At 39.8% G+C, this 71,837-nt stretch overlaps 7 protein-coding genes and 1 long non-coding RNA gene across 9 annotated transcripts; 7 read left to right on the top strand and 1 right to left on the bottom strand.

The window, feature by feature from the left end:
- The first annotated feature begins 2,975 nt into the window (after positions 1-2,975).
- On the top strand, positions 2,976-6,030 carry LOC122987077 (chemokine-like receptor 1). The gene is made up of 2 exons (XM_044358723.1): positions 2,976-3,011; positions 4,797-6,030. The coding sequence occupies exon 2, from the start codon at positions 4,811-4,813 to the stop codon at positions 5,927-5,929; it is 1,119 nt and encodes a 372-aa protein (XP_044214658.1). The 5' UTR covers positions 2,976-3,011; positions 4,797-4,810; the 3' UTR covers positions 5,930-6,030.
- Positions 6,031-6,942: 912 nt separating this feature from the next.
- On the bottom strand, positions 6,943-14,936 carry LOC122987101. The gene is made up of 4 exons (XR_006404444.1): positions 14,427-14,936; positions 13,766-13,923; positions 13,292-13,337; positions 6,943-7,482 (listed from the first exon to the last, which is right to left on the bottom strand). It is a non-coding gene; the product is annotated as an uncharacterized LOC122987101 (long non-coding RNA).
- Positions 14,937-20,450: 5,514 nt separating this feature from the next.
- On the top strand, positions 20,451-24,187 carry LOC122987073 (chemokine-like receptor 1). The gene is made up of 2 exons (XM_044358720.1): positions 20,451-20,594; positions 23,006-24,187. Exon 2 carries the CDS (start codon positions 23,017-23,019, stop codon positions 24,103-24,105), a length of 1,089 nt encoding a protein of 362 aa, XP_044214655.1. The 5' UTR covers positions 20,451-20,594; positions 23,006-23,016; the 3' UTR covers positions 24,106-24,187.
- An 8,034-nt stretch (positions 24,188-32,221) lies between these two features.
- On the top strand, positions 32,222-37,145 carry LOC122987080 (chemokine-like receptor 1). Its single transcript, XM_044358729.1, has 2 exons — positions 32,222-32,572; positions 36,006-37,145. Exon 2 carries the CDS (start codon positions 36,026-36,028, stop codon positions 37,118-37,120), a length of 1,095 nt encoding a protein of 364 aa, XP_044214664.1. The 5' UTR covers positions 32,222-32,572; positions 36,006-36,025; the 3' UTR covers positions 37,121-37,145.
- A 2,174-nt stretch (positions 37,146-39,319) lies between these two features.
- Positions 39,320-43,453, top strand: LOC122987081 (chemokine-like receptor 1). Its single transcript, XM_044358730.1, has 2 exons — positions 39,320-39,381; positions 42,314-43,453. Exon 2 carries the CDS (start codon positions 42,334-42,336, stop codon positions 43,426-43,428), a length of 1,095 nt encoding a protein of 364 aa, XP_044214665.1. The 5' UTR covers positions 39,320-39,381; positions 42,314-42,333; the 3' UTR covers positions 43,429-43,453.
- Positions 43,454-46,264: 2,811 nt separating this feature from the next.
- On the top strand, positions 46,265-57,148 carry LOC122987079 (chemokine-like receptor 1). 2 transcript variants are annotated; one of them, XM_044358727.1, is made up of 2 exons: positions 46,265-46,330; positions 55,982-57,148. In XM_044358727.1, the coding sequence occupies exon 2, from the start codon at positions 56,002-56,004 to the stop codon at positions 57,097-57,099; it is 1,098 nt and encodes a 365-aa protein (XP_044214662.1). In that variant the 5' UTR covers positions 46,265-46,330; positions 55,982-56,001; the 3' UTR covers positions 57,100-57,148. The 2 variants fall into 2 exon arrangements, with proteins under 2 accessions (XP_044214662.1, XP_044214663.1); XM_044358728.1 differs by lacking the exon at positions 46,265-46,330 and adding an exon at positions 53,900-53,935.
- A 4,652-nt stretch (positions 57,149-61,800) lies between these two features.
- Positions 61,801-62,994, top strand: LOC122987082 (chemokine-like receptor 1). Its single transcript, XM_044358731.1, has one exon. The coding sequence runs from the start codon at positions 61,817-61,819 to the stop codon at positions 62,909-62,911; it is 1,095 nt and encodes a 364-aa protein (XP_044214666.1). The 5' UTR covers positions 61,801-61,816; the 3' UTR covers positions 62,912-62,994.
- A 7,075-nt stretch (positions 62,995-70,069) lies between these two features.
- Positions 70,070-71,199, top strand: LOC122987253 (chemokine-like receptor 1; the record flags this gene model as incomplete). The annotated part of the gene is made up of 1 exon (XM_044359043.1): positions 70,070-71,199. A coding segment is annotated over one exon (1,047 nt), but the record flags the coding sequence as incomplete, so codon positions are not given.
- Positions 71,200-71,837: the final 638 nt, after the last annotated feature.

Raw genomic sequence — 71,837 nt, 5'->3', positions numbered from 1 at the left:
ACCATAGAATTTTCCTTCCCAAAAACCAAGGTAACGTCTTCAAATTGCTTGTTTTGACAAACCAACAGTCAAAAGCCAAAGATATTCTGTTTACTGTCATAGAAGATAAAGAAAGCCACCAAATGTTCACATTTTTGAGGCTGGAATCTTTTTTTTTTTTTTGCTTTCAAAAATTACCTAAACAATCAGTAATAGATCAATTCTTATAAATAAACTATTACTATTATTACTATTTGTTTATTTTATTGACTGTAACTTCCATTATAGTTATAACATAAGTTACACTTATTCAGTGTTCTGTATGACTTTGGTATATGTGCTGTATTGTGACATAACATGAACCTGTAAAGCTTTGTTCTAATGTACACAATGTAAATGATAATTCAATTTTATTTTTATTTTAATCTTTTTAGTCCTAGTGACCAACTCTACTATTCCTATTGTTATCATTATTTCCATTATTAAAATATAATTTGGATTATTATTTGACTATTACTGGACCATTTTTCCACTAATAGTGCACATTTCATATTCACCACATAATGTCACAAAACACTGTGCCTGGAATCTCTCTCTCTAAATATACTCATATATACATATATACTGGATGGATGGATGGATGGATGGATGGATAGATAGATAGATAGATAGATAGATAGATAGATAGATAGATAGATAGATAGATAGATAGATAGATAGATCAAGGACAGCAAACTTCAGACTTCTGAAGTGTATTCCAGTCATCATCAGTCATTTGTGATTATATATAAATATGTAGAGTAGCTCTTTTGTCTCAAAGTCAGTTATTATCAGTAGCTTTTATATCATGTGCTATTACTCTGATAAGCTCAGTTGGATAACATTCACAATGAATTTGTTCATTTTATTTGTGAAATAGTTAAGACATCAAAGTAAATGTATGACAACATTTTAAAATGAATTTCAATTTTTTTATACTCTCCTCATGGAGAAAAAAACAAGATCCTTTAACAATATAATTTTAATGGTTTATGTAAAGTACATTTGTAACCCTCTGTCACTGCATATCAGCTTTATGTAGTGTTTGAATTAAAAAGAGAAGTCAACTAGAACTGTGAGTGGATTGTGGAAACATGTTTGCCTAGGCCAAACTGCATAAGTGGATTCAGTCAAGCAAGTTATTCACTCCAATAATAAAGAATAAACTCACCTTTTAAGGTAGCTTTGTAATTAAATAATTATGTGGTTCATTGGATAGTTAAAATCTGATGCATGCTTGTCTTCCATGGGGTCATGTCACAAAACAAGTTAAACATTAGGCATATGGGGACATTTTATTGTATGTGTATGTTTTACTGAATGTACGTTGTGGATTCATTAGACGTATTTGACTGATAATAAAGTGCTGCCATTTTGTGCATGTTCAAAACTTCCACTGTCACCATAGGTGTTTTGAAATTTTTGAAACAATCTGATTGAAAGAGCAACAGGAATATTTGCCAATCTTGACCTATGCAATACCTTCAATGCTATATATATCTTTGCTTCAGATCAGTTTTGCTTGCAGGGATACAGACACGCCACAGTTTGTGTCCAGCTTCAAGTGGACAGTGGCAAGAATGGAGTTGTCTTCTATTTTATAAAACTCTGGCAAGATGTAACTTACATCCAGATGTTGATTTAGTCAACACCAGAGCACCACTGAAAACATGAGAGGTGCTGCAAAGGGTGTAATGTAATAAAAGGTATAAAGGGTACAATAAGAGTATAATGTAGTACTCCAGTGTATGTACGTAGCTCATCTATCAGTGAAGGCACTGTATGGTTGAAAAAAGTGTGAAAATTTTATTTAATCACAATGCATGAACAGCCAAAGTCTGATGACTACAAAACACTGTCTGTGAATCGGTTTTGACTACTTTATTCTAATGTATTTGATTTTATTTTAATTTTAATAATAAATTAATTGATTATGATGATGATTGTTATTGCAGTACTTGTTATCAGTACCAGTTTTCCTCACTGAAGTATGAAATTTTTGCTTGGTCTTGTATTGTAGTTTGACTTTATTGGTCTGTACAGTAATTTTCACAAAGTCAATCACCCTGAAATTTCTGTTTCTTGTGTTGCACTGATAACCTTCTGTATATACCACTGATGTACATTGCCACCTGCCATGTATCTACTTTTAAGGACAATAAAATGTATGTAAAACCTGAGGCGGCAGATATAAAATGCAAAGACCTCAAAAGGAAATGAAAAACAAACAGGCAAAGAGAAAAGAGGGTGGGGACGAGGCCTACAGGTGTTTTGAAATTTCTGAGGAAATCTGATTGAAAGAGCAATCAGTACATTTGCCAACAGGGGCCTGTGCAATATCTTCAATACTAAAATTAAATCTAAACAGGTTAGAAAAAACATATCCCTGCTTCAGATCTGTTTTTGTTTGCAGGGACAGATTTAAAGAGGCACCACAGTTTGTGTCCAGCTTCAAGTGGATAGCAGAAGAAAGGGAGTTGCCTTCCATTTTATAAAACTCTTTGGCAACCCTAAATTATTGTCAGATGCTGCTTGGACTTTTTTGTGACATAGTGTTATATGTAACTTACATCCAGATGTTGATTAAAATGATAAATGATAAAACACAAGAGCACCAACACTGGAAAAGTGTGAGGTGCTACAGAGGGTTTAATGTAATATAAATAGTATAAAGGGGTATAGTAAGGTTATGATGTAGTACTATACTGTATCTGCAGTACATATACATTATGTAGCTCATCTATGAATGAAGACAATGTATGATTTTAGAAAATGTGGCTTTTTTAATCACAATGCATGAACAGCCAAAGTTTATAGAAAAGTGTTAATGGGCTTCAAAAGAGAGAAGTTCATGCTGCTTGTGTCTCCGCCTCAATGAGTGCGTTTACATAACACATATGTCCACACATTAGGATATATTAACTGGTCAGGGTTTGATCGGTGTTACTTCTGCTGCAGATACATCCTCAACTGACTGGAGAGCTTTGAGAAAGGTACTGTACCTTTGTTATTCTGAGAGTTTCATATTTGTTGCGTGATATGAATCCACATGGAAGAAATAAGACAATAAAAGCATCAGATTTGGATAGAAAAAGGATAAGAATGGTAATGTTATTATTTATTTAACCTTTTTTGTTAAATTATTTTGAGAGAATAATAGAGGTATAATAACATATCATCAAGTCAGATGCCAAGTTATTTGTATTCTGTGATATTCTCCATATTAAATCCCGAGTGGAGTATGTACTGTATATTATGGTAATTACTTTATGTCTTTGGATCTGGAGAAAATCATTAATTTTGTTTTTGCCAGAAGTGTTTGTAAGAATGTTACATGCTACATGCTTAAATTCGTTTTGTACCTGATGAGTAATGTGCCAGGAGGTGTTTCATAATTTCTGAGGAAATCTAATAGATACTGAAAAACAGGATACTGACAAAAGGAACATTTGCCAACATAGACCTGTGAAATATTGGACTGTTCCTTATTTATGAGAGAGAGGGGGATGGCTGATGGTTGTGACTTCATTATTTCATTATTCATTCATTATCTTGACCCTCCCCGGTGCTACAAAAATTTCTCCTTGATTGGGGGGAAATGCATGACCCTCCCTCCACCATAGATAATCATATTTTTTCATATTCATAAGAAAGGAAGGTAGTATTGGAGAAAATAAAAAGCAAAGGCCGACCAACCATGACTCTTAAACCTTGGCAAACTACCAGTCCAACTTAAACTCAGCTGCAGGGAGGGTCAAGTTAAAAAGAAATAATGAAGTCACACCCTAGCCACCCCTTCCCTCTGATAAATACGAACAGTCCCTTATCAATCTCCCTTGACTTGTTTGTGTTTTTATGGGCCATGCATTTGTGGTGACGTAAATGCCCCTCTCGCCACTTAAATTTGGCAGCGGATCTGCCGGCTACAATAACTGTCAAATGGTGTGCAGACTCTGCCTACTCGGTGCACCACACGTATACCAGCGTAGTAATGGTGCAGACCCATTCACAGTGCACAGCGAGCTGAACTTCTCAATACATAGCAACAACAGAGCCCACCCATTTAGAGGGAAGATATGATTATGACTGGTCAATTTTACTGTCATTTGAAATTACTCAGCCCTCTGTAAAATTATAGCTGGAGACCAATCACAAAATTCTTATGGGCTGACAAAAATGGCTTTTTTCGTTTTTTAAAGTCAGTTTTTAATCAGGTCTGGTTTGGGGCTCATGGAGCATCAGACAATCACTGGAGCTGATTAAGTATGGTCCAGAGCACCACAAATGGCAGGAATGAGAAAATGGCACTTTACCAACAAGGGCAATCTAATTTACATAAAGAGTGAGCAGAACAGGCCCCAAAAGTGATGCCTATGGTACACCCTTGGTAACAGGCACTAATGGAGATTTGGGCGTGCCTGCCTTAATAAAAATACCAATGCAATAAAATAAAAAAGTGGTATGCTGTTTGTATGTGGATGTTCTTTGCAGATTGATGATTATGTTGAACAAAGTTGAGAGAAAGTTAGGAAATGAATTCCTCAGTTTTTCTTTGGACACTTTGCTGGTTAACATGAAAATAATTAAATAATAACAATAATAAAAATAATGAAGTAACCATTTGGACTGTCAACAGAGGAACTTAATACAACTTTGCATAGTTGAAGTCAAATCTTTGTGAACACCATCTTCATAGGCTATTTTTAATTATTTTCAAGTGTAGATAGATAGATAGATAGATAGATAGATTACATTTATTCTTCCTTTTACTATTGCAGGTCTCAAGACAACAATGGAGATGACTGCTACACCTTCCTATCACACCAATACAACAGGTGTATCTGGAAGAAATGACTCTTCCTATTATGACAAGTATGATTATCTGAGAAGGTCTCTCAACATCATGTCTGTCGTTATCTACTCCCTGGCTTTCATTCTGGGTGTGCTCGGAAATGGAGTGGTTATCTGGGTGACTGGGTTCAAGATGAAGAAAACAGTGAACACAGTTTGGATCCTCAACCTTGCTGTGGCTGACTTCCTCTTCACAGCTTTCCTTCCTTTTAGTGTGACGTACACAGCTCTGGATTTCCACTGGCCTTTTGGCAATTTCATGTGTAAACTTAACAACACAGTAAGATTTCTGAACATGTTTGCCAGTGTCTACATTCTGGTGGTGATCAGTGTGGACAGATATGTGTCTGTGGTGTGGCCAGTCTGGGCCCAGAATCACCGAAATGTACGCAAGGCGTCCTGTGTGAGTCTGGGTGTTTGGGTACTGGGTCTGATACTCAGCCTTCCATACTTTATCTTCAGGGATACTGGGCCATCATATGACGATGAAAAAATCATCAACTGCTACAACAACTTTGCCTTTTCTGATGACTACGATACACCATCTGTGAATCAGTTACGACTGCTTCGTTTTAAGGCCATGACCATCACTCGCTTCCTCCTGGGTTTTGTTGTCCCCTTCACTGTCATTGTCTCCTGTTATGCTGTGATAATCCATCGTCTCAGGAGGAACCGCACCCTGGCCAGCCACTCAAGTCGCCCCTTTAAGATCATCGCTGCCATTATCACTGCTTTTTTCCTGTGCTGGGCTCCTTTTTACATCATGGATCTAATTGAGTTATGGTTTTACATCGATGATCTGTCAAGTGAAGTATTAGAACTTGTGATCACTATTGGGGTCCCTTTAGCCACCAGCCTGGCCTATCTTAACAGTTGCCTGAATCCACTGCTATATGTCTTCATGGGCCAAGATTTCAAGGATAAAGTTCGCAAATCCATCCTGAATGTATTTGAGACTGCTTTCCAGGAGGAGGTTTCCCACTCGCACACTGACACAAAGTCAGTGGACACCAGTCAGAGCCTTGACAAGTCTGTTAATACTCTTAATACTCAAGTATAAGGTTGTGAATAAACAAATACTGAAACTTCACATTAGAAAATAATTTTGACACAAATGTAAATGTATATACAGTACCAGTCAAAAGTTTGGACACACTTTCAGGTGTGTCCATACTAGGGGTGTGCCCAAATACAAATACATTATTCGGCAAAGCACACATAGTGGGGGTTTTATTTGTTTCATATAAATATTTTAAAAATTATTTTTATTTTTGGGAAGAAAAAAAAACATGTCAAATACTAGCGTGCAGGTCGGTTACATCGCTATCTCAGTCTCTGTCCTCTGCTCCACTGTTACGTCTATCAGCAGGTCTCAACAAGGGGAGTCACATCCACCTGCTCCATGACACACATTTCCTTATTTGGACATCACTCCCAGAGTTGGGGGTGTTCCCCAGAGATAAAGCTACTGGCATACGCAAAGTGCTCTCAAAGGACTCTCCATATCCTGTTGTTCCCCTTCTCCTTTCCACAAAGTTAGGTTGTAAAAAATAGTCAATGAATGAAAAGTGCAAAGCAGTAATCGCCTTTGAAGTTCTTCCCTACACATTACACGGTGTGCTGTCTCTGTGTTATGGGTGTATAAATAGGTGGAATTCTGTCTTCAGTGAGGCGATAAGTAAAGTTTCAGCTCAATAGTCAGCACAGTAGTCCATGATCTGGGAGACTCCGAGAGACAGTTTAAGACCCAGTGTGGGGAACTCTTTCATAAGGTAGTTTATTCATGAACACTTATTGTGACACTTTAATTTTCTAAAATTAAAAGCGTAATAAAAACAAAATCAGGATTTTTAAGCTTCTTTCCACTTTTATTAGAATACAAATACTTTTTCTGCCTCAACAAATACAAATATTGGGCCCTCTGCACATCCTTAGTCCATACTTTTGACTGGTGCTGTATCAAATTAATTTTGTTTTCTTTTGTTGTCATTATAGAAGGACTTAGATTCCCAAATTGAAATATTTGAACCTGTTGAAGTTTGATTAATGTGAGTTTTATGATTAGCTAATTCATTAGGTTAAGCAAAGAGTACTGGATTGTAACTGTAACTGTACACTTACAGTATTAATTTGATTGAAGGGACTGATGGTAATATTGTACAATAAGGTAGCAGCTGCATAGTTTACTTGGGTTATGTATCCATTATTCCTTGATCCCCAGACAATATAAAACCACAAAAAAATGAAATGAATGACAGCCCATTTATTTTATGCATTACTGTGGATATGAATATTGTGACATTGCTACGGGCTAGTACAGAGAACCCCAGGGTGCAAAATACAGAGACCGAGGTGAGGAATAGGAATCAGATTATTGGTTTTATTACGACCTGATGTTGAGGTAAAAAGGAGCATCAGAATCTTAGTGGCAAGGTGGAGGCAGAGGCTGGCAGCCGAATCTGAGGCTGGGGCAGGTGCAGGGAGCTGAGCAAGGCAGAGCAGAGCAGGGGAATGGGCAGAATGACGCAGGGCAGGAAGAGTCCGCAGGGCTTGGGGGATTCAGGTTCCGGGTAGATCAGGAGAGAGTCAGAGGCAGGAGTCAGGCCAGGAATGCTGCAGGCAGATAGAAACAAGAGTTAACAGAAAGCTTCAACAGGTAAAGATATTTAAGGAGCTGGAACATGACTGACAAAGTAACTGAGTCTACAATCTGGCAGAGTGTGGAAGTTGGGACCAGGTATTTGAAGCAGAGCAGGATGATGATAATGGCTGGCACCTGTTGACCTGACTCCACACAATCAAACACATAGAGAGAGAGAGGGAAATGGTGGGGGTGAGAGGCTGCCAGCTAAGCAGAGGTAGAGGGCCTGACAGACATGTAACATGCACCGTGAATGATTGTTATTGCAATACTTGCTCATCATTATTTTCATTATCAAAATATTAGTTTTGACTTGACTTACGCCAATGGAATCTCTTTCTCTAGTATTGTACACTGATATCTGTGGTGGATACAGATATTATAGCCCACGCCACTCATTTGATGCAACACCTCATGACTTTAAAAAACATGTGTTTGTGTTAGTGACAGGGCCAAGATTAAAGAGGAAATCATGGTTGTGGTTTATCTTTCACCTTTACATCTGGGGCACTGTGCTCAAGCTTTCTTCTCTTTTTAACCTCATGATAATTTACCATAACTACCAAGCTGTCGATCATAAGATATACTTTTTGTTGTTGATTGTTCTTTTTCATTTTATGTTAGACTTTCTTCATAATATTAATTGACCAGCAGAGGGAACTGTTTTACATTTCAGATGCTTCTTAGATCAAGGACATAGATCTAGATAAAGGACAGCAAACTTCTGAAGTGTATTCCAGTCATCCTCAGTCATTTGTGATTATATATAAATATGTTGAGTAGCTCTTTTGTCTCAAAGTCAGTTATTATCAGTAGCTTTTATATCATGTGCTATTACTCTGATAAGCTCAGTTGGATAACATTCACGATGAATTTGTTCATTTTATTTGTAAAATACTTTAGACATCAAAGTAAATGTATGATAACTTATTTTAAAATGAATTTCAATTTTTTTTTACACTCTTCTCATGGAGAAAAAACAAGATCCTTTGACAATATAATTTTAATGGTTTACGCAAAGTATATTTGTGATCCTCTGTCACTGCATATCTGCTTTATGTTGTGTTTGAATTAAAAAGAGAAGTCAACTAGAACTGAGTGGATTGTGGAAACATTTTTGCCTAGGCCAAACTGTAGAAGTGGATTCAGTTAAGCAGTTATTCATTTCAATAATAAAGAATACACCCATCTTTTACGGTAGCTTTGTAATTAAATAATTATGTAGTTCTTTGGTTAGTTAAAATCTGATGCATGCTTGTCTTCCATGGGGTCATGTAACAAAACAAAAAGTTAAACATTAGGGACATTTCACTGTATAGTGTATGTTTTACTGACACAGAGAAGCATAATAACAATAATAATAACAATAACTACAATAATAATAGAGATATGACTAGTAATAATAATAACAATTAAAGCTGCAAGCAGTGTTGGGCCACGGCGCAGCCGAAGGGCTTCTGTCACAGGTATGTAGATGTCTTCAGACCCGAGCTGTTTTCAGACAGTGCAAGAAGGAGATAAACATCACCTCCTTTGTCCACTATCTTGCCTGCTGCTGGGGCTGCTTTGCTGCAATTTCGTAGGGGGTGCTATTCAGCCACTTTGATTGCACTTCTATGTGGCGTATGTTTAAATGTACATTGTTATGAGTACTTGCTGGACAAAGACGTGTAACTTCAGTTTTTCACTGTTATCTAACATTGCATGAAGGAGTTAAACATCATTTCCTGAGTCCATTATATGGTGCTAGACAACACCCATTAAGTGAACATCATGTCGCTGTATATCAACTGTAGAGCACACCTTGAAAATTTCATGTGAATCAGATGATGTTTGTCATATAAGGCTGAGTTGCTCATCAAAATTGTGCAAGATTTGAGCCTGGTCACTTGAATTTCAATCAGTAAATTGAAAAGTCTTGATGAGTTTGTATGTAAAACAAATTAATTTCCTATATTTCATCGTCTATTTTCAGAAAAGTAAACACAAGTAAGTTTGATTGAAATGTGTACTGTCACTGGGCTCTAGGTCCAGCTATCATCAGATAATTCGTAATTCATTTGTAATTCAAAAACCAAAAGACGGTAAAAATGCACAATCTAAAGTCCAGTTTGATGAAAATAACGAAAGTGAAAGTGTAGGGCTTAAATGAGGGATGTGAAATGTAAAGTTCAGTTTTATAGCCCCGTCTTCATCCCGTTTACATACCCGCACGGCTGTCGCTGGCGTCTTTAAGAGAACTAAGAATTATCCGATGATACCTGGACCGCTCTACAGAGTGAGTATTTCACTCGCATTTGCCCCTAAAAATAGATGTGTGAAGTGGAGAAATAATTTACTCACACACTGTGTGACTACAAATTACAACCATAACACTATATGAAACGCTAGAGGGATTTAAGGTTGAAACAACAGATACAGAAAGTGGTGACGCTCCTAAGGCTAGCGGAGCATAAGCTGCAGCATGACCGGAAAGAAGCACAACCAGTTAGCCTCCGCTAGCCTCTCAGCTAGCCCCGGCTCTCTGTTTGGATCCAACCAGACCACCGAGCCCCGGTGTGTTATTCAGGTTAAAGTAGGAAGAACCAGCGGGTCTGTCGGCCAGCTGAGTGAAGTGAAACCTGCAGAAGAAACACCAGGACCATCATGGAGAAACAGTCCGTAGAGGAGCTGCTGTGTTCAGCTGCACAGATAGGAAATCCCTCGGCTGACAGGATGTACCACTCTGTTTGGAAAAATATTTTACTCTGCTCTTTTTGGTTTATAACAGCGGTTGGCAACCAGCATATTAGGTGCATTACTGCCACACTCCGCTTTGGACTATGAATCAATGATTAAATCCTACACATGGAGATGGACACCTCTCCCCTTTATAGATTGGCCTCCCTCTTGATTGGGCCAGGGGAACCAAAGGAACAGCCGCAATCACCCAAGCTGGGAGAATATCTATCCTGCTACAGTCTAACCCCCCTTCTTGCATCGTCGCCCCGACGATGGAACAATTCCGGCTGGGCTAATTCCATGGCCGAAAGAGAGCTAAGACTGCGTTAGACACAGGAGGGTGGAAGTGGCATGAGGAGCCTTGTGTCTCACAAACCATCACACAAGAGCTTGTCCTCTGACTGTGGCTGGCCCGGAGATGGTAAGGGGGCAGCAAAAGCGCCCTCTGGAGAGCCGGCTCCAACCACTGCCTTTAGCTGCATGCTATGGACCTGCTTGTGTTTTGGTGTGGTCATCAGTATACACAGACCCTCCCTCTCTCGGTGCTTTCAAGACTTTATACACAGCTGAACCCCACAGATCCTGGATCTTATGGCGGCCTTTTGCACTTAAGTCTCGCAACCTCACCAACTGGCCCTCCTGCAGTGGGGCATCTCGGACATGCTGATCATAGTTCCTCTTTCTGCGCTCTGCTGCAATCCTCAGCTTCTCTCAGGCACCCTCAAAGGCTAACTGCAAACGGCTCTGGTGCTCCTGAATCCATTCGTGGACTTTGCCACCAACAGGTTCCTGAACTCGACCCAACAGGAAGTCAACTGGGAGTCTAGCCTCCTGCCCAAACATAAGAAAGAAGGGGGACTCACCAGTTGCCTGATGGGGAGTGGTATTGTAAGAATACAACACCTGTGGCAGGCAGGAGCTCCAGTCCCACTTGCGAGACACAGGCAGAGTGCGCAGCAGGTTATGAAGGGTACGGTTAAATCTCTTGCACTGGCCATTACCAGCTGGGTGGTATGGGGTAGTGCGAGACTTTTCAACACCATACAAGGTACAGAGCCGCTGAACCAGAGAGCTCTCAAAGTTACGACCCTGATCTGAGTGGATACGAGCCGGGACACCAAACTTTGAGAACCACTCCGTCACCAACACTTGAGCCACAGTGGAGGGTCGTTGGTCACAGGTGGGAACAGCCAGAGTGTACTTTCTGAAGACATCCATCATAACATGGACATTCTCCACCCCATTATGGGTGGGCTCCAAGACTGTATAGTCCATAGCCAAAATCTTGTTGGGCCGAGAAGCTAGCAAATGGCCAAGATAGCTACAGGCGGTGGGTTGGTTATCCTTGGCCGCTTGGCACCTCTCACAGGCCTGACACCACTGTGCTACCTCAGACGACATATTTGGCCAGTAACAATGCTGCCGTAGTAGCTCCATGGTTCTTTCAACCCCTTAATGGCCATGATCCTGGTGAACTTCAGACTGCACCTCTTCCTTCAAGACGTCAGGCAGGAGCAACTGGAAAGCTGGCTCGGCACCATCAGGGCGGATGATCTTACGGTGCAGAACACCACCCCTCTCAACCAACCTGTCCCACTGCCGGAGGAGCGCCAAAGCCAGCTGAGATAGCCACTTCCGCTCTTCCTGATTGGGACGTTGCTTCCGTCTCCAGAAAACCAAGGCCTCCTGGATAATAGGGTCTGCATGCTGGAGAGCACCGATATCGGCAGGAGCATGGTGGGGCTACCACTGCCGCTTGGGCTGCCTCTGTGCGGTGGGGCTGCAAGGCTTGCTGTAATGGCCTGGGGAGCAATTTCCCAGGGACCATGACTTCCAAGTCCTGCACTCCAGGAGAGTGGCTAAGCGGGTTATTGTCAGTATAGATAATGCACTTGTGACCCAACAAGTACTCCCTGAACTTTTCTGTCATGGCCCACTTGAGTGCCAAGAACTCCAATTTCATGGAGCTATAGTTCACCATGTTGCGCTCAGTGGGCCTCAGACCTCTGCTGGCATAAGCTATGGGCCTCACCTTATCACCCTGCTGTTGTGAAAGCACAGCCCCCAAGCCGCCATGGCTTGCATCCACTTCAAGGATGAAAGGGCCCTCCCTTTCAGAAGTCCACATAGGCAAGGACCAGTGCCATGATGAGCTTAGTTTTCAGAGCCTCAAAGCTCTGACTACACTCCCCAGTCCAGCTCTCAGCGACTGTAACCTCTGACTTCTTTGACCGCTTGCTCCCCAAGGTAGCCACCAGCTTGTGTAGAGGGGCAGCCAACCTGGCAAAACCCTCTACAAAACGGCGGTAGTAGGTGGCAAAACCAAGAAACGACCACAGCTCTGGCAAGCTGACCACTCGAACCTCATCCAAAGTACCTACGATGGTGCGGGGGTAAAGCAGCACGTCTGTGGTACCTACATTGACGACAGGAATGTAAGCCGTGCCCCCCACCACCCGAACCAAAGCAGGAGAAGCGAGAAGTCCAGCAGGAAGGCCGGAGTCTTGCAAGGTCTCCCCCTCCTCCCTCCGCAGGAGAAAAAGGCCTCCTGCAGGGCCACATAGGAGTCAGAACAACCATAGAGCTCTTACAAAGCAGCAAGGATTTTAACTGGGTCCCCCCGCTCTGCACTAGAACGGTATTTGATCTCATCCCATGCTTCCCCTTCCAGATGATCAAACAAGAAGAAGGCCCAATCAAGTGTCGACAAGTTATGTGCTTTCATGCATGCCTCTGCCTCCTCAATCCATTCACTCAAGCCTATACCTGACCTTCCCCTAAACATAGGACACTTCCTCTCATGAGGTACAAATACTAGCCTCTCAACTGAAGGGGCACTAGCAATGGAAGAAGCTGTCAAAGGGACAGCAGAAGCTGGAGGCGCAGTACTAGGGCCACGTACGGCAGCATCCTGTTCCTGTTGCAGCCTCTCATTATCTGTTCGTAGCTGAGCTACCAAATCCCTCAACTCCTGCAACTCTCCCTCCATAGCTACACCCTGACCTATTAACAACCCTATGGAAAAAGCTGGGGAGAGAAAGGGGGGACACAGCTCCTTACCAGGACTCCTAACAAATCCCACCAACAGGACCTGCGTCTGCTCTGCCTGGAAAATATATCAAAAATAGGAAAAATGGTTAGGTGTAAGATACAATTAGCTCTAGGCCCCAATTAACAAAAAAAACAAAATGAAAGGAAACGGAAAAAAAACAAACAAACAAAAAAAACAAGAATAATATTAAAAGGAACACACATCTGTCCTCAAAAGCAAATCCTGCCAATTACGCTAGATTGTGGCAATATAATGAGGGGGAGGACTAGCGAGCGAAGAGTAATTAGAACACTTTACAACTACGCCACCTAGGGAATTTCACCCTAGGAATAATCAAGGTGGTGAAACAACCCACAAAGCACGGAGGTTCATTTGCTGAATAGACAGACAGGACGTGGTTCCAGTTAAAATATATTTTTTATTTATTATAACAATTAAAAACTATACAAAAAAGGGGGAACCTGATCGGTGCTGAGGCTTACCAGTCGGGGGTCGGGAGTGAGAGGAATCCAGGGAAAACAAAATTACCCCGATCATATGTGAAAAACTAAAAAAACAAAAAAGGGGTGCACAGCACACACACTCAAAAGGGGAAACCATCACCAGGACACCAGGGACCACCACCGGCAGCTCTCAGCAACTGAAAAGGGAGACAACAAATTAGTGGGGTTAACAACACAAAAGAAACCCAAACCCAAATAAACAAAAATAAACAAAAAAATACTGCTGGCAGCCAAGTAAATGTACACAACAAAACCCTGAGCTGCCAAAACATTAAACTAAGGAAAAAGAAAAAGTTCATTCTAATCTAACCAAAGTAAAATGAAACCAAAAATAAGCTAACAAAGAACAGCATTATACAATTAAACAAGGTAATTCCAAAAAACACATGAAATAAAATACAAAAAATAAAAAAAATAAATAAACATAACCAAATTCCGCTTAACAAACTAAACAATGGATGTATACAAATTATCAGAATCACAATTATATAAAACAACTAATGCAAAATAAACTACAAACCATACCAAACTAAATAGGAAATCAAAAGAAAAGATAACTCAACCCAAAGTTGATCAAATTAAATTAAATTAACCCCACAATTGGGACCCAGATTCTGACTGCCAGCAGGCCGACACACACCCGCTCCCGAGCGCAGATCGATGAGCTGTTGCGGCCACGGAACACGGAAAGGAACAGCAGGCCACACAGACCCAGGACAGCCGCACCGTACAACACCACACCAGACCAGGCAGAGCAGATGGAGCCTGAGGCTATGGTTAGCCGTGATGGCTGACCGTACCGTCCAAAAAGCGATTTGTTAAGAAGCGTTAATGATGCATCAAACACCAGGTTCTGGCAGACCAGGGGGAATCAGCAAAAAGTCTGCAATGATGAAAATCATGACGCGCCAACCAAACAGTCTGCACCAGCACAAACAGTGCAGCCAACACACATTAACCTGCAACCAGTGAGCCACAATCAGACGGAAGGGCGGCAGCCGGAAGTGGGCGTGCCCTCCAAAGCCAAAGAGTGAGAGGCAGAGAGATGGACACTTCTCCCCTTTATAGATTAGCCTCCCTCTTGATTGGGCAAGGGGAACCAATGGAACGGCCGCAATCACCCACGCTGGGAAAATATCTATCCTGCTACATTTATAAAACACATTGTAAAACAACAACAGTTGACCAGAGTGCTGTACAATCAAAATAGCAAAAGCCATAAGCCAGAGCAGCTATTTTGGTGACAGGGTTCAAGATGAAGAAAACAATGAACACAGTTTGGTTCCTCATCCTTGCTCTGGCTGACTTCCTCTTCACACCATTTCTTCCTTTTAGTGTGACATACATAGCTCTGGATTTCCACTGGCCTTTTGGCAATTTCTTGTGCAAACCGAACACAGTGAGGTTTCTGGACATGTTTCCCTGTGTCTACATTCTGGTAATGATCAGCTTGGACAGATATGTGTCTGTGGTGTGGTCTGTCTGGGCCCAGAACCACTGAACTGTATGTAAGGTGTCCTGTGTGACTCTGGGTGTTTGGGTACTGGCTCTGATTCTTATCCTCCCATACTTCATCACATAATGAAACACAGACAAAACACCATCTGTGAATTGGTTACAACTGCTTTATTCTAATGTATTTGATTTGATTTTTATTTGAATAATAAATTAATTGATTATGATGATATTGTTATTGCAGTACTTTCTCATTATTATTTTCAATTATCAGTACTAGTTTGCCTCACTGAAGCATGAAATTTTTGCTTGATCTTGTATTGTAATTTCACCTTATTGGTCTGTATAGTAATTTTGACAAAGTAAATCACCTAGAAATTTTATTTTCTGTGGTGCACTGAGAACCTACAGTATATGCCAATGATGTACATTGCTACACGTGCCATGTTGCAACACCATAGACACTGATTAATCAGAATTTTGAGCACATTTTAATTGACATAGCAGGTATTTTACAACTTATAGTTTATTTTATTTTTACCTCAGTATTCCATACAGCTTTGATGCAATTTCACTTTTCATCATCTTTTTCCATTATCAGTACCAGTTTGCCTCCCTAAAGCAAGAATTTTTTTCTCGGTCTTGTATTGTAATTTGACTTTATTGGTCTCTATAGTAATTTTCACAAAGTCAATCGCCCTGAAATTTCTGTTCTATCTTACACAGGTTCTGCCCTCTACTGGACTCTATGGGTGTTGTGGATATTTTGAGTGATGGTCAGCACCTCAGTGGAGAAAAGCAGACACGAGCCTTTGATGTCTTAAAGCTGAAAATGTTTATTGAAGCACTTGGCCAAGTGGAGAACTGAAAGATTGAACATCAAAGTCATCTGCAACTTGAATGCTATCTCTTTCCGTTCTGCCCCCTGAAAGTCTGACCCTTAGTCTTTAGCCTAAGCAGATCAGCCTACGATATGAAAAATGAGTCTAATTGGTTCACTAGTTTCTAAAAAAGGAACTGCATTTTACCTGTGTCAGTTCCAGTCACGTTGCATTGAACATCAGGTCACTGTCAGCACATTCTGGTTTGAATGTCTGATTGTGTCAATAGAATCTACGCATTCACCTTTCTGTGTTGTCTAGGAAGGCCCTCTACGACCTTGGTAACCATGGCAATGCTGATTTACCCTTTATCAGAGAGGTTTCTGCTTTCTGCAAAACGTCACAGACAGCTAGAGTCTCAAGGAGAGGAGAGAATGTCTCTTTCCTGCATAAGATTTACAGTGTGACCTCAAGGCCCAGGCTTGACTCAATGTAATCCAATTTGTAACCCCTAAATATGGACAATTCCCTAACAATGGGTAATACTCCTCTCCAATCACATGCATGTGATTGCTCACTGAAATTTGTATGTACGTAGCTGGCCAATTTGTATGTACGTAGCCGGCCAATCAGGACACACCTATAATAAGCAGCGTCTCGCTGCTGCTTCACTATCCTCTTTTCTTCAGCGACAGCGAATTAGCTCACTGATCTCTCTTCTCCAGGGATGGAGTTGCCAGTACCTGCTTGTTCCTAGCTGTCATGACCCAGTCTCATTGCTGCTGCCAATGGACAGGACCACACAGAGAGCGGCATGATGCAGCCACCGCCCTGCATATTCCACTTCCCTCAGATCTATGCCAGAAGCAGTGGGTACATTTCTGACGATGTGACATCTCACTCCGCTGCAATGAGAGTGAGCCGGAGCTCGAGGTAGGTCTCCACAGCGAAGATGAAATCACTGCTCCATCTGGCCTTCTCATCTCGGCCCTCTGCCGGATGAGTGGGTGCTGCACCCCGAGGTGGTGAAGCAGATTTGGAACCGGTTCCGGAGAGTAGAGGTGGACCTGTTCACCAGTTGAAACAACACCCACTGTCCGCTCTGGTTCTCCCTGACACCGCACAATGATCCACCCTTGGGGGTGGATGCATTTGCACATGCGCCATTGCCAAGAAGGTAGCTTTACGCCTTTCCTCCTCTTTGTCTCATTCCCCCACTGCTGGAGAGAGTGAGACAAGAGTGGTTGTCAGTCATCCTCCTAGCCCCAGACTGCCGTTCGGTGCTGTGGTATGCAGAGATGACTCAGATGTTGGCGGCCCAGCCCTGGTCCATTCCCCAGGTGTGGGGGACTTTGTCCCAGGAGGTGGGCTTGATAGACACGCTGCCTAGGTTAGGCCAACCAACCTCTCCAGGGTTGGACCCCCTACTGCTCTTCTAGGCGGCTGGGATCATAAAGTAGTAGGCGGGCCGCAGCGACTAACCTGTGGCTGGCTGGAATCAGCAAGACTGTCTGATGATATGGTGCTGCAGGGTGTACATTCATCAGGCTCCGCCTACTGTACCCATAGAGTCCAGTAGAGGGCTCTGCCTGTGCGAGATAGAATGAAGGTTACAATATTGTAACTCTAGTTCTATAAGCACAGACACAACTGATGGACCCTGCCGCTCCCACACTGTCCACTGAGGTGGTTTTGGATGGTGAAGTGGCAGCAAGACGCTGCTTATATAGGGTGCAGGATGCGCATAATTTGCTTCCAGAGATGGATTTACAGAGTCACCACAGTTTGTGTCCAACTTCAAGTGAATAGCTGAAGGAAGGGAGTTGCCTTCCATTTTATGAAACTCTTTGGCAACCCTAAATTATTGTCATGTGCTGCTTGGACTTTCTTGCAACATAAAGTAATATGTAACATATATCAAGATGTTGATTAAAACAGTCAACACCAGAGCACTAACACTGCAAGTGTGAAGTGCTACAAAGGGTGATATAAATAGTATAAAAGGGTATAATAAGGTTATATTGTAGTACTATACTGTATCTACAGTACATATGCATTATGTAGCTCATCTATCATTGAAGACAATGTATGGTTTTACAAAATCTTGCAACATTTTTTTACTCACAATGCATGAACAGCCAAACTTTATGCAAAAGGGTTTATGGGCTTTAAAAGGGAGAAATGCATGCTGCTTATGTCCCCGCCTCGATGAGTGTGTTTACATAACACATCTGTCCACATATTAGGCTATCTTAATCTGTCAGGGTTTGATCAGGGTTACTTCTGCTGCACACGCATCCTCTCCTGACTGGAGAGCTTTGAGAATGGTACTGTACCTTTGTTATTCTCAGAGTTTCATTTTTGTAGCGTGATATGAATCCATAAGGAAGAAATAAGATGATAAAAGCATCAGATTTTGGATAGTCAAAGTATAAGGTAATGGTAATGTTATTATTTATTTAACCAGTTTTGTTAAGTAAGGATGACTGATGCTCTTTTGCAGTAACACACTGTTACTGTACCTTTGTTATTCTCAGAGCTTCATAATTGTAGCGTGATATGAATCCACAAGGCTGATACTGTTTGGCAGTAATACACTGTTAAGAGTTTGGTGGAATAATAGAGGTATAATAACAAGGACAGACTGAGTCAATAAATGGACGGAAAACTGACAAGGTTCAGATTCAGTGGAAACAATCACGGGCAGGCAGAGAACCGTTGATAAGAATGGTCTTAAAGTCAAATATTTTGATTTCTAGATGGCATTGCACATTTTTCCATGAGATTACTGCACTAACAGCAAAGGCAGTCTTTTTTCTAAATTAGGTCTGGTTTGGTGCTCATGGAGCATCAAACAATCACAGGAGCTGATTAAGTATGGTCCACAGCGCCACAACAGCAGAAATAAGATATAAAATGGAGCTTTACCAACAAGGTCTTTGTAGAAATAAGTACTAGTGGTTATTATGTCTCTATGACAGGGAAGCCCAACCAACTTTATTATGTAGTATGCAGTGATGAGTGTTGTAATACAACACACATACAACACCACTGCAAACATAAAGGACATAAGTGCAAAAGAAGAAACATACAGTAGCCTACACAGCTCCACATACCATACAATACAATTAGACCAACTTTTGTGTATTCATCAACTGTACGGCTTTGAGGAAGAAGCTCCGATTAAGGCGTTCTGTCCTGTCTCCTTGTGATCTGTACCTTCTGCCAGAAGGGAGATACTGAAACAGATGGTGAGCTGGGTGGAGAGGGTAATCCGTGATCTTGATAGCTCGTGAGATGGTATGCTGTGCGTATATGGAGTGCAGTGTGCAGAGTTACAACCTATCACTTATCTTTGATGCTCTGGTGATAATTCTATCCATTTTCTTTATGTGCTTAGATGTGTTTCCGTACTAGACAGTAATCGATAGTGACAGGATGCTCTGGATTATGGCTGTGTAAAAATTGGACCAGTAGACCTTTCCTGACCATACTGATTAATCAGGATTTTGACTGTATTGTAATTGACATAGCAGTTGTTTTACAACTCATAGTTGTTGGGTTTTTTTTTTTTTTTTTCATTTTTACCTCAGTATTCCATGCGTATAGTACAACTTTGATGCAATTTCACTTTTCATCAACTTCTTTACAAAGTTTTCAGCTGCCTTGACATCTACCTAGTTTTAAGTACAATAAAATGTATGTAAAACCTGAGGCGGCAGATATAAAATGCAAATACCTCAAAAGGAAATGAAAAACAAACAGGCAAGACAAAAGAGGGTGGGGGGGTGGCCCCATGTGTTTTGAAATTTCTGAGGAAATCTGATTGAAAGAGCAATCGGTACATTTGCCAAACGATGCCTGTGCAATACTTTCAGTACTAATATTAAATCTAAAAACATGTTAGAAAAAATGTAATCCTGCTTCAGATCTGTTTTTGTTTACAGGGACAGATTTACAGAGGCACACAGTTTTTGTCCAGCTTCAAGTGGATAGCGGAAAGAGGGGAGTTGCCTTCCATTTTATAAAACTCTTTGGCAAACCTAAATTATTGTCAGATGCTGCTCGGACTTTCTTGCGCCATAATGTAATATGTAACCTACATCCAGATGTTGATTAAAATTGTAAATGATAAAACACAAGAGCACCAACACAGTAAAAGTATGAGGTGCTAAAAAGGGTTTAATGTAATATAAATAGTATAAAAGGGTATAGTAAGGTTATAATGTAGTACTATACTGTATCTACAGCACATATACATTATGTAGCTCATCTATGAATGAAGACAATGTATGGTTTTAGAACATGTGACAAAAATTATTTTAATCACAATGCATGAACAGCAAAAGTTTAGGCAAAAGGGTTTATGGGCTTCTAAAGAGAGAAGTGCATGCTGCTTGTGTCCCCGCCTTGATGAGTGCGATGACATAACACATTTGTCCACACATTAGGTTATATTAACCTGTCAAGGTTTGATCCAGGTTATTTCTGCTGCAGACACATCCTCACCTAACTGGAGAGCTTTGAGAGAGGTACTGTACCTTTGTTATTCTCAGAATTTCATATTTGTAGCGTGATATGAATCCACATGGTAGAAATAAGACGGTAAAAACATCAGATTTTGGATGGACAAGGTATAAGAATGGTTATGTTATTATTTATTTCACGTGTTTTGTTCAACAAGGTTGGCTGATGCTCTTTTGCAGTAATGCACTGTTAAGAGTTTGGTAGAATAATAGAGTTATAATAACAAGGACAGACTGAGTCAATAAATGGACAGAAAACTGACAAGGTTCAGATTTAGTGGAAACACTCACAGGCAGGCAGAGAACCGTTAATAAGAATGGTCTTAAAGTTACAGAGAGGTAAAATGTTTTTAGATGGCATTGCACATTTTTCCACAAGATCGTTGCACTAACAGCAAAGGCAGTTTTCACCAGATCAGGTCTGGTTCGGGGCTCATGGAGCATCAAACAGTCACTGAAGCTGGTTAAGTATGGTCCACAGCACCACAACAGCAGAAATGAGATATAAAATGGAGTTTTGCCTACGAGGACTGAGTAGAAATAAGTACTAGTGGTTATTATGTCTCTATGATAGGGAAGCCCAACCAACTTTATCATGTAGTATGCAGTGATGAGTGTTGCAATTATCACTAGAGATGAACCTGTGGTCCCCAGAGGCAGCGGCATGTGGATATATGACATCCCCAAAATCCATAAATGAGAAAAAAAACCAGTCCTCCTTTACTACCCAAAGGGAAGCTGTTGTCTCTGTACAAGTCAAGCTTCAGTCACAGTTTATCAACAAGGTACATGATATTGAATTGAAAATATATCATCAAGTCAGATGCCAAGATATTTGTATTCTGTGACACTCTCCATATTAAACTCAGTGTGGAGTATGTATTGTATATTATGGTAATTGCTGTATGTCTTATTTTGTTTTTGCCAGTAGTGTTTGTGGGAGTGTTTTCTACATGATTAAATTTGTTTCATAACTCATGACTAACATGCCAAAATATGTTTCGTAATTTCAGAAGAAATCTGATAAAGAGTAAAAAACAGGAAGATGACAAAAGGAACATTTCCCAACATAGTGAAATACTAGTAGTACTATACTGCAGATACAAATGCACTGAAAGATCTTTTGCAGCAACACCTTGTTAAGAGTTTAGTAGAAGAATAAAACAAGGACGGACAGAGTCAATAAAGTGGACAGGAAATAGAAAAGGTTCAGGTTCAGTGGAAGCAATCACCAGCAGACAGAGAACCTTTCATAAGAATGGTGTTAAAGTTACACAGAGTGTTTTGGCTTTTAGTTGACATTGCAGATTATTACATGAGACCAATGCACTAACAGCAAAGGCAGTTTTTTTATCAGGTCTGGTTTGGGGCTCATGGAGCATCAGACAATCACTGGAGCTTATTAGCACTACAGAGCACTACAAATGGCAGGAATGAGAAAATGGCACTTTACCAACAAGGGCAATCTAATTTACATAAATAGTGAGCAGGACAGGCCCCAAAAGAGATGCCTGCGGCACACCCTTGGAAGCAGGCAGGAATAGAGGTTTGGTCGTTCCTGCCTTAATGAAAATACTAACAAAATAAAATAAAAACTGGTATGCTGTTTGTATGTATGTTTGTATTCAGTAAGTTCTATTAGATCCTCCAGAATATCCTCTATACATGATTGTACTATACCATTTTGTTGCACTGCATTTGGACAGTCAGCTTTTTCTGTGAAAGCCACAATTCAGTGGAATGTCCTACCTGATGATTTGAAGAGCTGCAGTTCAGTGCTCAGCTCTGTGACCACTGAGTCTGGATTTGATCTCATGGTCTTCTCAAATAATCTTGCCTTTGGTTTGACATGCTTACATTGTTGATTTCTGGTTCACATTGTGGGTGTATGCGATGTGCTATTGTGTGTAGCTTTGTATTTTGTATTTTGTATAATGTGTCCTGTGAGTTTTTTGCTTTGTACTGTTTGTTATTGTGCTGTTATATGTTTTAATTATAAGGGACTGCAGATGAAAATTTGCTTGAAGCTAAATCTGGTATAGTGCATCACTTATGTTTACAACTGCACACTGTCCCGATAAATAAATACAATACGATGTGGATTTTCTCTGCACTTTCTCTGACACTTTGTTGGTTAACAAGAAAATGGGTATAAATAAATAATAACATGATCAAAAATAATAAAATAATAATAAAAATAATAATAAAATAATAATAATAAAAACAATAAAGTAACCATTTGGACTGTCGACAGAGGAACTTGATACAACTTTGCATAGTTCAAGTCAAATCTTTGTGAAAAGCATCTTCATAGGCTATTTTTGAGAGCTAAATGCATTTTCAATTGTGTGTTGAAATATATATAGATAGATACATACAGGGGGAGATTACATTTGTTCTTCCTTTTACCATTGCAGATCTCAAGACAATGATGGAGATGACTGCTACACCTTCCTATCACACCAATACAACTGGTATATCTGGAGGAAATTACACCTATGCTGATCTGAGAAGGTCTCTCAACATCATGTCTGTCGTTATCTACTCCCTGGATTTCGTTCTGGGTGTGCTCGGAAATGGAGTGGTTATCTGGGTGACTGGGTTCAAGATGAAGAAAACAGTGAACACGGTTTGGATCCTCAACCTTGCTGTGGCTGACTTCCTCTTCACAGCTTTCCTTCCTTTTAGTGTGATATACACAGCTCTGGGTTTCCACTGGCCTTTCGGCAATTTCATGTGCAAACTGGACAACACAGTAAGATTTCTGAACATGTTTGCCAGTGTCTACATTCTGGTGGTGATCAGTGTGGACAGATATGTGTCTGTGGTGTGGCCAGTCTGGGCCCAGAACAACCGAAATGTACGCAAGGCGTCCTGTGTGAGTCTGGGTGTTTGGGTATTGGGTCTGATACTCAGCTCTCCATGCTTCATCTTCAGGGACCTTTCTGATGATCAACCAATCAGCTGCTACGACAACTATGCCTTTTCTGATGACTACGATACACCATCTGTGATACAGTTACGACTGCTTCGTTTTAAGGCCATGACCATCACTCGCTTCCTCCTGGGTTTTGTTGTTCCCTTCACTGTCATTGTCTCCTGTTATGCTGTGATAATCCATCGTCTCAGGAGGAACCGTACCAGGGCCAGCCACTCAAGTCGCCCTTTTAAGATCATCGCTGCTGTTATCACTGCTTTTTTCCTGTGCTGGGCTCCCTTTTACATCATGACTCTAATTGAGTTATGGTATCACATTGATAATAGGTCAAGTGAAGTATTAAAACTTGTCATCACTATTGGGGTCCCTTTAGCCACCAGCCTGGCCTATCTTAACAGTTGCCTGAATCCACTGCTGTATGTCTTCATGGGCCGAGATTTCAAGGATAAAGTTCGCAAATCCATCCTGAATGTATTTGAGACTGCTTTCCGGGAGGAGTTTTCCCGTTTGCACACTGACACAAAGTCAGTGGACACCAGTCAGAGCCTTGACATGTCAATTCTAAATACTCAAGTATAAGGTTGTGGCATGAATAAACAAATACTGAAACTGCACATTAGAAAATAATTTTGACACAAATGTAATTGTATATACATCACCAGTCAAAAGTTTGGACACACTTTCCCATTGGGAAAGTATGGACACACTTTCCAGTCAAAAGTTTGGACACACTTTCCCACTGGGAAAGTATGTCCAAACTTTTGACTGGTACTGTATCAAATTCCTTTTTTATTTCTTTTGTTGTCTTTATAAAAGGACTTAGATTCCCAAATTGAAATGTTGGAACCTGTTGAAGTTTGATTAATTTGAGTTGTATGATTAGATAACTGATTAGGTCAAACACAGTATACTAGATCTTAACTGCACTTACAGTATTAACAATCTGATTGAAGGGACTGATGGTAATATTGTACAATAAGGTAGCAGCTTCATAGTTAACCTGGGTTAGGTGTCCATTATTTCTTAACCTCAAGACAATATAAAATCACAGAAAAATGGAATGGCCCATTTATTTTATGTATGACTGTGGATATGAATATTGTGACATGTACCATGAACCATGAATGATTGTTATTGCAGTACTTGCTCATCATTATTTTTACATTGTCAAAATATTATTTTTGACATGGCTTGTGCCTGAAATCTCTTTCTCTGGTATTGTACACTGATATATATGGTGGATACAGATATTATAACCAATGCCACTCATCTGATGCAACACCTCATGACGATTTCAAAAAAATAAACCCCAAGTGTTGGTGGTAGTGATAGGGCCAAGGTTAAAGAGGAAATCATGGTTGTGGTTTATCGTTCACCTTTAGATCTGTGGCACTGTGCTCAAGCTTTCAAGCTTTCTTCCCTTTTTCACCTCATAATAATTTACTGTAACTACTAAGCTGTCAATCATAAGATATACTTTTTGTTGGTGATCATCTCTTCCATTTTATGTTAGACTTTCTTCATAATACAAATTGAAGGGTAGAGGGAACTTTTTTTTACATTTCAGATGCTTCTTAGATCAAGGACATAGATGTAGATAAAGGACAGCAAACTTCTGAAGTGTATTCCAGTCATCATCAGTCATTTGTGATTATGTATTAATATGTTGAGTAGCTCTTTTGTCTCAAAGTTAGTTATTATCAGTAGCTTTTATATCATGTGCTATTACTCTGATAAGCTCAGTTGGATAACGTTCATGATGAATTTGTTTACATTTTATTTGTAAAATACTTTGGACATCAAAGTAAATTTATGATAACTTATTTTAAAATGAATTTTATTTTTTGCACTCTTCTCATGGAGAAAAAAACAAGATCCTTTAACAATATAATTTTAATGGTTTATGCAAAGTATATTTGTAACCCTCTGTCACTGCATATCAGTCTATGTTGTGTTTGAATTAAAAAGAGAAGTCAACTACAACTCTGAGAGGATTGTGGAAACATTTTTGCCTAGGCCAAACTATAGAAGCCCTATCTAGCTCTTATACATCCATGGCATGAAGCCAAAAGAGTTCAACTTCTTTCCCATTGCTTCCGCATCTGTGGGGCCCACAGAGCAAGTGCACTAGTGACTTTCGCCGGCTGAGCCTGCTACTTCTGGTTCAGCCCTCTGGCTAACTTGAAAGGGGATAAAACAATTCAATCATGCGGCTCTTCTAAACTTTCGAAATGTGATCAGACCGAACAGATCAAATTATGATATTGAAACGAGTTATTTCGCAGGTGTTGTGACGCTAAGAAAATGTATCCGCTGATTTACAGACGTCTCTTTCACAATGTAAATCTATGGGAAAAAGTCTTTTTTGGCATTTGGTGCATCGCATGACATTGTAATTACATGGTCTGGCTGCTATGTCAAATTTGTTTCAAAGCCTGGCCCTTCCTGTATCCACTTCTCTTTATACATCCATGTGTTAAAGCAAAGCAAATCAGTCTCCCCCAGAAGCCCCCCCTCCTGTAAACGACTCCCATAATAAAAGTTCTGTTGAGTCTCATCAGCACAGGCTGTCACGTTGTTGTTGGTTTGATTGTATGTAGTAATACTCAGGTTTTATTCAAACAAATTCGTAATGTGAAATGGAGGAATGGAGACGTTAGCTAGCTAAGGCTAGCTTTCCTGAATCTGCTGGTGCATCTGAGTAATTTACAGAACAAACATTAACGTGATGTCAAATACCGACATCATAACTCTCTGGAAGGCTACAGAGATTTTGCCAAGTGCTGGGAACAACAAGAGCAAATCTACAAGCTGTTGCTGAGACAACACACCGTTACCTCAGTAAAGGTGAGTTAGCCCAGCTGTTAGCATTGCCCCTGTGTAACTTAACGTTACTCAGCTAACTTTAATATCTGGCTATTATGAGACATTTGCCATCAGTCTGTCAACAGTTCAGTCAACTAAAGCAGGTTATGTTTAATTTTTGTTGTTGTTACTGTGTGTATTTGAGTTACCACTGTTGTAGTCAATGGAGTTATATAATCAACTCGGAGTTAGTGTTCCATCATCTGTGTGTTTTCATTTGTTCTTTTTTTATCGTGAACACTTTTTAGTATTATACTTGTTTGTCTATTGCTTCAGGTCATGTATCCCTGTTGAGTCACTGCTCAACAACAACAGACTTCAACATGCATGTTGCTACTGTTCTGTACACCACCTGAAGTCCTGCTGAGGTTCACCTCCTGTGGCAGAGTGTCTGACAGAAAGTGGGCTTGCAAGTGGACAGCAACTTCTACCTTGAACCTGAACCAGATCCAACAACAGCTTCTTCCTAGTAGCAAGTAGATTAGTTGCAAAAGACATTCATACTATCGCGAAATATCCCCCACCCCCAACACACTCACACACGCGTGCGCTTATTTTATTCATTCAAAACCCTCATTTATTTCCTAGTACAAGGTGCTGCTACACTGTGGTGCAATATCTGGTTTTTCCGTCTATGCAATGTGGATAGAATTGTATGAAATGTTATTTGTTCAATGTGGTTGGCTGTATGTACATCATTCCCATACTTGGTTGCAATCAAATTTTGATTTGAATTTTGCTCAGGAGCAGTTACTCAAAAAGAAAAAACACAGACGCAACGAGCAAAAAACAAACACAGCAAGCATGGAGGAGGAGGCCAGAAACAGTCTCCATAGTTTGGTGCTGAGTATAAAAGAAGATATTGCTGTGCAAACGCAAGCAGAGATGCAAGCAGCATTAAACAGCACAAGAGAGGATGTTCCGGCTGTTAAGGGTTTGAATTGGCTCCTAGGTAGATACCTACATATAAAGACCACATTCAACAATTTTGTCACCTAAACTCTGTGAAGCCACACATTTAATGTTGCCAATGATCCAAGATATCCAGTGTTCATCCAGTAATGCTGATTAAACAAAAGTTGTTTTCTCTGAGCTTCAATTTGAAAATGTGGTGAAAGTGCAAACTCTAGGGGAATGCTTTGAATGAACTGGCACTGCATTGCTGACTAATGTGACTTTTTGTTTGGAGCTTAAAGTGATTGATTTTACTGCTTTTTCTACACTGGGTGCTTTTATGTGTAGCACTTGTATGACTGATCTGAAATTTGGACGTTTGTCTGCAGAACCAGCAGTTTCAGACATGTTGGAAGATGCAGACACTCACAAGCACTGGTAAATATTTGGGTTTAGTCAAATCTTTTCCTCCCACAATCAAACACGAGTCACTATTACTTAACAGAACACGCCTCAACAAAAGGACCCCGCCGCTATCCACCTCTCTATTAGTGGAAGTTGGCAACGCTACGCAAACATTTAGCAGGAAAAGTAATAATGCACGAGGGCAGTCGGATTTACTTCGACCAGGACTACTCATCTAAACTGCAAAAAGAGAGAAGCCAATATGCTCCAATAAGAAAAGAGCTAAGGGAGAAAGGGATGAAATCGCATCTATCCAGAAAAGCTAAGAGTATTTGGTCATGGCGGAACGCAGATGTACAACTCAGTAGGGCTCAACACCTGCTTGAGCAGGAAGACCCGGCATCCAGGACCCAGGTCGGGCATCCATCAGCGCTATTTGAACAGCAGAGGACGCAGTGGGAAGACTACAAGACAGCTGCGGACTTATTGAGAGAGCGGGGGGGTAAGCCTACAGCTTAGGTACCATGACAGAGTTTATGGCAGCAGCAAGCACAAATACAAATGTACACACACACAGCGATGTACAACGCAGAGTGTTACTGGTAAACTGTTGGGGTTTTTTTTGTTTGTTTGTTTGTTTTGTTTGTCTTTTTCCAAATGGGGCAGTCTGGGTCAGCAGCCCCAGATTCCTACCCATATTTAGGGAATCTTTATCCACTCGGCAGTCTATTAGTGACTGCCACCATTGAAAGTTATTGTTTTGTTAGTATGTTGTTTTTATGTTCACTGATTTTCACAGCTGTCAGCCATAAAGTTAGGTGTCAGAAAAATAGCATGATCAAAGATCCCTTATATAACATGGAATATGATTTGAAGGGTAAATTGTCTCATATGTTAACTGACTCTAAGAAATGAAAACACTAAAAATAATCTCGTATAATGTGAATGGTAATCCGATTAAGCATGAGAAGTTACTGCAACAACTCAGAAAAGAAACAGGAGGTATAATCTTGCAGGAAACACTCCAAGTGAAACTTACAAATGCTCACGTATATCACTCATCTTACAAGTCCTCAAAAAAGGAGTTGCTATTTTAATAATGCCACAAATAGTTTTTACGCTGGAAAAGCTGATATCATACAAGGAAGGTAGATATGTAATGGTAGTTGGAAGGATTGATGAGGAAATGGTTTCATTTATGAATGTCTTCAACCCCGCTGAAGAAGGCCCAGACCTAATTTAAAAGATTGTTGAAATAATAGTTTCAGTAAGTCGAGGGATAACAATCACTGCAAGTGACCTAAACCTAATCATGGACCCAAGTATTGATACACAAAGTGATAGACAACATAGCTCAGATCAAGCTGCTAAAATAATGAGAGGAGCAGCCAAGGAAATGGGGCTGATAGATGAGTGGACAACTCTCCACCCGAAAGAAAGAGATTTTACCTTCTTTTCAAAATCTTACCACAGATTTTTGAGACTAGACTATTTCTTTTGTTTAAGAATCGTGTATCAAGGATTATAGAATGTAATATAAATTAGATCACATTGTCTGATTATGCTTTGATAACAATGAAATTAAACATTGATCTGGAGGTGGGTCATACTCTTTGGAGACTAAATAATTCCCTGGTACAAATGGAAGACCTCAAGATTAAAATAAGATCAACTATTAAAAAATACCTAGAAATAAATGATACAGAGGAAGTTGAACCGGTCACACTGTGGGAGGGAGTAAAAGCAGTATTAATTTTTTTTTTTTTTTATCATTTGCTTCATATGAGAAGAGAGAGAGGAACAAAAGAGTCAAGGAAATAGAACAATCATTAAGGATATGGGAATGAGAGCACAAGGCAAAAAGACACTGTTGATTTGCATTCTTTGAATGAACTAAGGAAAGAACTCAACCAATTACTAACTGAAAAGGTAAAGAAATCATTGATATTTACTAAAAAAACAATACTTTGATAGTGGAGCAAAAGCAATGAAAAACCTGGCCTAGAAATTGAAAAAACAACAGATAAAATCAAACACTGTTTCTATCAAAGACCAAACCAGGAATATAAGTGTAAAAGCTAAACGAGAAATAGCACAAGAATTTGCAAAATACTACAAACATTTATAAAGCCCTGACAATAATCTGCTCCCTCAAAATAGAATGAAGGAATATCTATCCAGAATAAAACTACCGCAGATAAGAGATAAACAAAATGTAAACCTGATTTTGCCAGTTATGTCAGATGAGATCAATGTAGCAATAAAGAAACAAATTTACAGGTGATTTTTATAAGGAATTGGATAAAGAACTACTGCCGACTTTAGAAAGAACGTTTAAATGGGTGTTAGATCATAGTAGGTGGGCAAACACTTGGTGCAGCTCCATAATTACAGTCATACACAAAGAAGGCAAGGATCCTACTGACTGTTGATCTTATAGACTAAAAACTTTAGTGAGGAGGAGGGCGCTGGTGAGCCAAACAATCTCTCCTAACTACAAGCTTCGATCATTGACTGATGTTGTGATAAATTCCCCTCTTTTTTCTGAAAGACTCAAGGTGTTGATAGACTCACGTGCTGATGAGAGTTTTATGGACTGGAAACTTGCTAAAAGACTGAAATTAACTGTGTTTCCTCTTCTCAGACCCCTAGAAGCCAGCACGTTGGATGGGAGGTTACTATATAGAGTTACTCACCGCACCGAGCCCCTTCAAGTCCTCATAGCTGAGGGACACACTGAAAAGTTAAGTTTCCACCTCTATAGCTCCCCATTACACCCACTCATTTTGGGGTTCCCTTGGTTATCCCAGCACTGCCCCCAAGTTAACTGGGCCACTGGGGAAATTATTGGTTGGGAGGAGAGGTGCCAAAAGAACTGTTTTCCCTCAGAGCCCCCGAGAGTCTCAACCTCCCGCAGTCCTTCTCACACCAGTCGGCCCAGAGCCCCTGCTAGACCAAGATAAGTCTGATTATCCCGATTTAGCCAAGGTTCCCCAGTGTTATCATGACCTCAAGGAGGTGTTTAACAAGTCCCGGGCTACCTCCCTTCCTCCACACAGAGTATATGACTGTGCTATTGACCTGCTCCCAGGGGCTTCTCTCCCTAAGGGCCGTTTATACTCCCTGTTAGCCCCCAGAATGTGAGGCCATGGACAAGTATATCTCAGCCTCCCTGGTTGCTGGGATTATTATTATTCTTCCTCTCCAGCGGGGGCAGGATTCTTCTTTTTGGACAAGAAAGATAAGTCCCTCCGGCCATGCATCGACTATCATGGTCTGAATGAGGTCACCATCAAGAACAGGTACCCCCTCCCTCGGACCACCTCCAGATGGATCCCTCCAAAGTTAGTGCTGTGTCTGACTGGCCCACTCCCACCTCCAGGAAACACTTGCAATGTTTCCTGGGGTTTGCCAATTTCTATAGACGTTTCACTAGGGGTTTTAGTTCCATTGTAGCCCCCTTACATGCACTAACCTCTCCTAATGTCAAGTTTCAGTGGACTCCCCAGGCTGAACTCTTGTTTCAGAGACTTAAGACCAGCTTCACCACAGCTCCCATCCTCACTCCTCCGGACACTCACCTTCAATTTGTGGTGGAGGTGTACACCTCTGATGTAGGAGTAGGAGGGGTCTTGTCACAGCGGTCCCCAGTGAATAACAAGCTCCACCCCTGTGCCTTCCTCTCCCGGAAATTGTCCCCCTCTGAGAGGAACTATGATGTGGGCAACAGGGAGCTGCTGGCTATTAAGGTGGCTCTGGAGGAGTGGCGGCACTGGCTGGAGGGCACTGAGCAGCTGTTTCTCATCTGGACAGACCATAAGAACCTGGAATACATCCACTCTGCTAAGAGGCTCAACCCCCGGCAGGCAAGGTGGGCTCTCTTTTTCAACCAATTCAATTTCATTCTGTCTCATCCCACAGCGCCCCTGGTCAGACATGTCACTGGACTTTGTCACAGGTTTGTCACCCTCTGAAGGTAACACGGTTGTCCTCACAGTGGTTGACAGATTTTCTAAGATGGCTTACTTTATACCTTTACCTAAGTTACCCTCAGCCAAGGAAACGGCTGAGGTGGTTCTGCATCATGTGTTCCGCTTGCATGGTTTCCCCAGGGACGTGGTGTCTGACCGGGGGCCACAGTTCATCTCCAAGTTCTGGAAGGCCTTCTGCTCACTCATTGGAGCCGCAGTCAGCCTCACTTCTGGCTATCACCCCCAGTCCAACGGGCAGACAGAGAGACTGAACCAGGAACTGGAGAAGGGCCTTCGCTGTCTCACCTCCAGTTGTCCCTCCTCCTGGAGTAAGAATCTTATCTGGGTCGAATATGCACAAAACACCTTGCCTTGCTCTGCCTCTGGTCTTACTCCGTTTCAGTGTGTCTTCGGTTATCAGCCTCCCCTGTTTCCTGAGTTAGAGACTGAAGTAGCAGTTCCATCTGCTCAAGCCCTCATCCTCCGGTGTCGCCGGGTTTGGAGCCGGGCCAGGCTTCAATTGATCAGGGCCGCAGCCGGAAACAATAGGGCTGCGGACAGACGGCGGACCCCGGCCCCCTCTTACCAGCTAAGGCAAAGAGTGTGGCTGTCTGCTCAGGATCCTCTCCTCAGGGTGGAGTCACGTAAGCTGGCACCCCGTTTTGTTGGACCTTTCCCTGTATCCAAAGTCATTAACCCTGCTGCTGTCTGTATCAAGCTCCCCAGGACCTGGAGAATTCACCCCACCTTTCACGTTTCCCGTGTCAAGCCCATCTAGGAGAGTCCTCTGGTTCCCTCCTGATCCGGGCCTCATTCAGGACTTTCACTGGTGCCACCGCAATCTTCCTGATCCGTCTGGAGCCGTCCCTTGAGGGGGGGGGGGATACTGTCATGAATCATCCTGCCTTCAGGTTATGTTTTGTTTTTTCTCTCATTTAGTCCTGCATTTCCTGTTTTATTTTGGTTTCTAACTCTCCTCTGGTTTCAGATCCACTTCCTGCCCTTGTGTGTTTCCCGCTCCTGTCCTCGTCTTCATCCCCTAATGTCCTCCACCTGTGTCTCATTACCCTCACTCCCCTTGTGTTTTTAGTCTATGTGACCCCTGCTTCCTGTGCCAGTTCATCTTAGCCCTTAGTCGCAAGCGTTCCAGCATTATCCTCTTTGTTATAGTCTCTAGTGTTTTTGACCCTGGATCTGCCTTTTTTTTTGACTCTGCCTCTACCTAGCCCTTTTGGTCCTGTTGCCCTCTCTGACTGCCTGCCCGTGTACCGAACCTGCTATTAAAGACTTAAGACTTTTTTGGAACTACTGTTTGAGTCGTGCGTTTAGGTCTAGCCCTGGTGTACCAGACAACATTGTCAATGGGTTAGATGTATGAAATGCCATGATAATAAAATAAAAAAGTATTTTTAAAAAAGTAAAGGATAAACCCAACCTTTAAGGTAGTTTTGTAATTAAGTACTTATGTGGCTCATTTGTTAGTTAAAATCTGATGCATGCTCATCTTCCATTGAGTCATGTCACAAAACAAAAAGTTAAACATTAGGCATGCAGGGACATTTTACTTATGTGTATGTTTTACTGTATGTATGTTGTGGATTCATTTGATGTATTTGACTGATAATAAAGTGATGCCATTTTGTGCATGCTCAAAACTTCCAATACTATATTAATTCTAAAAACATGTTAGAAAAGATATATCCTAGCATCAGATCAGTTTTGTTTGCATGGATACAGAGACACCACAGTTTGTGTCCAGCTTCAAGTGGACAGTGGCAAGAAGGGAGTTGTCTACTATTTTATAAAACTTTCTGGTAATATGTAACTTACATCCAAATGTTGATTCAAACAGTCAACACCAGAGCACCACTGAAAACATGAGAGGTGCTGCAAAGGGTATAATGTAATAAAGGGTATAAAGGGTACAATAAGAGTATAATGTAGTACTATTGTGTATCTAGGGTACAGATGCATTATGTTGCTCATCTATCAATGAAGACAATGTATGATTTTAGAAAATGTGACAACATTTTTTAACCACAATGCATGAACAGCCAAAGTTCATGCAAAAGGGTTTATGGGCTTCAAAAAAGAGAAGTGCATGCTGCTTGTGTCCCCGCCTCAATGAGTGCGTTTACATAACACGTCTGTCCACACATTAGGCTATATTAACTAGTCAGGGTTTGATCAGAGTTATTTCTGCTGCAGACACATCCTCAACTGATTGGAGAGCTTTGAGAAAGGTACTGTACCTTTGTTATTCTCAGAGCTTCATATTTGTAGCGTGATATGAACCCACAAGGTAGAAATAAGACAATAAAAACATCAGATTTTGGATGGACAAAGTATAAGAATGATAATGTTATTATTTATTTCATGTGTTTTGTTCAACAAGGTTGGCTGATGGTCTTTTGCAGTAATGCACTGTTAAGAGTTTGGTAGAATAATAGAGGTATAATAACAAGGACAGACTGAGTCAATAAATGGACAGAAGACTGACAAGGTTCACATTCAGTGGAAACAATCACAGGCAGGCAGAGAACCATTAATAAGAATGGTCTTAAAGTTACAGAGAGGTAAAATATTTTTAGATGGCATTGCACATTTTTCCACAAGATCGCTGCACTAACAGTAAAGGCAGTTTTCACCAGATCAAGTCTGGTTCGGGGCTCATGGAGCATCAAACAGTCACTGAAGCTGGTTAAGTATGGTCCACAGCACCACAACAGCGGAAATGAGATATAAAATGGAGTTTTGCCTACGAGGACTTTGTAGAAATAAGTACTAGTGATTACTATGTCTCTATGACAGGGAAGCCCAACCAACTTTATCATGGAGAAAAGGATTCATTTTGTTTTTGCTAGTAGTGTTTGTGGGAATGTTTTCTACATGCTTAAATTTGTTTCGTAACTCATCAGTAACATGCTAAAAAGTGTTTTGTAATTTCTAAATAAGTCCGATAAAGACTGAAAAACAGGATGCTGACAAAAAAGACACTTGCTATCATTGACCTGTGAAAGATCTATATCTACAAATGCACTGATAGATGATAGCTGAGTATACATGTTCTTTTGCAGCAACACCCTGTTAAGAGTTTAGTAGAAGAATAAAACAAGGACGGACAGAGTCAATAAAGTGGACAGGAAATAGAAAAGGTTCAGGTTCAGTGGAAGCAATCACCAGCAGACAGAGAACCTTTAATAAGAATGGTCTTAAAGTTACACAGAGTGTTTTGGCTTTTAGTTGACATTGCAGATTATTACATGAGACCAATGCACTAACAGCAAAGGCAGTTTTTTTTTATCAGGTCTGGTTTGGGGCTCATGGAGCATCAGACAATCACTGGAGCTTATTAGCACTACAGAGCACTACAAATGGCAGGAATGAGAAAATGGCACTTTACCAACAAGGGCAATCTAATTTACATAAATAGTGAGCAGGACAGGCCCCAAAAGAGATGCCTGCAGCACACCCTTGGAAGCAGGCAGGAATAGAGGTTTGGTCGTTCCTGCCTTAATGAAAATAGTAACAAAATAAAATAAGAACTGGTATGCTGTTTGTATGTATGTTTGTATTCAGTAAGTTCTATTAGATCCTCCAGAATATCCTCTATACATGATTGTACTATACCATTTTGTTGCACTGCATTTGGACAGTCAGCTTTCTCTGTGAAAGCCACAATTCAGTGGAATGTCCTACCTGATGATTTGAAGAGCTGCAGTTCAGTGCTCAGCTCTGTGACCACTGAGTCTGGATTTGATCTCATGGTCTTCTCAAATAATCTTGCCTTTGGTTTGACATGCTTACATTGTTGATTTCTGGTTGACATTGTGGGTGTATGCGATGTGCTATTGTGCGTAGCTTTGTATTTTGTATTTTGTATAATGTGTCCTGTGTGTTTTTTGCTTTGTACTGTGTGTTATTGTGCTGTTATATGTTTTAATTATAAGGGGCTGCAGATGAAAATTAGCTTGAAGCTAAATCTGGTACAGTGCATCATTTATGTTAAAAACTGTACACTGTCCCGATAAATAAATACAATACGATGTGGATTTTCTCTGCACTTTCTCTGACACTTTGTTGGTTAACAAGAAAATGGGTATAAATAAATAATAACATGATCAAAAATAATATAATAATAATAATAAAAACAATAAAGTAACTATTTGGACTGTCGACAGAGGAACTTCATACAACTTTGCATAGTTCAAGTCAAATCTTTGTGAAAAGCATCTTCATAGGCTATTTTTGAGAGCTAAATGCATTTTCAATTGTGTGTTGAAATATATATAGATAGATACATACAGGGGGAGATTACATTTGTTCTTCCTTTTACCATTGCAGATCTCAAGACAATAACAGAGATGACTGCTACACCTTCCTATCACACCAATACAACAGGTGAAGAAATTGGCTCTTCTAATGACATCTATGCTGATCTGAGAAGGTCTCTCAACATCATGTCTGTCGTTATCTACTCCCTGGATTTCGTTCTGGGTGTGCTCGGAAATGGAGTGGTTATCTGGGTGACTGGGTTCAAGATGAAGAAAACAGTGAACACAGTTTGGATCCTCAACCTTGCTGTGGCTGACTTCCTCTTCACAGCTTTCCTTCCTTTTAGTGCGACGTACACAGCTCTGGGTTTCCACTGGCCTTTCGGCAATTTCATGTGCAAACTGGACAACACAGTAAGATTTCTGAACATGTTTGCCAGTGTCTACATTCTGGTAGTGATCAGTGTGGACAGATATGTGTCTGTGGTGTGGCCAGTCTGGGCCCAGAACAACCGAAATGTACGCAAAGCGTCCTGTGTGAGTCTGGGTGTCTGGGTATTGGGTCTGATACTCAGCACTCCATGCTTCATCTTCAGGGACCTTTGGCTATCATCTCATGATAAACCAATCATATGCTACGACAACTATGCCTTTTCTGATGACTTCGATAACCCATCTGTGAAACAGTTACTAATGCTTCGTTTTAAGGCCATGACCATCACTCGCTTCCTCCTGGGTTTTGTTGTTCCCTTCACTGTCATTGTCTCCTGTTATGCTGTGATAATCCATCGTCTCAGGAGGAACCGTACCAGGGCCAGCCACTCAAGTCGCCCCTTTAAGATCATCGCTGCTGTTATCACTGCTTTTTTCCTGTGCTGGGCTCCCTTTTACATCATGACTCTAATAGAGTTATGGTATCACATTGATAATAGGTCAAGTGAAGTATTAAAACTTGTCATCACTGTCGGGGTCCCTTTAGCCACCAGCCTGGCCTATCTTAACAGTTGCCTGAATCCACTGCTGTATGTCTTCATGGGCCGAGATTTCAAGGATAAAGTTCGCAAATCCATCCTGAATGTATTTGAGACTGCTTTCCGGGAGGAGGTTTCCCGTTTGCACACTGACACAAAGTCAGTGGACACCAGTCAGAGTCTTGACATGTCAATTCTAAATACTCAAGTATAAGGTTGTGACATGAATAAACAAATACTGAAACTGCACATAAGAAAATAATTTTGACACAAATGTAAATGTATATACATCACCAGTCAAAAGTTTGGACACACTTTCCCAATGGGAAAGTGTGTCCAAACTTTTGACTGGTACTGTATCAAATTCCTTTTTTATTTCTTTTGTTGTCTTTATAAAATGACTTAGATTCCCAAATTGAAATGTTGGAACCTGTTGAAGTTTGATTAATTTGAGTTGTATGATTAGCGAACTGATTAGGTCAGGCAAAGAGTACTAGATCTTAACTGCACTTACAGTATTTACAATCTGATTGAAGGGACTGGTGGTAATATTGTACAATAAGGTAGCAGCTTCATAGTTAACTTGAGTTAGGGGTCTATTATTTCTTAACCTCAAGACAATATAAAATCACAGAAAAATGGAATGGCCCATTTATTTTATGTATGACTGTGGATATGAATATTGTGACATGTACCATGAACCATGAATGATTGTTATTGCAATACTTGCTCATCATTATTTTTACATTGTCAAAATATTATTTTTGACATGGCTTGTGCCTGGAATCTCTTTCTCTAGTATTGCACACTGATATATATATGGTGAATACAAATATTATAACCCACACAACTCATTTGCAACACCTCATGATAGTTTCAAAAAAATAAACCCCAAGTGTTGGTGGTAGTGACAGGGCCAAGGTTGAAGAGGAAATCATGATTGTGGTTTATCTTTCATCTTTAGATCTGGGGCGCTGTGCTCAAGCTTTCTTCCCTTTTTCACCCCATAATAATTTACTGTAACTACTAAGCTGTCAATCATAAGAAATACTTTTTGTTGTTGATTGTTCTTTTTCATTTTATGTTAGAATTTCTTCATAATATTAATTGACCAACAGAGGGAACTGTTTTACATGTCAGGTGCTTCTTAGATCTAGGACATAAATGTAGACAAAGGACAGCAAACTTCAGTCTTGTGAAGTGTTTTCCAGTCATCATCAGTCATTTGTGATTATGTATAAATATGTTAAGTAGCTCTATTACTCTATTACTCTGATAAGCTCAGTTGGATAACGTTCATGATGAATTTGTTTACATTTTATTTGTAAAATAGTTCGGACATCAAAGTAAATGTATAATAACTTATTTTAAAATGAATTTTATTTTTACACTCTTCTCATGGAGAAAAAAACAAGATCCTTTCACAATATAATTTTAATGGTTTACGCAAAGTATATTTGTAAACCTCTGTCACTGCATATCAGCCTATGTTGTGTTTGAATTAAAAAGAGAAGTCAACTACAACTCTGAGTGGATTGTGGAAACGTTTTTGCCTAGGCCAAACTACATAAGTTGATTCAGTTAAGCAGTTATTCACTCCAATAATAAAGAATAAACCCACCTTTTATGGTAGCTTTGTAATTGAATAATTATGTGGTTCATTTCTTAGTTAAAATCTGATGCATGCTCGTCTTCCATGGGGTCATGTAACAGAACAAAAAGTTAAACATTAGGTATACAGAGACATTTTACTGTATAGTGTATGTTTTATTGTATGTATGTGGTGGATTTATTTGATGGATTTAAGTGATAATAAAGTAATGCCATTTTGTGCATGCTCAAAACTTCCATAAATGTCACCACAGATGTTGTGACTATTCTGAAGAAATCTTATTGAAAGAGCAATAGGAATATTTGCCAATCTAGACCTAGTCATGATTTTAATTCTAAAATCATGTTAGAAAAGATATATCCTAGCTTCAGATCAGTTTTGCTTGCAGGGATACAGAGACACCACAGTTTGTGTCCAGCTTCAAGTGGATAGTGGCAAGAAGGGAGTTGTCTTCTATTTTATAAAACTCTCTGGCAATATGTAACTTACATTCAAATGTTGTTTTCAGTAGTGCTCTTGTGTTGACTGTTCAAATCAACATCGGTATAATAAGGTTATAATGTAGTAATATACTGTATTTACAATACATATAAATTATGTATCTCATCTATCAATGAAGACAATGTATGATTTTAGAAAATGTGACAACATTTTTAACCACAATGCATCAACAGCCAAAGTGTATGCAAAAGGGCTAATGGGCTTCAAAAAACAGGAATGCATACTGCTTGTGTCCCCGTGTCAATTAATTTGTTTACATACCACATTTGTCCACACATTAGGTTATATTAACCTGTCAGGGTTTGATCAGAGTTATTTCTGCTGCAGACACATCCTCACCTGACTGGAGAGCTTTGAGAGAGGTACTGTACCTTTGTTATTCTCAGAGTTTCATATTTGTAGCGTGATATGAATCCACATGGTAGAAATAAGACAATAAAAACATCAGATTTTGGATGGACAAAGTAAAAGAATGATTATGTTATTATTTATTTCACGTGTTTTGTTCAACAAGGTTGGCTGATGCTCTTTTGCAGTAACACACTGTTAAGAGTTTGGTAGAATAATAGAGTTATAATAACAAGGACAGACTGAGTCAATAAATGGACAGAAAACTGACAAGGTTCACATTCAGTGGAAACAATCACAGGCAGGCAGAGAACCATTAATAAGAATGGTCTTAAAGTTACAGAGAGGTAAAATATTTTTAGATTGCATTGCACATTTTTCCACAAGATCCCTGCACTAACAGTAAAGGCAGTTTTCACCAGATCAGGTCTGGTTCGGGGCTCAAGCAGCATCAAACAGTCAGTTTTGCCTATGAGGACTTAGTAGAAATAAGTACTAGTGGTTATTATGTCTCTATGACAGGGAAGCCCAACCAACTTTATCATGTAGTATGCAGTGATGAGTGTTGTAATTATCACTAGAGATGAACCTGTGGTCCCCAGAGGCAGCGGCATGTGGATATATGACATCCCCAAAATCCATAAATGAGAAAAAAAACCCGAGTCCTCCTTTACTACCCAAAGGGAAGCTGCTGTCTCTGTACAAGTCAAGCTTCAGTCACAGTTTATCAACAAGGTACATGATATTGAATTGAAAATATATCATCAAGTCAGATGCCAAGATATTTGTATTCTGTGACACTCTCCATATTAAACTCAGTGTGGAGTATGTATTGTATATTATGGTAATTGCTGTATGTCTTATTTTGTTTTTGCCAGTAGTGTTTGTGGGAGTGTTTTCTACATGATTAAATTTGTTTCATCACTCATGACTAACATGCCAATATATGTTTCGTAATTTCAGAAGAAATCTGACAAAGAGTAAAAAACAGGAAGCTGACAAAAGGAACATTTCCTAACATAGTGAAATACTAGTAGTACTATACTGCAGATACAAATGCACTGAAAGATCTTTTGCAGCAACACCTTGTTAAGAGTTTAGTAGAAGAATAAAACAAGGACGGACAGAGTCAATAAAGTGGACAGGAAATAGAAAAGGTTCAGGTTCAGTGGAAGCAATCACCAGCAGACAGAGAACCTTTAATAAGAATGGTCTTAAAGTTACACAGAGTGTTTTGGCTTTTAGCTGACGTTGCAGATTATTACATGAGACCAATGCACTAACAGCAAAGGCAGTTTTTTTATCAGGTCTGATTTGGGGCTGTGAAAGAAAATTGAATAGTAGGTTATCATTTTATAAATCTTTTGTATATATGTTACAAATGTTTTCAAACTAAGGAGTCAATGTTTGTTATCAACTGAATGTGATGTAATGTCATCGTCATTTTGGGGACACATGTTGGTGAAGAAATCCTACTCGTAGGCTAGTTGAACTCTTGAACCTGTTTCTATCTGAGGATTGCTTGCTGACCTCTGGGGTTAGCTAGAGATATCTTTGTCTTAAGCCTACTGTTTTAGAGACCATGCTTGTTTGTAAGAAGGTGTAATGGTTTGTGGAAGTGTCAACTTAGGGACCAGACTGTTTTTAGCTTTGCTTCTGGAGAGGTATAAAGCTGTCTAGTTTGAGTTCACAATCTTTAGAAAAAGGGCTGGCTTTAGGGAAAGGGCCAGCTGAATGCTTTCTCTCCAAAAATACAAGATGATTGTATTTTTGTTTGTGTTTGGACTTTTGTATAATTGTTACTGATGATGTGATGGATTGTACAGTGTTTACAACTGCTTCAACAAGTAACAATGTTTAATGCTTTCTTTATGTCTCCATGTGCCTTCTTTCTTGAGAGTAAATTTCCACAAAAGGGCTCATGGAGCATCAGACAATCACTGGAGCTTATTAGCACTACAGAGCACTACAAATGGCAGGAATGAGAAAATGGCACTTTACCAACAAGGGCAATCTAATTTACATAAATAGTGAGCAGGACAGGCCCCAAAAGAGATGCCTGCGGCACACCCTTGGAAGCAGGCAGGAATAGAGGTTTGGTCGTTCCTGCCTTAATGAAAATACTAACAAAATAAAATAAAAACTGGTATGCTGTTTGCATGTATGTTTGTATTCAGTAAGTTCTATTAGATCCTCCAGAATATCCTCTATACATGATTGTACTATACCATTTTGTTGCACTGCATTTGGACAGTCAGCTTTCTCTGTGAAAGCCACAATTCAGTGGAATGTCCTACCTGATGATTTGAAGAGCTGCAGTTCAGTGCTCAGCTCTGTGGCCACTGAGTCTGGATTTGATCTCATGGTCTTCTCAAATAATCTTGCCTTTGGTTTGACATGCTTACATTGTTGATTTCTGGTTGACATTGTGGGTGTATGCGATGTGCTATTGTGTGTAGCTTTGTATTTTGTATAATGTGTCCTGTGTGTTTTTTGCTTTGTACTGTTTGTTATTGTGCTGTTATATGTTTTAATTATAAGGGACTGCAGATGAAAATTTGCTTGAAGCTAAATATGGTACAGTGCATCATTTATGTTAAAAACTGTACACTGTCCCGATAAATAAATACAATACAATGTGGATTTTCTCTGCACTTTCTCTAACACTTTGTTGGTTAACAAGAAAATGGGTATAAATAAATAATAACATGATCAAAAATAATTAAAAAAAATAAAAAATAAAATAAAATAATAATAATAAAAACAATAAAGTAACCATTTGGACTGTCGACAGAGGAACTTCATACAACTTTGTATCATCTTTGTGAAAAGCATCTTCATAGGCTATTTTTGAGAGCTAAATGCATTTTCAATTGTGTGTTGAAATATATATAAATAGATACATACAGGGGGAGATTACATTTGTTCTTCCTTTTACCATTGCAGATCTCAAGACAATAACAGAGATGACTGCTACACCTTCCTATCACACCAATACAACAGGTGAAGAAATTGGCTCTTCTAATGACATCTATGCTGATCTGAGAGGGTCTCTCAACATCATGTCTGTCGTTATCTACTCCCTGGATTTCGTTCTGGGTGTGCTCGGAAATGGAGTGGTTATCTGGGTGACTGGGTTCAAGATGAAGAAAACAGTGAACACAGTTTGGATCCTCAACCTTGCTGTGGCTGACTTCCTCTTCACAGCATTTCTTCCTTTTAGTGCGACGTACACGGCTCTGGGTTTCCACTGGCCTTTCGGCAAGTTCATGTGCAAACTGGACAACACAGTAAGATTTCTGAACATGTTTGCCAGTGTCTACATTCTGGTGGTGATCAGTGTGGACAGATATGTGTCTGTGGTGTGGCCAGTCTGGGCCCAGAACAACCGAAATGTACGCAAGGCGTCCTGTGTGAGTCTGGGTGTTTGGGTATTGGGTCTGATACTCAGCTCTCCATGCTTCATCTTCAGGGACCTTTGGCCATCATCTCATGATAAACCAATCATATGCTACGACAACTATGCCTTTTCTGATGACTACGAAACACCATCTGTGAAACAGTTACGACTGCTTCGTTTAAAGGCCATGACCATCACTCGCTTCCTCTTGGGTTTTGTTGTTCCCTTCACTGTCATTGTCTCCTGTTATGCTGTGATAATCCATCGTCTCAGGAGGAACCGTACCAGGGCCAGCCACTCAAGTCGCCCCTTTAAGATCATCGCTGCTGTTATCACTGCTTTTTTCCTATGCTGGGCTCCCTATTACCTCATGACTCTAATAGAGTTATGGCATCACATTGATAATAGGTCAAGTGAAGTATTAAAACTTGTCGTCACTATTGGGGTCCCTTTAGCCACCAGCCTGGCCTATCTTAACAGTTGCCTGAATCCACTGCTGTATGTCTTCATGGGCCAAGATTTCAAGGATAAAGTTCGCAAATCCATCCTGAATGTATTTGAGACTGCTTTCCGGGAGGAGGTTTCCCGTTTGCACACTGACACAAAGTCAGTGGACACCAGTCAGAGTCTTGACATGTCAATTCTAAATACTCAAGTATAAGGTTGTGACATGAATAAACAAATACTGAAACTGCACATAAGAAAATAATTTTGACACAAATGTAAATGTATATACATCACCAGTCAAAAGTTTGGACACACTTTCCCATTCAACTGAATGGGAAAGTGTGTCCAAACTTTTGACTGGTACTGTATCAAATTCCTTTTTTATTTCTTTTGTTGTCTTTATAAAATGACTTAGATTCCCAAATTGAAATGTTGGAACCTGTTGAAGTTTGATTAATTTGAGTTGTATGATTAGCGAACTGATTAGGTCAGGCAAAGAGTACTAGATCTTAACTGCACTTACAGTATTTACAATCTGATTGAAGGGACTGGTGGTAATATTGTACAATAAGGTAGCAGCTTCATAGTTAACTTGGGTTAGGTGTCTATTATTTCTTAACCTCAAGACAATATAAAATCACAGAAAAATGGAATGGCCCATTTATTTTATGTATGACTGTGGATATGAACATTGTAACAGGTACCATGAACCATGAATGATTGTTAGTGCAATACTTGCTCATCATTATTTTTACATTGTCAAAATATTATTTTTGACATGGCTTGTGCCTGGAATCTCTTTCTCTAGTATTGTTCTTCTTAGATCAAGGACATAGACATAGATAAAGGACAGCAAACTTCAGTCTTGTGAAGTGTTTTCCAGTCATCATCAGTCATTTGTGATTATGTATAAATATGTTGAGTAGCTCTATTGCTCTATTACTCTGATAAGCTCAGTTGGATAACGTTCATGATGAATTTGTTTACATTTTATTTGTAAAATAGTTCAGACATCAAAGTAAATTTATGATAACTTATTTTAAAATGAATTTTATTTTTTACACTCTTCTCATGGAGAAAAAAACAAGATCCTTTAACAATATAATTTTAATGGTTTACGCAAAGTATATTTGTAACCCTCTGTCACTGCATATCAGCCTGTGTTGTGTTTGAATTAAAAAGTCAACTACAACTCTGAGAGGATTGTGGAAACATTTTTGCCTAGACCAAACTGTAGAAGCCCTATCTAGCTCTTATACATCCATGGCATGAAGCCAAAAGAGTTCAACTTCTTCCCCATTGCCTCCGCATCTGTGGGGCCCACAGAGCAAGTGCACTAGTGACTTTCGCTGGCCGAGCCTGCTACCTCTGGTTTAGCCCTCTGGCTAACTTGAAAGGGGATAAAACAATTCAATCATGCGGCTCTTCTAAACTTTCGAAATGTGATCAGACCGAACAGATCAAATTATGATATTGAAACGAGTTATTTTGCAGGGGTTGTGACGCTAAGAAAATGTATCCGCTGATTTACAGACGTCTCTTTCACAATGTAAATCTATGGGAAAAAGTCTTTTTTGGCATTTGGTGCATCGCATGACATTGTAATTACATGGTCTGGCTGCTATGTCAAATTTGTTTCAAAGCCTGGCGCCCTTCCTGTATCCACTTCTCTTTATACATCCATGTGTTAAAGCAAAGCAAATCAGTCTCCCCCAGAAGCCCCCCCTCCTGTAAACGACTCCCATAATAAAAGTTCTGTTGAGTCTCATCAGCACAGGCTGTCACGTTGTTGGTGGTTTGATTGTATGTAGTAATACTCAGGTTTTATTCAAACAAATTCGTAATGTGAAATGGAGGAATGGAGACGTTAGCTAGCTAACGCTAGCTCTCCTGAATCTGCCGGTGCATCTGAGTAATATACAGACCAAACATTAACGTGATACATATAAGGACCATATTCAACAATTTTGTCACCTAAACTCTGTGAAGCCGCACATTTAATGTTGCCAATGATCCAAGATATCCAGTGTTCATCCAGTAATGCTGATTAAACAAAAGTTGTTTTCTATGAGCTTCAATTTGAAAATGTGGTGAAAGTGCAAACTCTAGGGGAATGCTTTGAATGAACTGGCACTGCATTGCTGACTAATGTGACTTTTTGCTTGGAGCTTAAAGTGATTGATTTTACCGCTTTTTCTATACTGGGTGCTTTTATGTGTAGCACTTGCATGACTGATCTGAAATTTGGACGTTTGTCTGCAGAACCAGCAGTTTCAGACATGTTGGAAGATGCAGACACTCACAAGCACTGGTTAATATTTGGGTTTAGTCAAATCCGTTCCTCCCACAATCAAACACAAGTTACTATTACTAAACAGAACACGCTTCAACAAAAGGACCCCGCCGTTATCCACCTCTCTATTAGTGGAAGTTGGCAACGTTACGCACACATTTAGCAGGAAAAAGGCCATCAGTAGTCGTTGTTTGCAGCCGGGAAAGACTGCACAGACAGCTGCCGCAGCCGGTAGAAAACGGAGCTGCTGCCCGCAGGGACGATTAACGGCAGGATACATGGCTCTGATACGAGTCATCGGGAGCGTTATCTCTTGTTGCATTCACTTGCACTGGAACATCGGACTTTCCCTCTTGTAAATTTCCGATCAGCCCCAACTTTTCATTTATTTTTGAATTAGATATCCAAATCTGAGTGCAGCTGCCATCCCATGCCACCTCGGTAGATCCGCCCCTGCCACCAGGTAAAGGAGGAGACGGAAGGAGGCGATATGGTGAATTTCCTGACGGTACTTATATTTGAGAAGCTGGAGATACCAGCGGAGCAACTTACTTTTATTGCAACACATCGATCGTATCAGAGGAAACCCACACAAAGTGGAGTAGTGCCACGCTGAATTATAGTCACATTTTAAACATGGGACACTCCTCAAAAAGTTTTCCGCTCTGCACGCGCCAAGAAAGTAATAATGCACGAGGGCAGTCGGATTTACTTCGACCACGACTACTCATCTAAACTGCAAAAAGAGAGAAGCCAATATGCTCCAATAAGAAAAGAGCTAAGGGAGAAAGGGATGAAATCGCATCTCATCTATCCAGAAAAGGTTAAGAGTATTTGGTGATTGCGGAACGCAGATGTACAACTCAGTAGGGCTCAACACCTGCTTGAGCAGGAAGACCCAACATCCAGGACCCAGGTCGGGCATCCATCAGCGCCGTTTGAACAGCAGAGGACGCAGTGGGAAGACTACAAGACAGCTGCGGACTTACTGAGAGAGCTGGGGGGTAAGCCTACAGCTTAGCCCCAATGGTACCGTGACTTAGTTTATGGCAGCAGCAAACACAAATATAAATGTACACACACACACACACACACGGCGATGTACAACGCAGTTTGTTACTGGTAAATTGTTGGGGTTTTTTTGTTTGTTTGTCTTTTTCAAACGGGGCAGTTTGGGACAGCAGCCCCAGATTCCTACCCATTTTTAGGGAATCTTTATCCACTCGGCAGTCTATTAGTGACTGCCACCACTGAAAGTTATTGTTTTGTTGGTATGTTGTTTTTATGTTGTTCACTGATTTTCACAGCTGTCAGCCAAAAAGTTAGGTGTCAGAAAAATAGCATGACCAAAGATCCCTTATATAACATGGAATATGATTTGAAGGGTAAATTGTCTCATATGTTAACTGACTCCAAGAAATGAAAACACTAAAAATAATCTCGTATAATGTGAATGGTATTAATAATCCGATTAAGCATGAGAAGTTACTGCAACAACTCAGAAAAGAAACAGGAGGTATAATCTTGCAGGAAACACTCCAAGTGAAACTTACAAATGCTCACGTATATCACTCATCTTACAAGTCCTCGAAAAAGGAGTTGCTATTTTAATGATGCCACAAATAGTTTTTATGCTGGAAAAGCTGATATCATACAAGGAAGGTAGATATATAATGGTAGTTGGAAGGATTGATGAGGAAATGGTTTCATTTATGAATGTCTTCAACCCCGCTGAAGAAGGCCCAGACCTAATTAAAAAGATTGTTGAAATAATAGTTTCAGTAAGTCGAGGGATAACAATCACTGCAAGTGACCTAAACCTAATCATGGACCCAAGTATTGATACACAAAGTGATAGACAACATAGCTCAGATCAAGCTGCTAAAATAACGAGAGGAGCAGCCAAGGAAATGGGGCTGATAGATGAGTGGAGAACTCTCCACCCGAAAGAAAGAGATTTTACCTTCTTTTCAAAATCTTACTGTAGATTTTTGAGACTAGACTATTTCTCTTTGTTTAAGAATCATGTATCAAGGATTATAGAATGTAATATAAATTAGATCACATTGTTTGATTATGCTTTGATAACAATGAAATTAAACATTGATCTGGAGGTGGGTCATACTCTTTGGAGACTAAATAATTTCCTGGTACAAATGGAAGACCTCAAGATTAAAATAAGATCAACTATTAAAAAATACCTAGAAATAAACGATACAGAGGAAGTTGAACTGGTCACACTGTGGGAGGGAGTAAAAGCAGTGTATATATATATATATAAATATATATATATTATCATTTGCTTCATATGAGAAGAGAGAGAGGAACAAAAGAGTCAAGGAAATAGAACAATCATTAAGGATATGGGAATGGGAGCACAAGGCAAAAAGACACTGTTGATTTGCATTCTTTGAATGAACTAAGGAAAGAACTCAACCGATTACTAACTGAAAAGGTAAAGAAATCATTGATAGTTACTAAAAAACAATCTTTGATAGTGGAGCAAAAGCAATGAAAAACCTGGCCTAGAAATTAAAAAAACAACAGATAAAATCAAACACTGTTTCTATCAAAGACCAAACCAGGAATATAAGTGTAAAAGCTAAACAAGAAATAGCACAAGAATTTGCAAAATAGTACATTTATAAAGCCCTGACAATAATCTGCTCTCTCAAAAGAGAATGAAGGAATATCTATCCGGAATAAAACTACCGCAGATAAGAGATAAACAAAATGTAAACCTGATTTTGCCAGTTACGTCAGATGAGATCAATGTCGCAATAAAGAAACAAGTTCACAGGTGATTTTTATAAGGAATTGGATAAAGAACTACTGCCGACTTTAGAGAGAACGTTTAACTGGGTGTTAGATTACAGTGGGTGGGAAAACACTTGGTGCAGCTCCATAATTACAGTCATACACAAAGAAGGCAAGGATCCTACTGACTGTTGATCTTATAGACCAAAAACTTTATTGAATGTAGACCAAAAATTGTTAAGCAGCATATGGTTTTGCCCATCATTGCAATCGTTTTGGAACAATATACAGAAAGAAATCAATGCTACCTTAAATGGTGTTATTCATTTGAATACAGACTTTGTGCTGTTAGGCAAAACAGTAGACAAAATGCAAAATGCAAAATGAAAATGATAAATATTTGTTAAGGATACTGCATATAACAGAAACTGGCTCTAAAAAACATGTCCTTATAACTTATAAAATCAGGAGGAACTTGAAGCTATTTGACATAAGATGGTCCAAGTGGTTAAGTTACTGTAATATGGTAAAAGAACAATGAATTGAAGCTCAGGGCGTGCGTCTCACTCAGCATGAGGAGCAGCTGACCTCAGTTTGCCACGGCCTCCGGGAACTCAACTCCCGTTACGAGGGGCTTCACACTTCGCTATCTACCCAAGTGAGTACGCTTACGGATCAGCTGCAGCAGCTCCTGGGTAAACTCAGCCCTCCAGTCCCTGTCTCGTCAGCTGTTTCTTTGCCGGCCGGTACTTCTCCTCCTTCCAGTCCTGTGACTGTGTCCTCTGCAGCAGCTCTCCCTCTGTCCAGACCAGAGCACTTTTCTGGACAATTGCAGAGCCTTTCTGGTACAGTGTGGACTCCACTTTGAGCTGCAGCCAGCAGCTTTTCCGTCTGACCACTCCAGAGTTGCTTACATTGCTTCTCATCTCTCTGTGCGGGCAGAGGCATGGGCTAAGGCAGAGTGGGCTCGTGACTCCCCCATATGTCATTCTCTGGACCTCTTCACTTCCACCCTGTCCAAGGTTTTTGATCACTTGACTCCGGTTCCAGATGCCGCCCGGGCTCTCATGGACCTATGCCAAGGTAAACGCCAGGTAGCTGACTACGCCATCGAGTTTCGCACCGTCGGCTGATTGTGGGTTGAATGTCCCCTCCCTGCTCGATGCCTTCCACCACGGGCTAGCCGATGCTATTAAGGACCAGCTGGTTTCCCTGGAGCGCCCCTCTGACCTGGATTCCTTTATCGTTTTGGCTATTAAAATTGACAACCACCTGAGAGAACGAGAGAAGGAGAGGGTCCATCAGTCCTTTTCCTCTCCCTCCTGGGGGAGACCACCTGTCCAACGCCCCTCTCCTCGTCGATCACCTTCTCCAGTGGCAACAGCGCCCTCTGGTGGGCAGGAGGAACCCATGCAGTTGGGTCGCGCCAGACTGTCTCTGGGGGAGTGGCAGTGACGCCTACAGGAGGGGCGGTGCATTTATTGTGGTCAGCTTGGCCACTTCCTGAGCTCCTGTCCGTTAAAAGACCGGGCTCGCCGGTGAGGAGGAGGGCGCTGGTGAGCCAAACAATCTCTCCTAACTACAAGCTTCGATCATTGACTGATGTTGTGATAAATTCCCCTGTTTTCTCTGAAAGACTCAAGGTGTTGATAGACTCACGTGCTGATGATAGTTTTATGGACTGGAAACTTGCTAAAAGACTGAAATTAACTGTGTTTCCTCTTCTCAGACCCCTAGAAGCCAGCACGTTGGATGGGAGGTTACTAAATAGAGTTACTCACCGCACTGAGCCCCTTCAAGTCCTCATAGCTAAGGGACACACTGAAAAGTTAAGTTTCCACCTCTATAGCTCACCGTTATACCCACTCATTTTGGGGTTCCCTTGGTTATCCCAGCACGGCCCCAAGTTAACTGGGCCACCGGGGAAATTATTGGTTGGGGGGAGGGGTGCCAAAAGAACTGTTTTCCCTCTCAGAGCCCCCGAGAGTCTCAACCTCCCGCAGTCCTTCTCACACCAGTCAGCCCAGAGCCCCTGCTAGACCAAGATAAGTCTGATTATCCCGATTTAGCCAAGGTTCCCCAGTGTTATCATGACCTCAAGGAGGTGTTTAACAAGTCCCGGGCTACCTCCCTTCCTCCTCACGGAGTATATGACTGTGCTATTGACCTGCTCCCAGGGGCCTCTCTCCCTAAGGGCTGTTTATACTCCCTGTCAGCCCCCAGAATGTGAGGCCATGGACAAGTACATCTCAGCCTCCCTGGTTGCTGGGATTATTATTATTCTTCCTCTCCAGTGGGGGCAGGATTCTTCTTTGTGGACAAGAAAGATAAGTCCCTCCGGCCATGCATCGACTATCATGGTCTGAATGAGGTCACCATCAAGAACAGGTACCCCCTCCCTCTCATCTCTTCAGCTTTTAAACTCTTACAGGGAGCTAAGATATTTACCAAGCTCGATCTCAGAAATGCCTACCATTTGGTGAGGATAAGGGAGGGGGACGAGTGGAAGACTGCTTTCAATACTCCTAGTAGGCACTATGAGTATTTGGTGATGCCATTTGGATTGACTAATGCCCCTGCTGTCTTCCAGAGCCTGGTTAATGATGTCCTGAGGGATATGTTAAACAACTTTGTTTTTGTTTATTTGGATGACATCTTGACTTTTTCCCCTGACCCTGAGACTCATTTACAACATGTTCGCCGAGTCCTGCAGAGGCTTCTGGATAACCAGCTTTTCGTAAAGGCTGAGAAGTGTGAGTTCCACGTCACCTCCATTTCCTTCCTGGGGTTCATCATCAAACCAGACCACCTCCAGATGAATCCCTCCAAGGTTAGTGTTGTGTCTGACTGGCCCACTCCCACATCCAGGAAACACTTGCAACGTTTCCTGGGGTTTGCCGATTTCTATAGACATTTCATTAGGGGTTTTAGTTCCATTGCAGCCCCCTTACCTAACCTCCCCTTATGGCTGAACTCTCGTTTCAGAGACTTAAGACCAGCTTCACCACAGCTCCCATCCTCACTCCTCCGGACACTCACCTTCAATTTGTGGTGGAGGTGTACACCTCTGATGTAGGAGTAGGAGGGGTCTTGTCACAGCGGTCCCCAGTGGATAAGAAGCTCCACCCCTGTGCCTTCCTCTCCCGGAAATTGTCCCCCTCTGAGAGGAACTATGATGTGGGCAGCAGGGAGCTGCTGGCTATTAAGGTGGCTCTGGAGGAGTGGCGGCACCGGCTGGAGGGCACTGAGCAGCTGTTTCTCATCTGGACAGACCATAAGAACCTGGAATACATCCACTCTGCTAAGAGGCTCAACCCCCGGCAGGCAAGGTGGGCTCTCTTTTTCAACCGATTCAATTTCATTCTGCCCATCCCACAGCGCCCCTGGTCAGACATGTCACTGGACTTCATCACAGGTTTGCCACCCTCTGAAGGTAACACGGTTGTCCTCACAGTGGTTGACAGATTTTCTAAGATGGCTTACTTTATACCTTTACCTAAGTTACCCTCAGCCAAGGAAACGGCTGAGGTGGTTCTGCATCATGTGTTCCGCTTGCATGGTTTCCCCAGGGACGTGGTGTCTGACCGGGGGCCACAGTTCATCTCCAAGTTCTGGAAGGCCTTCTGCTCACTCATTGGAGCCACAGTCAGCCTCACTTCTGGCTATCACCCCAGTCCAACGGGCAGACAGAGAGACTGAACCAGGAACTGGAGAAGGGCCTTCGCTGTCTCATCTCCAGTTGTCCCTCCTCCTGGAGTAAGAATCTTATCTGGGTCGAATATGCACAAAACACCTTGCCTTGCTCTGCCTCTGGTCTTACTCCGTTTCAGTGTGTCTTCGGTTATCAGCCTCCCCTGTTTCCTGAGTTAGAGACTGAAGTAGCAGTTCCATCTGCTCAAGCCCTCATCCTCCGGTGTCGCCGGGTTTGGAGCCGGGCCAGGCTTCAATTGATCAGGGCCGCAGCCGGAAACAAGAGGGCTGCGGACAGACGGCGGACCCCGGCCCCCTCTTACCAGCTAAGGCAAAGAGTGTGGCTGTCTGCTCAGGATCCTCTCCTCAGGGTGGAGTCACGTAAGCTGGCACCCCGTTTTGTTGGACCTTTCCCTGTATCCAAAGTCATTAACCCTGCTGCTGTCTGTATCAAGCTCCCCAGGACCTGGAGAATTCACCCCACCTTTCACATTTCCCGTGTCAAGCCCATCTAGGAGAGTCCTCTGGTTCCCTCCTGATCCGGGCCTCATTCAGGACTTTCACTGGTGCCACCGCAATCTTCCTGATCCGTCTGGAGCCGTCCCTTGAGGGGGGGGGGGGATACTGTCATGAATCATCCTGCCTTCAGGTTATGTTTTGTTTTTTCTCTCATTTAGTCCTGCATTTCCTGTTTTATTTTGGTTTCTAACTCTCCTCTGGTTTCAGATCCACTTCCTGCCCTTGTGTGTTTCCCGCTCCTGTCCTCGTCTTCATCCCCTAATGTCCTCCACCTGTGTCTCATTACCCTCACTCCCCTTGTGTTTTTAGTCTATGTGACCCCTGCTTCCTGTGCCAGTTCATCTTAGCCCTTAGTTGCAAGCGTTCCAGCATTATCCTCTTTGTTATAGTCTCTAGTGTTTTTGACCCCGGATCTGCCTTTTTTTTTGACTCTGCCTCTACCTAGCCCTTTTGGTCCTGTTGCCCTCTCTGACTGCCTGCCCGTGTACCGAACCTGCTATTAAAGACTTAAGACTTTTTTGGAACTACTGTTTGAGTCGTGCGTTTAGGTCTAGCCCTGGTGTACCAGACAACCTGGTCAATGGGTTAGATGTATGAAATGCCATGATAATAAAATAAAAAAGTATTTTAAAAAAAGTAAAGGATAAACCCAACCTTTAAGGTAGTTTTGTAATTAAGTACTTATGTGGCTCATTTGTTAGTTAAAATCTGATGCATGCTCATCTTCCATTGAGTCATGTCACAAAACAAAAAGTTAAACATTAGGCATGCAGGGACATTTTACTTATGTGTATGTTTTACTGTATGTATGTTGTGGATTCATTTGATGTATTTGACTGATAATAAAGTGATGCCATTTTGTGCATGCTCAAAACTTCCAATACTATATTAATTCTAAAAACATGTTAGAAAAGATATATCCTAGCATCAGATCAGTTTTGTTTGCATGGATACAGAGACACCACAGTTTGTGTCCAGCTTCAAGTGGACAGTGGCAAGAAGGGAGTTGTCTACTATTTTATAAAACTGTCTGGTAATATGTAACTTACATCCAAATGTTGATTCAAACAGTCAACACCAGAGCACCACTGAAAACATGAGAGGTGCTGCAAAGGGTATAATGTAATAAGGGGTATAAAGGGTACAATAAGAGTATAATGTAGTACTATTGTGTATCTAGGGTACAGATGCATTATGTTGCTCATCTATCAATGAAGACAATGTATGATTTTAGAAAATGTGACAACATTTTTTAACCACAATGCATGAACAGCCAAAGTTCATGCAAAAGGGTTTATGGGCTTCAAAAAAGAGAAGTGCATGCTGCTTGTGTCCCCGCCTCAATGAGTACGTTTATATACCACGTCTGTCCACACATTAGGCTATATTAACTAGTCAGGGTTTGATCAGAGTTATTTCTGCTGCAGACACATCCTCAACTGATTGGAGAGCTTTGAGAAAGGTACTGTACCTTTGTTATTCTCAGAGCTTCATATTTGTAGCGTGATATGAACCCACAAGGTAGAAATAAGACAATAAAAACATCAGATTTTGGATGGACAAAGTATAAGAATGATAATGTTATTATTTATTTCACGTGTTTTGTTCAACAAGGTTGGCTGATGGTCTTTTGCAGTAATGCACTGTTAAGAGTTTGGTAGAATAATAGAGGTATAATAACAAGGACAGACTGAGTCAATAAATGGACAGAAGACTGACAAGGTTCACATTCAGTGGAAACAATCATAGGCAGGCAGAGAACCATTAATAAGAATGGTCTTAAAGTTACAGAGAGGTAAAATATTTTTAGATGGCATTGCACATTTTTCCACAAGATCGCTGCACTAACAGTAAAGGCAGTTTTCACCAGATCAGGTCTGGTTCAGGGCTCATGGAGCATCACACAGTCACTGAAGCTGGTTAAGTATGGTCCACAGCACCACAACAGCGGAAATGAGATATAAAATGGAGTTTTGCCTACGAGGACTTTGTAGAAATAAGTACTAGTGATTACTATGTCTCTATGACAGGGAAGCCCAACCAACTTTATCATGGAGAAAAGGATTCATTTTGTTTTTGCTAGTAGTGTTTGTGGGAATGTTTTCTACATGCTTAAATTTGTTTCGTAACTCATCAGTAACATGCTAAAAAGTGTTTTGTAATTTCTAAATAAGTCTGATAAAGACTGAAAAACAGGATGCTGACAAAAAAGACACTTGCTATCATTGACCTGTGAAAGATCTATATCTACAAATGCACTGATAGATGATAGCTGAGTATACATGTTCTTTTGCAGCAACACCCTGTTAAGAGTTTAGTAGAAGAATAAAACAAGGACAGACAGAGTCAATAAAATGGACAGGGAATAGAAAAGGTTCAGGTTCAGTGGAAGCAATCACCAGCAGACAGAGAACCTTTAATAAGAATGGTCTTAAAATTACACAGAGTGTTTTGGCTTTTAGTTGACATTGCAGATTATTACATGAGACCAATGCACTAACAGCAAAGGCAGTTTTTTTATCAGGTCTGGTTTGGGGCTCATGGAGCATCAGACAATCACTGGAGCTTATTAGCACTACAGAGCACTACAAATGGCAGGAATGAGAAAATGGCACTTTACCAACAAGGGCAATCTAATTTACATAAATAGTGAGCAGGACAGGCCCCAAAAGAGATGCCTGCAGCACACCCTTGGAAGCAGGCAGGAATAGAGGTTTGGTCGTTCCTGCCTTAATGAAAATAGTAACAAAATAAAATAAGAACTGGTATGCTGTTTGTATGTATGTTTGTATTCAGTAAGTTCTATTAGATCCTCCAGAATATCCTCTATACATGATTGTACTATACCATTTTGTTGCACTGCATTTGGACAGTCAGCTTTCTCTGTGAAAGCCACAATTCAGTGGAATGTCCTACCTGATGATATGAAGAGCTGCAGTTCAGTGCTCAGCTCTGTGGCCACTGAGTCTGGATTTGATCTCATGGTCTTCTCAAATAATCTTGCCTTTGGTTTGACATGCTTACATTGTTGATTTCTGTCCTGTGTGTTTTTTGCTTTGTACTGTTTGTTATTGTGCTGTTATATGTTTTAATTGTAAGGGACTGCAGATGAAAATTTGCTAGAAGCTAAATCTGGTACAGTGCATCATTTATGTTAAAAACTACACTGTCCCGATAAATAAATACAATACAATGTGGATTTTCTCTGCACTTTCTCTGACACTTTGTTGGTTAACAAGAAAATGGGTATAAATAAATAATAACATGATCAAAAATAATAAAATAATAATAACAATAATAAAATAATAATAATAAAAACAATAAAGTAACCATTTGGACTGTTGACAGAACTTGATACAACTTTGCATAGTTCAAGTCAAATCTTTGTGAAAAGCATCTTCATAGGCTATTTTTGAGGGCTAAATGCATTTTCAATTGTGTGTTGAAATATATATAGATAGATACATACAGGGGGAGATTACATTTGTTCTTCCTTTTACCATTGCAGATCTCAAAACAATAACAGAGATGACTGCTACACCTTCCTATCACACCAATACAACAGGTGTTAGTGAAGAAATTGGCTCTTCTAATGACAACTATGATAATCTGACAAGGTCTCTCAACATCATGTCTGTCGTTATCTACTCCCTGGATTTCGTTCTGGGTGTGCTCGGAAATGGAGTGGTTATCTGGGTGACTGGGTTCAAGATGAAGAAAACAGTGAACACGGTTTGGATCCTCAACCTTGCTGTGGCTGACTTCCTCTTCACAGCTTTCCTTCCTTTTAGTGTGACGTACACAGCTCTGGATTTCCACTGGCCTTTCGGCAATTTCATGTGCAAACTGGACAACACAGTAAGATTTCTGAACATGTTTGCTAGTGTCTACATTCTGGTGGTGATCAGTGTGGACAGATATGTGTCTGTGGTGTGGCCAGTCTGGGCCCAGAACAACCGAAATGTACGCAAGGCGTCCTGTGTGAGTCTGGGTGTTTGGGTATTGGGTCTGATACTCAGCTCTCCATGCTTCATCTTCAGGGACCTTTGGCTATCATCTCATGATAAACCAATCATATGCTACGACAACTATGCTTTTTCTGATGACCTCAATAACCCATCTGTGAAACAGTTACAACTGCTTCGTTTAAAGGCCATGACCATCACTCGCTTCCTCCTGGGTTTTGTTGTTCCCTTCACTGTTATTGTCTCCTGTTATGCTGTGATAATCCATCGTCTCAGGAGGAACCGTACCAGGGCCAGCCACTCAAGTCGCCCTTTTAAGATCATCGCTGCTGTTATCGCTGCTTTTTTCCTGTGCTGGGCTCCCTTTTACATCATGACTCTAATTGAGTTATGGTATCAGATTGATAAGTCAAGTAGAGTATTAAAACTTGTCATCACTATTGGGGTCCCTTTAGCCACCAGCCTGGCCTATCTTAACAGTTGCCTGAATCCACTGCTGTATGTCTTCATGGGCCGAGATTTCAAGGATAAAGTTCGCAAATCCATCCTGAATGTATTTGAGACTGCTTTCCGGGAGGAGGTTTCCCGTTTGCACACTGACACAAAGTCAGTGGACACCAGTCAGAGCCTTGACATGTCAATTCTAAATACTCAAGTATAAGGTTGTGACATGAATAAACAAATACTGAAACTGCACATAAGAAAATAATTTTGACAAAATGTAAATATATATACATCACCAGTCAAAAGTTTGGACACACTTTCCCATTCAACTGAATGGGAAAGTGTGTCCAAACTTTTGACTGGTACTGTATCAAATTCCTTTTTTATTTCTTTTGTTGTCTTTATAAAAGGACTTAGATTCCCAAATTGAAATGTTGGAACCTGTTGAAGTTTGATTAATTTGAGTTGTATGATTAGCGAACTGATTAGGTCAGGCAAAGAGTACTAGATCTTAACTGCACTTACAGTATTAACAATCTGATTGAAGGGACTGATGGTAATATTGTACAATAAGATATCAGCTTCATAGTTAACTTGGGTTAGGTGTCCATTATTTCTTAACTTCAAGACAATATAAAATCACAGAAAAATGGAATAGCCCATTTATTTTATGTATGACTGTGGATATGAATATTGTGACATGTACCATGAACCATGAATGATTGTTTGATTGCAATATTTACTCATCATTATTTTCATTATCAAAATATTATTTTTGACTTGGCTTGTGCTTGGAATCTCTTTCTCTAGTATTGCACACTGATATATATATGGTGAATACAGATATTATAACCTACACAACTCATTTGCAACACCTCATGATAGTTTCAAAAAAATAAACCCCAAGTGTTGGTGGTAGTGACAGGGCCATGGTTAAAGAGGAAATCATGATTGTGGTTAATCTTTCACCTTTAGATCTGGGGCGCTGTGCTCAAGCTTTCTTCCCTTTTTCACCTCATAATAATTTACTGTAACTACTAAGCTGTCAATCATAAGATATACTTTTTGTTGTTGATTGTTCTTTTTCATTTTATGTTAGACTTTCTTCATAATATTAATTGACCAGCAGAGGAAACTGTTTTACATGTCAGGTGCTCCTTAGATCTAGGACATAAATGTAGACAAAGGACAGCAAACATCAGACTTCTGAAGTGTATTCCAGTCATCATCAGTCATTTGTGATTATGTATAAATATGTTGAGTAGCTCTATTACTCTATTACTCTGATAAGCTCAGTTGGATAACGTTCATGATGAATTTGTTTACATTTTATTTGTAAAATAGTTTGGACATCAAAGTAAATTTATGATAACTTATTTTAAAATGAATTTTATTTTTTGCACTCTTCTCATGGAGAAAAAAACAAGATCCTTTAACAATATAATTTTAATGGTTTATGCAAAGTATATTTGTAACCTTCTGTCACTGCATATCAGTCTATGTTGTGTTTGAATTAAAAAGAGAAGTCAACTACAACTCTGAGAGGATTGTGGAAACATTTTTGCCTAGGCCAAACTATATAAGTGGATTCAGTTAAGCAGTTATTCACTCCAATAATAAAGAATAAACCCACCTTTTATGGTAGCTTTGTAATTGAATAATTATGTGGTTCATTTGTTAGTTAAAATCTGATGCATGCTCATCTTCCATGGGGTCATGTAACAGAACAAAAAGTTAAACATTAGGCATGTGGGGACATTTTACTGTATAGTGTATGTTTTATTGTATGTATGTGGTGGATTTATTTGATGGATTTAAGTGATAATAAAGTGATTCCATTTTGTGCATGCCCAAAACTTCCATAAATGTCACCACAGATGTTGTAACTATTCTGAAGAAATCTTATTGAAAGAGCAATAGGAATATTTGCCAGTCTAGACCTAATCATGATTTTAATTCTAAAATCATGTTAGAAAAGAAATATCCTAGCTTCAGATCAGTTTTGCTTGCAGGGATACAGAGACACCACAGTTTGTGTCCAGCTTCAAGTGGATAGTGGCAAGAGGGGAGTTGTCTATTATTTTATAAAATTCTCTGGCAATATGTAACTTACATTCAGATGTTATTTTCATTAGTGCTCTTGTGTTGACTGTTCAAATCAACATCGGTATAATAAGGTTATAATGTAGTAATATACTGTATTTACAATACAGATAAATTATGTATCTCATCTATCAATGAAGACAATGTATGATTTTAGAAAATGTGACAACATTTTTTAATCACAATGCATGAACAGCCAAAGTTTATGCAAAAGGGCTAATGGGCTTCAAAAAAGAGAAATGCATACTGCTTGTGTCCCCGCGTCAATTAATGTGTTTACATAACACATTTGTCCACACATTGGGTTATATTAACCTGTCAGGGTTTGATCAGTGTTATTTCTGCTGCAGACACATCCTGACCTAACCAAAGGGCTTTGAGAGAGGTACTGTACCTTTGTTATTCTCAGAGTTTCATATTTGTAGTGTGATATGAATCCACAAGGTAGAAATAAGCCTTTAAAAACATCAGATTTTTGATGGACATGGTATGAGAATGGTAATGTTATTAATCATTTCATCTATTTTGTTAAATAAGGTTGGCTGATACTGTTTTGCAGTAACACACTGTGAAGAGGTTGATAGAATTATAGAGGTATAATAACAAGGACAGACTGGGTCAATAAATGGACGGAAAACTGACAAGGTTCAGATTTAGTGGAAGCAATCACAGGCAGGCAGAGAACCATTAATAAGACTGGTCTTAAAGTTACAGAGAGGTAAAATATTTAGATTTTTATATGACATTGCACATTTTTCCATGAGATCCCTGCACAAACAGCAAAGGCAGTTTTTACAAGATTTGGTCTGGTTCGGGGCTCATGGAGTATCAAACAATCACTGGAGCTGATTAAGTATGGTCCACAGCACCACGACAGCAGAAATGAGATATAAAATGGAGTTTTGCCTACAAGGGCTTTGTAGAAATAAGTACTAGTGGTTATTATGTCTCTATGATAGGGAAGCCCAAACAACTTTATCATGTAGCATGCAGTGATGAGTGTTGTAATTATCACTAGGGATGAACCTGCGGTCCGCAGAGGCAGCAGCATGTGGATATATGACATCCCCAAAATCCATAAATGAGAGAAAAAACCCAAGTCCTCCTTTACTATCCAAAGGGAAGCTGCTGTTTCTGTACAAGTCAAGCTTCAGTCACAGTTTATCAACAAGGTACATGATATTGAATTGAAAATATATCATCAAGTCAGTTACCAAGATATTTGTATTCTGTGACACTCTCAATATTAAACCCAGAGTGGAGTATGTACTGTATATTATGGTAATTACTGTATGTCTTTGAATCTGGAGAAAAGGATTCATTTTGTTTTTGCTAGTAGTGTTTGTGGGAATGTTTTCTACATGCTTAAATTTGTTTCGTAACTCATCAGTAACATGCTAAAAAGTGTTTTGTAATTTCTAAATAAGTCTGATAAAGACTGAAAAACAGGATGCTGACAAAAAGGACACTTGCTATCATTGACCTGTGAAAGATCTATATCTACAAATGCACTGATAGATGATAGCTGAGTATACATGTTCTTTTGCAGCAACACCCTGTTAAGAGTTTAGTAGAATAATAAAACAAGGACGATCAGAGTCAATAAAATGGACAGGAAATAGAAAAGCTTCAGGTTCAGTGGAAGCAATCACCAGCAGGCAGAGAACCTTTAATAAGAGTGGTCTTAAAGTTATACAGAGGATAAGTGTTTTAGCTTTTAGCTGACATTGCAGATTATTACATGAGACCAATGCACTAACAGCAAAGGCAGTTTTTTATCAGGTCTGGTTTGGGGCTCATGGAGCATCAGACAATCACTGGAGCTTATTAAGTATGGGCCAGAGCACCACAAATGGCAGGAATGAGAAAATGGCAGTTTACCAACAAGGGCAATCTCATTTACATAAATAGTGAGCAGAACAGGCCTGTAAAGTGATGCCTGCGGCACACCCTTGGTAACAGTCAGGAACTTCCTGCCTTAATAAAAAAAAATAATGAAATTAAATAAAAAATGGTATGCTGTCAGTAAATTCTATTAGATCCTCCAGAATATCCTCTATACATGATTGTACTATACCATTTTGTTGCACTGCATTTGGACAGTCAGCTTTCTCTGTGAAAGCCACAATTCAGTGGAATGTCCTACCTGATGATTTGAAGAGCTGCAGTTCAGTGCTCAGCTCTGTGGCCACTGAGTCTGGATTTGATCTCATGGTCTTCTCAAATAATCTTGCCTTTGGTTTGACATGCTTACATTGTTGATTTCTGGTTCACATTGTGGGTGTATGCGATGTGCTATTGTGTGTAGCTTTGTATTTTGTATTTTGTATAATGTGTCTTGTGTGTTTTTTGCTTTGTACTGTTTGTTATTGTGCTGTTATATGTTTTAATTATAAGGGACTGCAGATGAAAATTTCCTTGAAGCTAAATCTGGTACAGTGCATCATTTATGTTAAAAACTGTACACTGTCCCGATAAATAAATACAATACGATGTGGATTTTCTCTGCACTTTCTCTGACACTTTGTTGGTTAACAAGAAAATGGGTATAAATAAATAATAACATGATCAAAAATAATAAAATAATAATAATAATAATAAAATAATAATAATAAAAACAATAAAGTAACCATTTGGACTGTCGACAGAGGAACTTGATACAACTTTGCATAGTTCAAGTCAAATCTTTGTGAAAAGCATCTTCATAGGCTATTCTTGAGAGCTAAATGCATTTTCAATTGTGTGTTGAAATATATATAAATAGATACATACAGGGGGAGATTACATTTGTTCTTCCTTTTACCATTGCAGATCTCAAAACAATAACAGAGATGACTGCTACACTTTCCAATCACACCAATACAACAGGTGTTAGTGAAGAAATTGCCTCTTCTAATGACAACTATGCTGATCTGACAAGGTCTCTCAACATCATGTCTGTCGTTATCTACTCAATGGATTTCTTTCTGGGAGTGTTCGGAAATGGAGTGGTTATCTGGGTGACTGGGTTCAAGATGAAGAACAGAAACAGAGTTTGGATCCTCAACCTTGCTGTGGCTGACTTCCTCTTCACAGCTTTCCTTCCTTTTAGTGCGACGTACACAGCTCTGGGTTTCCACTGGCCTTTCGGCAATTTCATGTGCAAACTGGACAACACAGTAAGGTTTCTGAACATGTTTGCCAGTGTCTACATTCTGGTGGTGATCAGTGTGGACAGATATGTGTCTGTGGTGTGGCCAGTCTGGGCCCAGAACAACCGAAATGTACGCAAGGCGTCCTGTGTGAGTCTGGGTGTTTGGGTACTGGGTCTGATACTCAGCTCTCCATGCTTCATCTTCAGGGACCTTTGGCTATCATCTGACAATGAAACAATCAGATGCTACGACAACTATGCCTTTTCTGATGACCTCGATAACCCATCTGTGAAACAGTTACTAATGCTTCGTTTTAAGGCCATGACCATCACTCGCTTCCTCCTGGGTTTTGTTGTCCCCTTCACTGTCATTGTCTCCTGTTATGCTATGATAATCCATCGTCTCAGGAGGAACCGTACCAGGGCCAGCCACTCAAGTCGCCCTTTTAAGATCATTGCTGCTGTTATCACTGCTTTTTTCCTGTGTTGGGCTCCCTTTTACATCATGACTCTAATTGAGTTATGGTATCACATTGATAATATGTCAAGTGGAGTATTAAAACTTGTCGTCACTATTGGGGTCCCTTTAGCCACCAGCCTGGCCTATCTTAACAGTTGCCTGAATCCACTGCTGTATGTCTTCATGGAAGATTTCAAGGATAAAGTTCGCAAATCCATCCTGAATGTATTTGAGACTGCTTTCCGGGAGGAGGTTTCCCGTTTGCACACTGACACAAAGTCAGTGGACACCAGTCAGAGCCTTGACATGTCAATTCTAAATACTCAAGTATAAGGTTGTGGCATGAATAAACAAATACTGAAACTGCACATTAGAAAATAATTTAGACACAAATGTAAATGTATATACATCACCAGTCAAAAGTTTGGACACACTTTCCCATTGGGAAAGTATGTCCAAACTTTTGACTGGTACTGTATCAAATTCCTTTTTTATTTCTTTTGTTGTCTTTATAAAAGGACTTAGATTCCCAAATTGAAATGTTGGAACCTGTTGAAGTTTGATTAATTTGAGTTGTATGATTAGCGAACTGATTAGGTCAGGCAAAGAGTACTAGATCTTAACTGCACTTACAGTATTAACAATCTGATTGAAGGGACTGGTGGTAATATTGTACAATAAGGTAGCAGCTTCATAGTTAACTTGGGTTAGGTGTCTATTATTTCTAAACCTCAAGACAATATAAAATCACAGAAAAAATGGAATGGCCCATTTATTTTATGTATGACTGTGGATATGAATATTGTGACATGTACCATGAACCATGAATGATTGTTATTGCAATACTTGCTCATCATTATTTTTACATTGTCAAAATATTATTTTTGACATGGCTTTTGCCTGGAATCTCTTTCTCTAGTATTGTACACTGATATATATGGTGGATACAGATATTATAACCCACACAACTCATTTGCAACACCTCATGATAGTTTCAAAAAAATAAACCCCAAGTGTTTGTGTTAGTGACAGGGCCAAGCTTGAAGAGGAAATCATGATTGTGGTTTATCTTTCATCTTTAGATCTGGGGCGCTGTGCTCAAGCTTTCTTCCCTTTTTCACCCCATAATAATTTACTGTAACTACTAAGCTGTCAATCATAAGATATACTTTTTGTTGTTGATTGTTCTTTTTCATTTTATGTTAGAATTTCTTCATAATATTAATTGACCAACAGAGGAAACTGTTTTACATGTCAGGTGCTTCTTAGATCTAGGACATAAATGTAGACAAAGGACAGCAAACTTCAGTCTTGTGAAGTGTTTTCCAGTCATCATCAGTCATTTGTGATTATGTATAAATATGTTGAGTAGCTCTATTACTCTATTACTCTGATCAGCTCAGTTGGATAACATTCATGATGAATTTGTTTACATTTTATTTGTAAAATAGTTCGGACATCAAAGTAAATTTATAATAACTTATTTTAAAATGAATTTTATTTTTACACTCTTCTCATGGAGAAAAAAACAAGATCCTTTAACAATATAATTTTAATGGTTTACGCAAAGTATATTTGTAAACCTCTGTCACTGCATATCAGCCTATGTTGTGTTTGAATTAAAAAGAGAAGTCAACTACAACTCTGAGTGGATTGTGGAAACGTTTTTGCCTAGGCCAAACTATATAAGTTGATTCAGTTAAGCAGTTATTCACTCCAATAATAAAGAATAAACCCACCTTTTATGGTAGCTTTGTAATTGAATAATTATGTGGTTCATTTCTTAGTTAAAATCTGATGTATGCTCGTCTTCCATGGGGTCATGTAACAGAACAAAAAGTTAAACATTAGGCATACAGAGACATTTTACTGTATAGTGTATGTTTTATTGTATGTATGTGGTGGATTTATTTGATGTATTTTAATGATAATAAAGTAATGCCATTTTGTGCATGCTCAAAACTTCCATAAATGTCACCACAGATGTTGTGACTATTCTGAAGAAATCTTATTGAAAGAGCAATAGGAATATTTGCCAATCTAGACCTAGTCATGATTTTAATTCTAAAATCATGTTAGAAAAGAAATATCCTAGCTTCAGATCAGTTTTGCTTGCAGGGATACAGAGACACCACAGTTTGTGTCCAGCTTCAAGTGGATAGTGGCAAGAAGGGAGTTGTCTTCTATTTTATAAAACTCTCTGGCAATATGTAACTTACATTCAAATGTTGTTTTCAGTAGTGCTCTTGTGTTGACTGTTCAAATCAACATCGGTATAATAAGGTTATAATGTAGTAATATACTGTATTTACAATACATATAAATTATGTATCTCATCTATCAATGAAGACAATGTATGATTTTAGAAAATGTGACAACATTTTTAATCACAATGCATCAACAGCCAAAGTGTATGCAAAAGGGTTAATGGGCTTCAAAAAACAGGAATGCATACTGCTTGTGTCCCCGTGTCAATTAATTTGTTTACATACCACATTTGTCCACACATTAGGTTATATTAACCTGTCAGGGTTTGATCAGAGTTATTTCTGCTGCTGACACATCCTCACCTGACTGGAGAGCTTTGAGAGAGGTACTGTACCTTTGTTATTCTCAGAGCTTCATATTTGTAGCGTGATATGAATCCACAAGGTAGAAATAAGACGGTAAAAACATCAGATTTTGGATGGACAAAGTATAAGAATGATTATGTTATTATTTATTTCACGTGTTTTGTTCAACAAGGTTGGCTGATGCTCTTTTGCAGTAACACACTGTTAAGAGGTTGATAGAATAATAGAGGTATAATAACAAGGACAGACTGAGTCAATAAATGGACGGAAAACTGACAAGGTTCACATTCAGTGGAAACAATCACAGGCAGGCAGAGAACCATTAATAAGAATGGTCTTAAAGTTACAGAGAGGTAAAATATTTAGATTTTTATATGGCATTGCACATTTTTCCATGAGATTGCTACACTAACAGTAAAGGCAGATTTTACACGATCAAGTCTGGTTCGGGGCTCATGGAGCATCAAACAATCACTGGAGCTGATTAAGTATGGTCCACAGCACCACAACAGCGGAAATGAGATATAAAATGGAGCTTTACCAACAAGGGTTTTGTAGAAATAAGTACTAGTGGTTATTATGTCTCTATGATAGGGAAGCCCAAACAACTTTATCATGTAGCATGCAGTGATGAGTGTTGTAATTATCACTAGAGATGAACCTGTGGTCCCCAGAGGCAGCGGCATGTGGATATATGACATCCCCAAAATCCATAAATGAGAGAAAAACCCCAGTCCTCCTTTACTACCCAAAGGGAAGCTGCTGTCTCTGTACAAGTCAAGCTTCAGTCACAGTTTATCAACAAGGTACATGATATTGAATTGAAAATATATCATCAAGTCAGTTACCAAGATATTTGTATTCTGTGACACTCTCAATATTAAACCCAGAGTGGAGTATGTACTGTATATTATGGTAATTACTGTATGTCTTTGAATCTGGAGAAAAGGATTCATTTTGTTTTTGCTAGTAGTGTTTGTGGGAATGTTTTCTACAAGAGTGAATTTGTTTCATAAGTCATGACTAACATGCCAAAAAGTGTTTTGTAATTTCTAAATAAGTCTGATAAAGACTGAAAAACAGGATGCTGACTAAAAGGAACACTTGCTATCATAGACCTTTGAAAGATCTATATCTACAAATGCACTGATAGATGATAGCTGAGTATACATGTTCTTTTGCAGCAACACCCTGTTAAGAGTTTAGTAGAATAATAAAACAAGGACAGACAGAGTCAATAAAATGGACAGGGAATAGAAAAGCTTCAGGTTCAGTGGAAGCAATCACCTGCAAGCAGAGAACCTTTAATTTAATGGTCTTAAAGTTACACAGAGGTAAAGTGTTTTAGCTTTTAGCTGACATTGCAGATTATTACATGAGACCGATGCTCTAACAGCAAAGGCAGTTTTTTTTATCAGGTCCGGTTTGGGGCTCATGGACCATCAGACTGGAGCTGATTATATATGGTCCAAAGCACCACAAATGGCAGGAATGAGAAAATTGCAGTTTACCAACAAGGACAATCTAATTTACATAAATAGTGAGCAGAACAGGCCTGTAAAGTGATGCCTGCAGCACACCCTTGGTAACAGTTAGGAACTGAGATTTGGGCATTCCTGCCTTAATAAAAAATAATAATGAAATTAAATAAAAATTGGTATGCTGTTTGTATGTGGATTTTCACTGCAGACTGATGATTATGTTGAACTAAGTTAAGACTTGCACAAAAAGTTGAGAATTATTTCTCACCTTTTCTTCAAATAATTTGTCGGTTAATGAGAAAAAAGGATTAATGAAATAATAATAATAAATAATGAAGTAATCATTTGGACTGTCAACAGAGGATCTTCCTACAACTTTGCATAGTTCAAGAGGCCAGTCTGGGCCCAGAACCACCTAAATGTACGCTCACTGTGTGAGTCTGGGTGTTTGGGTACTGGGTCTGATACTCAGCCTTCCATACTTCATTTTCAGGGACATTGGGCCATCATTTGATGAAGAAACAATTATCAACTACTACGACAACTATGCCTTTTCTGATGACTACAAAACACCGTCTGTGAATCAGTAATAAGGCCATGACCATCACCATAAATTATTGTCAGATGCTGCTCGGACTTTCTTGCGATATAATGTAATATGTAACCTACATCCAGATGTTGATTAAAATGGTAAATGATAAAACACAAGAGCACCAACACAGTAAAAGTGTGAGGTGCTAAAAAGGGTTTAATGTAATATAAATAGTATAAAAGGGTATAGTAAGGTTATAATGTAGTACTATACTGTATATACAGCACATACACATTATGTAGCTCATCTATGAATGAAGACAAGGTATGGTTTTAGAACATGTGACAAAAATTATTTTAATCACAATGCACGAAAAGCAAAAGTTTAGGCAAAAGGGTTTGTTGGCTTCTAAAGAGAGAAGTGCATGCTGCTTGTGTCCCCGCCTTGATGAGTGCGATGACATAACACATTTGTCCACACATTAGGTTATATTAACCTGTCAGGGTTTGATCCGAGTTATTTCTGCTGCTGACACATCCTCACCTGACTGGAGAGCTTTGAGAGAGGTACTGTACCTTTGTTATTCTCAAAATTTCATATTTGTAGCGTGATATGAATCCACAAGGTAGAAATAAGACAATAAAAACATCAGATTTTGGATGGACAAAGTATAAGAATGATTATGTTATTATTTATTTCACGTGTTTTGTTCAACAAGGTTGGCTGATGCTCTTTTGCAGTAACACACTGTCATTGCTGTATGTCTTATTTTGTTTTTGCCAGTAGTGTTTGTGGGAGTGTTTTCTACATGATTAAATTTGTTTCATCACTCATGACTAACATGCCAAAATATGTTTCGTAATTTCAGAAGAAATCTGACAAAGAGTAAAAAACAGGAAGCTGACAAAAGGAACATTTCCCAACATAGTGAAATACTAGTAGTACTATACTATAGATACAAATGCACTGAAAGATCTTTTGCAGCAACACCTTGTTAAGAGTTTAGTAGAAGAATAAAACAAGGACGGACAGAGTCAATAAAGTGGACAGGAAATAGAAAAGGTTCAGGTTCAGTGGAAGCAATCACCAGCAGACAGAGAACCTTTAATAAGAATGGTCTTAAAGTTACACAGAGTGTTTTGGCTTTTAGCTGACGTTGCAGATTATTACATGAGACCAATGCACTAACAGCAAAGGCAGTTTTTTTATCAGGTCTGATTTGGGGCTGTGAAAGAAAATTGAATAGTAGGTTATCATTTTATAAATCTTTTGTATATATGTTACAAATGTTTTCAAACTAAGGAGTCAATGTTTGTTATCAACTGAATGTGATGTAATGTCATCGTCATTTTGGGGACACATGTTGGTGAAGAAATCCTACTCGTAGGCTAGTTGAACTCTTGAACCTGTTTCTATCTGAGGATTGCTTGCTGACCTCTGGGGTTAGCTAGAGATATCTTTGTCTTAAGCCTACTGTTTTAGAGACCATGCTTGTTTGTAAGAAGGTGTAATGGTTTGTGGAAGTGTCAACTTAGGGACCAGACTGTTTTTAGCTTTGCTTCTGGAGAGGTATAAAGCTGTCTAGTTTGAGTTCACAATCTTTAGAAAAAGGGCTGGCTTTAGGGAAAGGGCCAGCTGAACAACATGCTTTCTCTCCAAAAATACAAGATGATTGTATTTTTGTTTGTGTTTGGACTTTTGTATAATTGTTACTGATGATGTGATGGATTGTACAGTGTTTACAACTGCTTCAACAAGTAACAATGTTTAATGCTTTCTTTATGTCTCCATGTGCCTTCTTTCTTGAGAGTAAATTTCCACAAAAGGGCTCACGGAGCATCAGACAATCACTGGAGCTTATTAGCACTACAGAGCACTACAAATGGCAAGAATGAGAAAATGGCACTTTACCAACAAGGGCAATCTAATTTACATAAATAGTGAGCAGGACAGGCCCCAAAAGAGATGCCTGCGGCACACCCTTGGAAGCAGGCAGGAATAGAGGTTTGGTCATTCCTGCCTTAATGAAAATACTAACAAAATAAAATAAAAACTGGTATGCTGTTTGTATGTATGTTTGTATTCAGTAAGTTCTATTAGATCCTCCAGAATATCCTCTATACATGATTGTACTATACCATTTTGTTGCACTGCATTTGGACAGTCAGCTTTCTCTGTGAAAGCCACAATTCAGTGGAATGTCCTACCTGATGATTTGAAGAGCTGCAGTTCAGTGCTCAGCTCTGTGGCCACTGAGTCTGGATTTGATCTCATGGTCTTCTCAAATAATCTTGCCTTTGGTTTGACATGCTTACATTGTTGATTTCTGGTTCACATTGTGGGTGTATGCGATGTGCTATTGTGTGTAGCTTTGTATTTTGTATTTTGTATAATGTGTCCTGTGTGTTTTTTGCTTTGTACTGTGTGTTATTGTGCTGTTATATGTTTTAATTATAAGGGACTGCAGATGAAAATTTGCTTGAAGCTAAATCTGGTACAGTGCATCATTTATGTTAAAAACTATACACTGTCCCGATAAATTAATACAATACAATATGGATTTTCTCTGCACTTTCTCTGACACTTTGTTGGTTAACAAGAAAATGGGTATAAATAAATAATAACATGATCAAAAATAATAAAATAATAATAATAAAAACAATAAAGTAACCATTTGGACTGTCGACAGAGGAACTTGATACAACTTTGCATAGTTCAAGTCAAATCTTTGTGAAAAGCATCTTCATAGGCTATTTTTGAGAGCTAAATGCATTTTCAATTGTGTGTTGAAATATATATAGATAGATACATACAGGGGGAGATTACATTTGTTCTTCCTTTTACCATTGCAGATCTCAAGACAATGATGGAGATGACTGCTACACCTTCCTATCACACCAATACAACTGGTATATCTGGAGGAAATTACACCTATGATTATCTGAAAAGGTCTCTCAACATCATGTCTGTCGTTATCTACTCAATGGATTTCGTTCTGGGTGTGCTCGGAAATGGAGTGGTTATCTGGGTGACTGGGTTCAAGATGAAGAAAACAGTGAACACGGTTTGGATCCTCAACCTTGCTGTGGCTGACTTCCTCTTCACAGCTTTCCTTCCTTTTAGTGTGATATACACAGCTCTGGGTTTCCACTGGCCTTTCAGCAAGTTCATGTGCAAACTGGACAACACAGTAAGATTTCTGAACATGTTTGCCAGTGTCTACATTCTGGTGGTGATCAGTGTGGACAGATATGTGTCTGTGGTGTGGCCAGTCTGGGCCCAGAACAACCGAAATGTACGCAAGGCGTCCTGTGTGAGTCTGGGTGTTTGGGTATTGGGTCTGATACTCAGCTCTCCATGCTTCATCTTCAGGGACCTTTCTGATGATGAACCAATCAGCTGCTACGACAACTATGCCTTTTCTGATGACCTCAATAACCCATCTGTGATACAGTTACGACTGCTTCGTTTTAAGGCCATGACCATCACTCGCTTCCTCCTGGGTTTTGTTGTTCCCTTCACTGTCATTGTCTCCTGTTATGCTGTGATAATCCATCGTCTCAGGAGGAACCGTACCAGGGCCAGCCACTCAAGTCGCCCTTTTAAGATCATCGCTGCTGTTATCACTGCTTTTTTCCTGTGCTGGGCTCCCTATTACATCATGACTCTAATTGAGTTATGGCATCACATTGATAATAGGTCAAGTGAAGTATTAAAACTTGTCATCACTATTGGGGTCCCTTTAGCCACCAGCCTGGCCTATCTTAACAGTTGCCTGAATCCACTGCTGTATGTCTTCATGGGCCGAGATTTCAAGGATAAAGTTCGCAAATCCATCCTGAATGTATTTGAGACTGCTTTCCGGGAGGAGTTTTCCCGTTTGCACACTGACACAAAGTCAGTGGACACCAGTCAGAGCCTTGACATGTCAATTCTAAATACTCAAGTATAAGGTTGTGGCATGAATAAACAAATACTGAAACTGCACATTAGAAAATAATTTTGACACAAATGTAATTGTATATACATCACCAGTCAAAAGTTTGGACACACTTTCCCATTGGGAAAGTATGGACACACTTTCCAGTCAAAAGTTTGGACACACTTTCCCACTGGGAAAGTATGTCCAAACTTTTGACTGGTACTGTATCAAATTCCTTTTTTATTTCTTTTGTTGTCTTTATAAAAGGACTTAGATTCCCAAATTGAAATGTTGGAACCTGTTGAAGTTTGATTAATTTGAGTTGTATGATTAGATAACTGATTAGGTCAAACACAGTATACTAGATCTTAACTGCACTTACAGTATTAACAATCTGATTGAAGGGACTGGTGGTAATATTGTACAATAAGGTAGCAGCTTCATAGTTAACCTGGGTTAGGTGTCCATTATTTCTTAACCTCAAGACAATATAAAATCACAGAAAAATGGAATGGCCCATTTATTTTATGTATGACTGTGGATATGAATATTGTGACATGTACCATGAACCATGAATGATTGTTATTGCAGTACTTGCTCATCATTATTTTTACATTGTCAAAATATTATTTTTGACATGGCTTGTGCCTGAAATCTCTTTCTCTGGTATTGTACACTGATATATATGGTGGATACAGATATTATAACCAATGCCACTCATCTGATGCAACACCTCATGACGATTTCAAAA

Source organism: Thunnus albacares, chromosome 8, assembly GCF_914725855.1.
Source record: "Thunnus albacares chromosome 8, fThuAlb1.1, whole genome shotgun sequence".
Classification (NCBI taxonomy): Eukaryota; Metazoa; Chordata; class Actinopteri; order Scombriformes; family Scombridae; genus Thunnus; species Thunnus albacares.
Note: the sequence above shows the minus strand (reverse complement) of the source record. Positions and strands in the feature narration are given on the sequence as shown.

Bases quoted from the DNA above. Each gene is read 5' to 3' on its own strand.
- LOC122987079 (XM_044358727.1), top strand. From the start codon at position 56,002: ATGACTGCTACACCTTCCTATCACACCAATACAACAGGTGTTAGTGAA.
- LOC122987082 (XM_044358731.1), top strand. From the start codon at position 61,817: ATGACTGCTACACTTTCCAATCACACCAATACAACAGGTGTTAGTGAA.
- LOC122987073 (XM_044358720.1), top strand. From the start codon at position 23,017: ATGATGGAGATGACTGCTACACCTTCCTATCACACCAATACAACTGGT.
- LOC122987077 (XM_044358723.1), top strand. From the start codon at position 4,811: ATGGAGATGACTGCTACACCTTCCTATCACACCAATACAACAGGTGTA.
- LOC122987081 (XM_044358730.1), top strand. From the start codon at position 42,334: ATGACTGCTACACCTTCCTATCACACCAATACAACAGGTGAAGAAATT.
- LOC122987080 (XM_044358729.1), top strand. From the start codon at position 36,026: ATGACTGCTACACCTTCCTATCACACCAATACAACAGGTGAAGAAATT.